Source organism: Rhyacophila brunnea, unplaced genomic scaffold, assembly GCF_057557595.1.
Source record: "Rhyacophila brunnea isolate RB1 unplaced genomic scaffold, BYU_Rbru_1.0 scaffold_24, whole genome shotgun sequence".
NCBI lineage: Eukaryota > Metazoa > Arthropoda > Insecta > Trichoptera > Rhyacophilidae > Rhyacophila > Rhyacophila brunnea.
This window is the reverse complement of record NW_028232904.1, coordinates 29,153,110-29,225,198: the sequence shown is the minus strand read 5'-3', so window position 1 is coordinate 29,225,198 and position 72,089 is coordinate 29,153,110. Positions and strand designations below refer to the sequence as shown.

Sequence of the window (72,089 nt, the reverse complement as noted above, 5' to 3'; positions counted from 1 at the left end):
ACCGAGCAGTCAAAAATAAAATAAAAAAATCTCTAGCGAAGCGTGGTGACATCATACTAAAATCGCTGCGAGTACCGACTGGATAATAATAAAAAAAAGCATCCGGAACAAACATCTTCAAAGCTCTGGTTATAATATAACTAAGTTTAGGTAGCTATTACTATATAATACCAAATGATTCTCCTCGATTTGCCGCCCTTCGAGTATCTGCCGCCCCCAAGCGACGCTCAATCTGCCTACCCCCACGGGACGTCACTGCCCTCGCCACTGGCTAGTTTACTTCGTGTCCGGAAACTAGTACGTATGCAGTTCGCCGTATCACACTGCACCGTGAAATGTTGTATCGGAAATATATGGCCGTAAAGACCGTTCAACCTCTTTGGGTCGCATAGTACTGACATAAAATTCAATTTTAAATAAAACACAGTTCTTGTCGGCTTATAGGAAGCCAGCGGCAATCAAATTTTGAAAATAGCCGATATAGGTACCGGTTTATTTTTTAGGTTAGGTTAGGTTAAGGTAGGTTAGGTGAGGTTAGGTTAGGTTTTCATTCCCGAATTCATGAATTTTGCAAAAATCGGCTATGAAAATTGAATTAACTCATACAGCGCTGACAACATGGCTGCCGTGTCGGCATTAGATGGCCATTAGATACTATTAGCATGATAATTAAATAGTAATTAACTGGTCCACAGTGAATGTGTTGATGTTCATATTGAATCAAATAAAATTGGAGACCGCATGATATACAGTCATCTCTTTCCGATAGAAAGCTCACGGCAAAATGTTAAACGTACAATTTACACGTAACCGTCAAAATTGGATACAAAGCTGTAACGATAGTTCAATATTTATTTATAAACAAATTATAATCCATGATATTTAAATTCAAAATCCATCATACCTACTTGTAGTCTATTCTAATAATTATTGTAATCCTTTAGTATGTATAGTAAGTTAAAATAAAAAGAAATACTTTTTAAATAGTTTTTATTTATACAAAATATAATTTAAAAGGTATGCTATAATAGAGTCGCGAAGGGTGGAGGTAGGCTGTGGAGATCCTACATAAAAACTGCATATTAAACTTTGTCAGTAGGTACTTACTTTATACTAATTATTTATTTTCATTGAACTAACAACACAAATTGCAGATGGTATTAGTTAGTTTTTTAAAAATTCAATTAAACCCTGTCTAAAGCAAACCATAATATATAGTACAACCATAACTTTCTATATACCACGTTTTTAAATTTTCTGTTGAATCATATAAACTTGACAATTCTATGTATTAATAATTTAGGACAAATAAGGCAATTGTCAACAAATCATTTTTTTACTATTTTGTGACAAACAGACAAAAAAACAAAAATATAGAATATTGAAATGTCATTTTGATTTCCATAGTAACGCACGTATATATTAATAATTTAGTTGCTAGGACCACCCCCTTAGCAACCAATAATAGTGGTTGGATTACGGATTTCTTCCGAAATAACTTTTCATACAAAACAGAATTAACTGAAAATGAATTCAATTCTACTTAAAGATGGCTAAAAGTATTAAAAGAATGCATTGGCATCGTGTTCTGATATATTCTAAAAGTTTCAAATTTCTAGCTAGTCGGATTTAGATAGATTTGTACTGGATAAACAACCACCGGACAAACAAGAATACAAGCTAAGAAAAACGTGGTAAAATATTCTTATATCTATAAAATATCTAAAATTATGTTTATATTCTTAGTTCAATGAAAACAAATAAGTATGACTGATAAAGTTTAGTGTGCACTATTTATGTCAGATCTCCACAGCCTGCGTCCACCCTTCACCACTGCTATAATTTTATTATAATTAATTATATACATTAGATACGTTTGGTAACTTTTATATCCTTAAAAGTTTTTGTACAAAAGAATGACATCCATCAAATCTCTTATTAATGAAACCTGAGGACATCGCTGGCCATGTCCACCGCGCGATCTGCCACATCCAAAATGATTTCAGGAATTGAACGACTTCTGCCGGAATCCAGTAAACCTGAAACAAAAGAAATCCCAAAAGAAATAGTCAAAAGCCTGTGGCTGGCAAAGCCCTCACGTCCATTCTGATGATGATTTATGAAGAAACAGAAGCCATCGTCCTCAGAGGACCCGATTACTTCTCTGAATGACTGCTCACTGACTGCATAGAAGATAACCGCTTAAAATAATTTGTCATGGTTAGGTTAGGTTAGATTGATGGACATGCTGTTGTCATGTTGCCTTCTGTGGGCTTACACCTAGGGTTTTATTTTGTTTTAAGCCTAGCCCAGATCAAAGTACATTTGTACGTAAAGAAATGAACGTTGTATAAAAACTGTTTATAAACATTTCAAATAAGAAAATTTAAAATGTTTTGATAATTTGTTCATGTTTTTTTGTATTCAGCCAAAGATGAAACCATGTGGAAAAACAGTGTGGTTATAGCATATCATCTCTTGATAATGGCCTCTGCAACGAGCCCGAAACGTCGAGGAAAGAAGGAAGAAGGACACACGGTGGAAACCCAAAAATCTACTATGATGAAAAACAACCGTGAAAGCCTCAAACATTATACAGTGTGGTTATGTTAAAAGCTAACTTTCATCGGAAGTAGTGATACACGACCTCGTAGAATATTGTTTCGATTAAACTTAAATTAAACTATCGTAATAGATTTTTCGGTTCTTTCATCGGCGTTTCGGGCTCATTGCAGAAGCAATTCTCAAGAGATAGTCGCAACAAGCCAATGAAATGCCAAAGAAAGATGGATGAAGTACATGCGGTGACAACCCAAAAATCTATTACAATCACAGACAACCGTAAATGTCTCAAAGTGCCGTAACGACATATAATTTAACGGTATTATTGGCAGGACATAGGTGTATTAAGTTTCCAAAAAATTTTAACGGTGGATTGGATATTTGTGTTGGGACAGATGTTTACAGAACATTTGTATAATTTTCTGGACTAGGCGTTAGAATAGCTGCTCGTTCTAAAGAATATTGACCGAACTCAGAGAAGCCGTGACTTTAGAGATGGCCACTCCACTAGTATGTCACCGTGGGTGCAGTATAATAATCTTCTTTTTCTTTCGACCGTGTCCGATCCTAATAGGATCATATGGGCCTCCACAGAGTAGTGGTTTGTATTGACAGATTTTGTTTTGTTACGAGAAATGGATGTCAGCCACTTGCTCAACCTATTAGGTCCATACCCTGACACCCACAAATTGATAAAAACAATATGTGTTCTTGCTAGACCCAGGATTCGAACCTGGGACCCACGGCGTTATAGTCCAACGCTTAAGCCGCGCGGCCACCGTGGGCATTATAATCTTAATCATAATATCATAATAATCTTACCTGATATAATTCCTAATGGCTGATGATGTGTGGGTTCAGTGTGTCTTTGGCATCTGATCTCGGTTCCGTCTGCGCAGCAAAACTCTTTACCAGCAGAGATGCCGGTGTTGTGCCACGTTCCATCGCAGTTCTTGGTGTAGAGGAACGCCTTCTCTCGGTTACAGTCTCTTTCGATGGAAGCGCAGATCAGAGGACCAGCATTGGGGATATTGTGAATAATCTGGAAGTAATATAGTTTATTATTAATATTAATCAACCTGGCAATTTTAATCACACATTAATCTCACTTATTATTCAAAAAATGATTAGTTCTAATATGCTATATTTAGTTAACAATTCAATTATATTAAAAATGTTCAGGAATTGCTTAACGTGTTGTCATATTATAAGAAGATTAATAGGCTGCCTCTTTATTAGTATATACCAGCGATTACCAAACTGGGAGGCACGGAGTGTTGCAAAGGGAGGTGCGAAAAGTTTAACACAAATGTAGCCACAAGTTTGCAGTTTACAAATGCATAGTTAATAAAGAGCCTGGGGCCTGGGCATAACACACATCACAAATTTACTCTAATAGTTAAAAAAAAAACTCCTGCAGCGCTACTTTCTTTCCTATTAAACATTTTAAATATGTAGTTGTGCGTTGCAATTTGATGTGATACCTTTCTGATGATTGCTATAGATACTTAAATGATAACTCCCGTGTATGATTTAGGAAACACTACTTTAGAGCACCACACTGCCCTTAACCTCAGCGATAGGTAGGTGGGCCGGCCAAAGATCCTGGACTAGTGGTCCGCTTCGATGAACGATGATGAATTTGGATTAACTATTATTGAAAAGGAAGAAATTGATAGAATTATCATGTGATAATTCATTGAAACAAAAACCCTAGTTCAATTTTGGTTGAATTGAAGTGAAGAATAATATAATACTAACTTAGTCAAGAAAAGTAATGTAAGTTGTAAGTAATGTACATACTGCTACTGTTGCGAAACGGGAATTTCTGCATTAGCTGCAATGAAATCCAAATATCGATCCCGTTTAGCAGAAAAAGAGCACTTTGTGCTAATAAACAAGCATATCCATCGCATGAAAAACAAATTAATTTAAAAATGAATAAATAATAAAAATAATTTTTTTTTCATTTTTGTATTAGTACATTTTTGGCTATTTAAAATGGTATTATTTGATGAAATAAAGGGGAGGAGGCGCAAAGATGAGATTTTTTTAAAAGGGTGGCGTAGTAACATAAAGTTTGGAAACCACTGGTATATACTCTGTATTTACCATATCCAAGCATTTATTGGTGCATATTTTGTTTCCTTGCAGTCCGCACGGGTACATTGAGATATCCATCTCTTTGACGAAGGCTGGGTTTCCTTTCGGCGGAGTCCGTTCATTCTTTATCTGGCCCTCCAAGAATATAGCGCAGGTGCATGGATTCTGTCAAAAGAAAAACAATTTGAATACTACAAAAAACAAGATGGAGGAAGGGTGGATAGAACTGTGATGACATTGACTTGATGACCATCTTCATACATGGGTTTGAAGTGCGCCCACAGGAAGCAGACGTGTGTGACCACTTAACAAAAATACAATGTGTTCCAATACTGTAGAGTGCACAGGTGACAGTGAGACGGATAAGTCGTTCATTTACACACCCACGCATCTATTCTATACACAAGACTGCTGTCAGCTACTACGGCAGCTATCTAGGGTAGGTTTGTATCAAAGTATTAGCATTTATTGTAACAATTACAATAAGTTAGCCGTCCAAACACTCAAAACTGTCTAACTCGGTCTAAAATTTAGCATAGCCAAGAGAGGTGCTGTTAAAACATAGCACTTATTGTAACAATTACAACTAATTTTTTAATAACTAAACTTTTGTTATCAGTCAAATCAAACTGAATTCTTCACCATTAGTTTCCAAATAGAAATGTAAAAAAAATATGCTGTCAATCTACTTTCTGAGTCCATCTAATTGAGCAGCCTCAGATGACTGGGCCATTGGTGTTGTCAATATGGAGGGTAATAACTCTGTTCAACCAAATCACTTCAGATACCACATATTCCAGCTACGTGAGAATGAGTTTAGATGGGCGTTGTTTTATAAATTCTTAGAATAGGGTCAATTTGGCTCATTCGGCGTACTTTATAATTTATACTCTTTCTATTTCTTGTAATGTTGTGACCATATTGAATTTGTAATTTGTTAGATTTACTTTATGTAAATAAATAAAAAAAACTTTAATTTGAAAAAAAAATGGGAGATAAGAGGCTTCTGACAGACCTGGATAGAGGTAGATCAGGGGTTCCCAACCCCGTGCCCGCGGGCACCATGGCGCCCGCGGAACGATTCGTATGTGCCCGCCACTATTCGACAGAGACAGAATTTTCACGATATATTTTCAAGGTATTTTTAAACGATAAAAAGGAAAATTATGATGAACTAGCTGACTCTCGCTGGCTGATTGATTTGGGATTTCTCACAGACAGACAGACAGTCATTTAAAGCTAAATTGGATTTGTTGATTGATTCACGTCTGCAGATCAATTCTCTCGTGCATTTCCCACATATGAATAAAATGCTAGGTAACAATGAATTAAACGGGTCATTATTTATTAAGCATCTTCAAGTGTTAAAAAACAATTTGAAGAGAGATTTTTGCAGTTTACAGATATCGAGCCAATTGTTTCCTTCTGTATCAATCCTTTTACTTGCCAAATAAATGTAATGGAAATGGCCGCATGTATTGCAGATTTTGTTCAAGGTAAGACAGAAGAACTAGAGTTAGAAATTTTGGAGCTTAAGAATGATATTTTGCTTAAATCCTTAATATCAGAGGACTTTTGGAATACAGTGGACAGAGAAAAGTTCCCATTTTTGAAAAAAGCGGCATATAAAATTGAATCATTTTTCGGTTCGACATATTTATGCGAATCATTGTTTTCAAACATAAACTTAATAAAATCAAGATATATATCTCGACTCACCGATGAGCATCTTTATGATTGTTTGCTAACAGGATTATCGTCATAATCTCCTAATTATGAGGCACTGGCCAATGATATGCAATGCCAAAGATCACATTGACATATTGATATTCTATTTTTTTATAAAATGTTTTCTTTGTATTTGTGTTTTTTGTTTACTTTGTTTACGTTTTGTAAATACATTTCTCTGTGTGTATGCAATTTGAATAATAATTTTATTATTTTGAAACATTTTTGTTTATTATTTATAAATAAATTATGAATATAAGAAAATAAATTATGGGAAAATGAGAAGTTGTGCAAGGAGTTTGTCGATTAAAAATAGGTGGTGCCCGCCACCCTACCGATATATTAGAATGTGCTCTAGAGTACAAAAAGGTTGGGAACCCCTGAGGTAGATGATAGAGGAGCATTGTAGAGCCAGGAAGAAGAAGAGACAAAGGACTTTGAATGGAGAAAGAAAATGATGTTCTTACCTTCATTGTTTGAAGATCCTTAAATCTATTCTTCACCGTATTGCTGCCTTTGAAAATAGATTTTTTGACAATATTTCCAAAGTCTTCCAAAGACGCCAGACTTATAGAAAGTCCAAATAATATAATAACGCACTGAATAAAAATGCGACGCATTTTAAAACTAGTTACGTATCACTGTCACTTTAAATATTATCAATAAATTGAAATAAACAACAAGTAGATATTTAAATGTCGCTTTTTAAAATTGTTATTAAAAAGTTGGCAATATTTCTTTGACTTTGCTATGTTTACAACTGTAGGTCTTAACTAGAAAGAAATAGCAAAATTGATTAAGAATATCTTTTATAGTAAGTAATTTGCTGATGCAAATTAATTGTCTGATATTTGGTTACGTAAATAAAACTATGAAACAAGTAATTTATTATCTAGCTAAATTGCTGAATGAGTATTTATTTTTCTGTGAAATATTTACAGCAACATAAAAACTCATGTAATTTCTCATTATACCATTCGGCAAAACGTTATACGTGATTGTTTGTAAAATACAATTAATGAATCATTAAAATGCGAATCTGGCCAAATTTACGACGACACTATCCCTGCATTTTGTATGAGGTCGCCCAGGTCTTTTGCCTTCTGCCATGACAGTTTGATGTGAGGGTCCATCCAAGATTAGAGGTTACCAACTTTGAAAATAACAGCCATATATAATTGTATTCTGACAGTTAAATACCGTTCACAGTGTATACATAGTAAGTGAATAGAGAATCATATTGTTTTCTTTTATGATGTGAACTGTCAATTCATGGTGGAAATGCATTACGTTATTAATTTAAATAAAACGCAATTTTCAACTAGTTGACAATGTCTCTCTGGTCCAGTTTAATATTTAATAAAAGTAGATCTTAGAGTCCGTTTTCTATAAGCTGGCGTACACGTCATCACGGTTCATTTATAAACTAATGGAACTAAATTCCCCCCGCTTCAGCATCTTAATTCTTAACACTCTATTACATCCGTCCCCCGTCAACTCCATTGTCAATGCGACGCTAGCGACGTGATGACATGTACGGCAGGTTATAGAAATCGGAGTCTAGTACAATTTTTTTTTTAATTAAAATTGTCTTATCTTTATTTGCAATACATATAACCATAATAAAATTGGACATAACTGCATTTCTTTGTATAATTTTTAGTGGTAATTGGTTTTCCTAAATCATTAATTTTTTAAAACATTTTTTTCATAATATGATCGTAGCAGGTTTTGATAGTTATAGATCGTTAATTATTCATATTGTTTTAACACAGAATATTTATTACAACGTTTTTATTAGGTCGTATTCTTATTTGTCCGGTGGTTGTTTATCCGGTACAAATCTTGCAATCGATTTTTAACTAACTTCATGACTAGCTAGACATTTGAAACTTTTAGAATATTATCAGAATACGATGCCAATGCATTCTTTCAATACTTTTAGCCATCTTTAAGTACAATTATTGAATTCATTTTCAGTTAATTCTGTTTTGTATGAAAAGTTATTTCGGAAGAAATCCGTAATCCAATCCACTATATTATTGGTTGCTAGGGGTCTGGGGTCCTAGCAATTAAATTATTAATATATACGTGCGTTACTATGGAAATCAATATGAATGTCAAAATGACATTTTAGTATTATTTCTATCAAGTACAAATTTTTTTGATTGTTTAAGCTAGTCAAGTCAAGTTTATATGATTCAACAGAAAATTTAAAAACGTTGTATATAAATAGTTCCTTTTATCTTGTAATTATATATATTTTTCCTTGATTTTTACCATATGATGTGGAGTGCATATGGGAGCCTGAATAGTATCTTCGAAAGTGACCTCCCTTTGATATCTTAAGCGTAAAGTGTTCACCAATGCTCACGTATGCGTGCGAAATATGTACACTTGATATAAGAGAAATCCTAAAATTATCAATAGTGCAACGTGGCTTTACTTGCATAATGCGGAAATGTCACAAAAGAAACCAATGGATAAGGAAGCAGACAAGATTACGTGATGTGATAGAGGTAAGAAATGGTAATGGGCTGGAATGTGGCCCAACGCGTGAAGAGATACTGAATGTCGACAGGGACGTCGTTAAATTCGCTGGATAGATAAACTCATAAAGTTCGGTAGGTGTACGTGGCAGCGAAGAACTAAGGATCGAAAAGGTGGATTGAGCTAGAGGAGACTTTCATCCAGCAGTGGATCGAACTAATGCTAATGATGAGGCAGTATTATTGGTTGCTAGGGGTCTGGGGTCCTAGCAATTAAATTATTAATATATACGTGCGTTACTATGGAAATCAATATGAATGTCAAAATGACAGTTTAGTATTATTTCTATCAAGTACAAATTTTTTTGATTGTTTAAGCTAGTCAAGTCAAGTTCATATGATTCAACAGAAAATTTAAAAACGTTGTATATAAAAAGTTCCTTTTATCTTGTAATTATATATATTTTTCTTTGATTTTTACCATATGATGTGGAGTGCATATGGGAGCCTGAATAGTATCTTCGAAAGTGACCTCCCTTTGTTATCTTAAGCGTAAAGTGTTCACCAATGCTCACGTATGCGTGCGAAATATGTACACTTGACATAAGAGAAATCCTAAAATTATCAATAGTGCAACGCGGCTTTACTTGCATAATGCGGAAATATCACAAAAGAAACCAGTGGATAAGGAAGCAGACAAGATTACGTGATGTGATAGAGGTAAGAAATGGTAATGGGCTGGAATGTGGCCCAACGCGTGAAGAGATACTGAATGTCGACAGGGACGTCGTTAAACTCGCTGGATAGATAAACTCATAAAGTTCGGTAGGTGTACGTGGCAGCGAAGAACTAAGGATCGAAAAGGTGGATTGAGCTAGAGGAGACTTTCATCCAGCAGTGGATCGAACTAATGCTAATGATGATACTTGGAAAAAGACACATATCTAGTGTTGTAGTGCAAAATAAAATAGTATTGGGTCGCTATTTTATAAATTTTAATTCCTGATATTTTCAAAAGCATATTTTTTAATAAAGTGACAGGATTTCATCGTATTAAAACAGGCAATATTTACATCATGGCCCCCACATCTTGAAGCGGGTCCTCAGGCCAGGATCTTTGGCGGGCAACTTTTCCCATCTATAGGGTTAAAGGCAGTGGGACTTTTTACAGAATCATTTTCTAAATGTTTCAGGTAAAATTAAGGGTACCTATTCGTTGTATTTTATTACAACGTTTTCTAAGCTTGTATTCTTATTTGTTCGGTGGTGGTTTGTCCGGTACAAATCTTGCAATCGATTTTTAACTAACTTCCCGACTAGCTAGACATTTGAAACTTTTAGAATATATCAGAACACGATGCCAATGCATTTTTTAAATACTTTTAGCCATCTTTAAGTAGAATTGATTTCATTTTCAGTTAATTCTGTTTTGTATGAAAAGTTGTTTCGGAAGAAATCCGTAAAATGTAAAACTATTATTAGTTGCTAAGTGGGTCCTAGCAACTAAATTATTAATATTAATATATACGTGCGATACTATGGAAATCAATATGACATTTCAGTATTATTTTTATAAAGTACAATTTTTTTTGATCTTTTAAGCTAGTCAAGTCAAGTTTATAATATGATTCAACAGAAAATTTAAAACCGTTGTAAGTATATAAAAAGTTCTTTTTATCTTGTAATTATTAATCGATTTTTTCGTATTCTTGAATAAATCCATTTGAATTATGGAGCTGTAAAATATTGACACACAGTAATCAAAAATTGCATCACACAACTAGACATTTGAAAATGTTAAGACTACAAATAAAATAGCGCCACAGGCGACTTTTATCCCATTGGGGCAAATTTGTGATGTGTTTATCTCACTTATCAGGTTGACCCGCCACGCCGGGTCCCCAGGGTAGAGCCCTGTCAGCCCCCCTTCTTGTGGGGGCCATGACTTACATTTTCCACAATCACTTCAGAATTGAACAGACTAATATTTGTGACTCATATTTTATTCTCCATTTACTGGTTCTCTATTACTTCCTATGTTAAAAATAACAATTAAAATTGACAAATTGACTGGAGAAATGGCGGAGTGTGTTGCGTCTTGAAGAAAATGTGCTCCGACCCACTACACAAAATGGAGATTTACTCACCAAAAATAATAACAATAAATAAATAATAACACGTTGGTTAGTTCCTTTTAGCACAAGTCAGTTTTATTTTTATAGCTTCACTTGAAATATTACAATAATAGCGGCTACTTAAAAAAACTAAATTCGAATTTAAATTTTACAAAAATATCACATCAAAACGAATCCAATGATTCAAATTACGAATTAAACACTCAAATAAATATTCATCGCTTACACAAATCATCGAAATAAATACTTATTAAAACTAAAAATCTTACTACTTTAACCTTCCCTTTACAATGCTAATAAATTCTGTCCATTCCGGTCATGTCACCTTGGGTTATCATACGAGATTAACAATTGTACAGTACGTAAAAGGGAAATGCCTATTTTGGCAACATAGATAAGTCTAATAATTTCATCATCATTAATTTGCCATTTATTTGATCTATAAAATGGTCAACAGGCATCAGAACATAATTATAATCGTGAGTATTTCTATACATTCTTACAACCAACAAGTCATAATATTTGATCGCACCGCTTGCTTTCATATCTCTCTCACAATTGAGTATATCTTTCTTTGTCGTATGCACTTTTAGATCTATCTCTTTTGTTCATAATGCAATACTGTCTGTTTGCAATGCGCATTGGTTAGCGAATCATGGCACCTTACGAAGGCTCAGAGCAACCGTATACTGAGTTTCGAAAAACAGATGTTTGCGACGGATACTGGGTGTGCCTTATGGCTTATGGGTATGACTTCAGGAGCAACGAGGAGATAAGAGAACGCACCAAGAAGCCTCTCGTCATGCTGAGAGTGGAGAGGCGACGTTGGACTTGGTTTGGCCACATGCTGCGGATGGCAGAAGAGAATTTCAACATGGCTTGCCTGTTCTTCAAGCCAACCGGATTCCGGCGTCCTGGAAGGCCGCTAAATACTATCTATAGTGTATACGGTGGAGCTACGGGATGCTAGTTTGACATGGAACAATGCAAGAAGTCTGGTGGGCGACAGGGATTGTTGGAGGCATCTCGTAGTGTCCATATGCTCCAGCTAAGCGGCGGGTATGGCCGAAAAAGAAGAAAAAAATGAAATCTAACGGATATCTATCAGTTGTATATAATAACTGGATAATGTTATCGAATTTGAAAAAAATAACATTTTAATTAGATGTAATGTAATTCTTGGAATAGCGGTAATATGAATGATAATGAGTTACGTATTAATTGAAATATTTGCAGTTTAATAGGGATGGTAACCTAAGGTAACATTACAGTAACGGGAGTGTTAGCAAAACAAAATTCATCTTTCATCTACAAGTTTGTCTATGACAATAATATTATTTTTGAGACAAAAATAAGGATTTTATGATTCAAGGCAGTGGCCACATTTAATATACATTAATGGACTATTTATATTATTATTTATATATCATATCATAAGGAAATAATTTTTATAAATTAGGATAGATTTGTATTATTTTCAGATGTCGGTTTTGGCAAGAAAATATTTGCAAAACGATTAATTAGTAATGTCATTTCGAAATATTTCATTCAAAGGTATATATTACTACTATAGAGCGCCAATTATAACTTGACGTGAGGCGGTTTGAAGAACTAATGGCTCCCAATACACCGACAATACTCACATCACTAGAGTCAAGGCATGCCTCAAGTTTTAACTGTCGGTCTATATCGGTGACGTCATAATATATGGATGACCTCTTTAAATAGACAGTTTGTAAGTATAACTCATTATTAGTATAAACCAAAGATGTTGAAGAAAACCCTCTTCTATGCAGACTAAATACATGACAGAAACGGTGAAAAATAGTTTACTGATTAAATTTTGCAGCAGGTCATTTCACATTACAGATTCATTTGTAGCATAGTTCACATTTGTACTTGGAGATTTATATGCAAAGGTTGCACTGATATAAAAACGCCTTGTGTTGGTTACATACCGTTACTTATTATTATTAAGATTTAAAAAAATCACGTAAAATCACAAATAACAGTACATAAGTAGCAAATACCTATTCCAGACCACGATACATCTGTGCACTACTAACTGTATAAATGAACATTGTATAAAAACTATTCATATACATTTTTATAGATATATTTGAAATGTTTTTATACAAATGTCTATGTTTTATTGTAATCTGCAGCGGATGGAAAACATATGCAAATGTACCAACAGACTAGCAAGTGAGGCCATATTTGACGGAAATTTTTTATAGTTTCGTCAGAAGTTGTAACACGTGGTATTGTGTAATGTTGTTTTGAATAAAGCGTGCAAATTTATACAAAGTGTACAGTCCAAATTATATTCAATTCGATAGCAATAATTATTTGCAGGTGTAGATATGTATCGATTTTCAAAATATTCGAATAAATAACTGTGGACATACATTTGTTTAGTGGCAAAAGTTTACAAACTATTTTATAACCTGTATGTAGACATACGATGCATCTTGGTCTGGACATTTGGTCGAAAAGCAACATGGCAAAACGTATTGAATATAGATTTTATAAAAATACATTTCTTGAGTTTTACAATAAAATAACTCAAGAGTTACGTAGAGAGATAGTAGTGTTTAATAGTGGCAAAGTGTGAAGCTAGGCTGTTAAGATCCAACATAAATAGTCCTCCACACTAAACTTTGTCAGTCAAACGTATTTGTTTTTATTGAACTAAGAATATAAATTATAGACAACGATGATCGGTTTTGAAAAATCAATTAAACCCTGACTAACCGAACCATAATAGTTTTGGTATACTATGGGTGATCCGACAAAAATAGTGCACACTTTTTCAGTCATACTTATTTGTTTTCATTGAATTAAGAATACATATTACAGACGGTGTTGGTTAGTTTTTTCTTTCTTTCATTCTTGCCACCCGATATAAATGTACCGAATTTGACACGTATTTTTGGTATATAGAACTCCACGATACTTTATAATGTTTTATTTTATTTTTCTCATTACTTTTGAATAATATATATTTACCGATTAATAAACTTTTCTAGCTATTTTTCGATAACAACTTTACCTAGAGACATCACCTTAAATTCATTAAGCCCTGTCTAACCAAACCATAATAGATAAAAAATAATCTTCTTAAAATATCCAAAATAATATAAATAAGATTTAAAGGCATAATTTTAGATATTTTATAGACGGATGAATATTTTTTTGACTATTATCTAGCATGGCTTGGTTTACGCAGGGTTTAATTGAATTTTAACTGACCGCCACTATCTGCAATTTGTAGTCTTAGTTCAATGAAAACAAATATGTTTGACTGAAGAAAGATTAGTGTGCACTATTTATGTCGGATCTTAACAACTTACTTCCACCCTTAGCCACTGGTATTTCAAATTAAAAATGATATTAAATATATTTAAATATATATATTGAATTTAAATTAGAGGTGCTATAAATATTAAGACAAAGCTAAAACTTTTGACAATTAATTCCTAGCAACAATATGAGGAATGTGTAATTTTGTGAGCATTTTTCATTTTTAAAATAATTTTGAAACGTTAAAAAAATCTAGATGGGGTATTACAGATAACAAACATTATGAAAATCTAAACGTTTTATAATAGTTAAATAGAATATTATGTATAATATAGTAATTTATTTTATTATAAAAAGAGTGGACGTCCGAAAAGTTAAAATTTTGTTTCTTATACACTATTAATAATAAATTACAAATGGAAACTAGATTATCTTCAGCGTCTATCAATTCTATACAAAAAGTGAAATAAAAATATTACACAGTTTTCATAAAAACATGCGTAGATTACAAATATTTTGGGATGTGTCCGGGCTAGAACACTCAAGTGCGCCCGTGCTACAATTTTTTGTATACAATAAAGTTCGATTGTTCAACAAGAAAGAGCAGAGGGAGGAGTCGAGCGAGCCACACAAAGGGGGATACATTTCCAGACCCCATATTTATATGAATGGAAAATTACTTCTTCTACGTCAGGATTTCATGACTGAGGATTGTAACCGTGATAATTTTTATCAACGCGTCAGTCCCATCTTCTTAGCATTCTATGAAACGTAAGGCCTGCCATGGCACTCATGAATCGATAGCCTAAATAACAAAACGGCGTGAATGACACAAACGGACAATAACAAACCTAATAATTATGACTGTCAAGTCATGCGTATTTGATTACCACTTGTGAATGCGATAACTCGCAATAACTTGCAGGTGAGCACGTTTAGTTATAACTGCTGACCAGCAGGCTAGACTTAAAGTGTGGAGTGTCTGGTATAGGGAATGACGAAAAACTATAAGTAGTAGGAGCGGCAAATATAGGTCCGTCCCCTTCTACTGCCTTAAAATTCAATAAAAAATTAAAATGGATATTTTTTTTTGAAGTGGAACCCCCAAACCATTTTTCTGTGTGCGAACGTTAACGCTTTCCATGAATGCTATGCTGAAATCTCAAAGTCCAGGGAGAGCTTTCATATGAAGACGACAGAAGTGGACTCGCGTCCAGAAGATATAGTCACTATATATTGGATGTGAAAATGGGATTTCGATTCAATTTGAAAATCCAGAATGTAGCTCGGTTTTTTGTTATGTTTTAATTTCGGGATTGATTCTTTTACGGATACGATATTTTTTGCAAACATAAAAGGTTAGTTTGTATAAAGCAGTCATTTTAAAAATCGTGGTATTCGCAAAAATGAAAAAAAGTAACACAACATTTTTGCTCTTAAGCTGAGCGTAACGGTTTAGGTTATCTTGACAGATTATTATTACAAGTAATAAATATTAGCAATTTGCTTAATTGATTGGGTCCTCACTCTGGATCAAACATACACTGCAAAAGCTGAATTTTATTAACACGCGATCCCACCCTTTAGAGGCCGCCTCTCTGCCTCTATCCTGCAGAGAATACTATGAATTTTGACAAATATCATTAAATTCATTACCACAAACAAAATCTGACAACTGACTGCCATTCAGGCTCAAAAGAAAAAAAAATTAACATAAATTCTTTGGCACTACTCACTGAAGCTAAATTAATTTAAAAAGTGACCTAAGGTAAGTAAAGTAGTCATATATATATATATATTATACTATATAGCTTTAAGAATATAAAAACTACTGTAATTATTACATATATTATTATTTATTTATTATATATATATATATTATTATGTGTGTAACAGGCATACAGTGGATTCGTACAAGAAGAATGATTCGAGCTGGCTTTTTCAATTCCTGCATCGTTAATAAAATGTAAATGGCTGACATCAAAAAGTGAATCGTAATGGTAGATTGCAACCCGAGGCCAACTATATATATTCAGGTCACGGCACAAAACTGTGAATTTCGATCGTAGTGCTAAAGTTATTAATTATACTTCTTAATGTAATACGGTAAACTGTTGGGTAGAGAATAATGATTATTTCATATTTCAAAAAAATGTTAATAAGCAGTAGGTACGTTAATTAATATGAAAAAAAAACATTGAAAATCGGTTACATGTAAATTGTACGTAAAACATTTAACCGTGGCACAGTTCGCTGTGAGCTTTCTCATCGGAAAGAGATGACCGTATACTACACGGTTTCCGATTTAATTAGATTCGATATGAACATTAATTCAATTTTTATAGCTGATTTTGGCAAAATTCATGAATTCAAGAATAAAAACATAACCTAACGTAACAAATAATCCAGTATATCGGTTATTTTCAAAATTTGTTTGCTGCTGGCGTCCTGTAAACCGACAAGAACTGTGTTTTATTAAGACATGAATTTTATGTCAGTACTAAACGACCCAAAGAGGTTGGACAGTCTTTAATATCAAAAATCTTTATATTATACTGTGAATGTGTGCATTCGATAATAAACAATAAATAGCACTACTATCGGAAATCGTAATTTAGTGGCAAGGCCTAACTGTAGACGGCCTCGGTTGCAACTAATAAGGAGGGAAGGCTATATATGCCAAAATGTCTAGTTTCGATCCAAAACATGTGAATTTTCCAGACGGATGATTCAAAACCGACGATACACGGCTTCACAAATGAACACTATCACTCGTCCATCATGGGCGTTAATTGCTGTTAGGTATATATTTAAAACCAATAATTTTAGTTAAACATCATACAATTTTGTTGTGCTCTGAGATAATAGGTCCATTAATTATGAATGCACTATATTCATGAATCAGTTTTTCTCTTCATATAATGTAAGCCCAATTTTAAAAATCCATTTTTGGAATACTATTTATCATAATATCCACTTTCTGTTTTATGTAGTCAACCGTTTGGACTTCTGACTTTTGGCTTTCACTGTATGCCTATTAAATATTTCTATAGAATACATTCGATATAATCCATCTGTAGCATTTTGGCAAGGCTTTTCTATACAATACAATAATATACTTTGTACCAACATTTTTGCACTATTTCAAATATGACAAAAATACATACATAATATGGAATACGAAACTGTACTCAAACAGTTTTGAGACTGTTTGAAGTATTCTTTCACTGAAGTTTCATATAATTGATCCGCATTATGCATATTATATTATGTTTATACTATACAATATATGCCAGGCGCGTAATTATCAGCAAAAGAGTTTGGTATCGAATCGTCTCTTGGCCACTTACAAAAGACGCATTCTCAAATTCTACTGTCACACAGTAGGAAGAAATCGGAGCAGCCGAGAGAGGATAGTAAATATTGGTGGCACCAAAAGAAGAAGGCTGCGAGGGTGTGCGTCTTTCAGATGGAACAATACCATCAAGAATGTGACTGAATTAACAATATCGGAGCAGGATTGCATCTAGATCAGTGGCGAAGGATGGAGGTAGGCTGTAGAAATCCGACAAATAGTTCACACTGAACTTTGTCAGTCATACTTATTTGTTTTGCCGATTGTATTGGTTAGTTTTTAAAATTCAATTAAACCCTGCACAAAGCAAACCACAATTACATAAAAAATTATGCTATTAAATCATTCATAATTTTAGATATTTTATAGATAAATAAATTTGTCTAATATTTTTGAATTTTAAAAACCATCTGAAATTTGTATTCTTAGTTCTATGAAAATAAATAAATATGACTGACAAAGTGTGCATAATTTTTATCGGATCTCCACAGCCAACTTCTACTATAATGATTTGGTCTAGGCACTGTTTAATTGAAGTAAAAAAAAACTAATCAATACAATTTGCAATGTGTATTCTTAGCTCAATGAAAGCGAATAAGTATTATAACTGACAAAGTTTAGTGTGCACTATTTATGTGGAATCTCCACAGCCCACCTCCACCCTTTCAATTTCATTGATCACCATCCTCAATAATGTGGCAAACGATATGAAAAGTTAAAAACAAAATGAAGGTTTCTTAACAAAATAATAAAAACAGTCACTTGACTTATAAATGTATAATGCGGTCCAATTGATGTCGTTTAGAATCAACGGAGTTAACAAATCAATGTTGTTTGATGATATCTTGATAAAAAAACGTTCATAAATCAGACTAGATTTAATAAATGCTGCCACGGGAGCTGTAAAAATTACTAATAAATCTGTCGTAATTGGTCAATTTATGACAAATGCAAAATTGGTAAATCCGCGATAGGCGAGTTAAGATAAAAAATACTTTCGCAGTGTCTTCTCTCAGTTTAAACGCAGAAATTAATTACTCTTCTAGAGAAAAAATATCAATTTTGCACTTAAAATAAATTGACAAAAAGAACAGAATTTTTTTGATGCTTTAAAATGAGGGTCCGTTATTTGAGCAAACGGAAGTCTACTTATAAATATTAGATAATTTAAATACACAATATGGAATATTATAATAAATATATACATCTATCAAATAATAATCATGACGCGATTCCAAATACAGAATTTTGTAATCAGTTTATAATACAGTCGAACTTGGTTATTACGAGGAAGATGGGACCGACTGAATTTGCTCATTATAAGCATTACTCGTTATATCGTTATATAACATTTTTCCCGCCACGTTCTATTTATGCATAGAACATAAAAAATCTGAAAACCATCGTAAAAATCCCCGAAACAAGCATGGCATTCATAAATTACAAAAAAAGATGTTTATTGTAATGAAGTGCAGTAGGTACCTACTGACTTCACAAAGCTTGGATTTTTTACATGCACTTTCAACCATATGCGTAGATACTTTTTCAATGTTGTCGGCGAAAACACCAATTAGGTACATAGACACTTAACTAGTGTCATAAACATAATCCGATCCCGTTGGCATCGGTCTAGTTAACTGCCCGGTTGGATTTTATTGCTTAGGGTCGAAAATGTTGTTTTTAAACGATCGACACATTAACAGTTTTGCTCGGTATATCCGAGAAATAGCTCGTTATAAAAGTAAATAAATGTATGGAGAAAATCATAAAAATGTCAACGAATGTTTCCTTATTACATCCGAGATCTCGCTATTTTCGTGATCGTAATAACCAAGTTCGACTTTATATTAGACGAAATCAATCGTCGCAGATGTGATTTTACCAGGAATGAATCATGTTCTTGAACCGAAGCCAAGCTGGTGGTTTAGATGCCTCACAAAAGTGGAGTCGTCAGACTTTCACACTTTAGAATTTAGATCATAGATGGATCACTGTACTTTAGGGTTTGAGTCTAGAACCTTCCGTGTACTACACGACGGCTGACCCAAAACATTAACAAATTACTGTAATATTCCTGCAAAATTAATTATTTGGAATTTAGTCACTTATATAAATATTGCCTGATGTGTTATGTTATATTATAATTTAGATTACCTATGTATATATACTATGCAAAACTGCTAACTCCGTGTTCTGGGTTAATGGACTGTAATCATTTTACAATCATATTAAGGTAAAAAATAAAATCTAATAAACCAGCATTTCCCAAATGGAGTTCAGCGGAACCTTGGGGATTTCGTACGTTAAAATTAAGAAACAATTATTATTAACCAAAGGTGATTATTATTGTTTAAATTAATTAAGGGTTCTGTATGAGGAGTGCTTGTTTTTGTAAGATATGATTTAAAGTTGTATGTGAAGATAAGGGTGATCAGCACTCGACCCTGTATATGTATTTAGATTCAGAAGTCCAGTAATATCACAATGTAAAGTCCTCATTAGAATGTTTGAACAGCTGCTAAGTTCGTTGGCATATTTTCCATATCTTACCGATATATTCACAAAATTAAATGAAATCATGTTTACTTATTAAAAGAACGAAAAAAACATTTTTTAAAGTGAGTAATGTAATTTTGGATTTCAGAAAAAAATTTGAAGAATGCAGTGAGAGAAAAAAAACTTTTGTGTGCTATGCTAAAATAAACTGGGAAACACCGTGTGAAGATTAAATTAAATTGTAACACTAAATTACGGTTTTGTAAAAAGTTTTGTACATAATACGGACATGGCAGGTTTGCACGGTAAGCCGATGATATTTGACATTGTCAACGCATTTAAATTATACATGTTAATAACAAATAAATAGGGTAACAATAAAAATAGGAATCCCTACATAGATAAGTAATACAATTAGCGAACAAGCAATACAAAACGAATTCTCTCAGAGAATACTGCGATGAGCAAACAGACGGAAGAATTAATAATCGAGACGTGTTCAGGTGTCAATCAGACTGATTATATTTGATTGTAAACCTACAAGTGGACAATACAGCCTATCATCATATTGATAGTGAAGAAGCGACACGCGTACCCGTACTGCGGATGGCTTAAGAAAGTTTTAACTTTCGCTACCTGTTTTTAAGCAACTTGAAATCCAGCAATGTGGAAGGCTGCTAAATTCCATACACAGGGAACATCTGATGACATAATTTGGGATGATGTAAAAAAACTGGCGAGCGACTGGGATTCGCAGTCGATGTGAGGTGTCTATATACTCCACTCGAGGAGCGGGCATGGACTGAGAAGTTGATGTACATTCCTAGAAACCGTTTCATCATTGATTATCCCGCCCCGATGATTTAATTAAACAGACTATGCTGCAAAGCAAAAATATGTCTTGGATTATTTACAGCAACCAAGTGAAACACGCAAAATGGTGTTACACTGCGGAATACACCCTACGTTGCGGGTACCTCTATGATTCGAAAGGAAGAGGTTATTGTATAAGTAATCGAGTTTGCATTATACTCATAACTAATTAACAAAAAATCGTAATTAAAAATTAACAATAATCGAATACACAACATAACTGTCCTGAAATAAAAACCATAACACTACATAATATAAAATTAACGGGGACTAATCACTAATCGGTTACGTAATTAAATATTTCGATTCTTTCTAGCACAGCTCGGCAGATTAGCGGTCGATTCACACATCTCAGTCTCAGTTCAGTGACTGCAGTGCAGTCCTGCCATATTTCAGTTTTTAAGTCGACTTTATTTATCACGGATATTACTCGACATGCGCTTGACAGTGTTCAAATGGAACATGGTAACCTAAGAAAAGCCAAAAGAACTATGAGAATGTTGGCTTATCTATAATTGTATACTGAACACCATTGTATATTATAATATGTAATGAAGTACATTCTATATTGTACTGTCACTGAACTGATTGTCACTGATCAATTGTTCACAGATGAGACATGGCATTATAATAAATTATTAAAAGCAAAAATATCGTGTCACAATGATACGCGCAAGTGTCTTGCGTGAAAATTTTGTAAAGCATACAACAAGCGGATGAATTGCGTTTCGACCCGTGTCATTTACGCGCAATACGGAGATGTATAAACCGACCGCAATAATAAATAAATACATAGAACCAGAGACTCAATCGTTTTTGGCCAACATTAATTTTGCCTCGCCCTCGAAAACAATCTTTTTTTCCTCTTCTACTTCACAGTAAAACTTCACTCTGATGATCTTTCTGACGTCGACTAACTCCACACTGATGGTGAGCTTCTCCCCGACGAAACACTTGTTGGGGAACTTCATGGTCTGAGAGACCACGACTGTCCCGGGCCCCGGAAGATGCGTTCCGATCAGACCGGCGACTAGACCGTTCAACAGCGCCCCGTGAACTATCGGTCTCTTGCTCGTCCCATTCGCCGTCTTGTGCAGGGAATTGTGATCGTTTGTGAGGTTAGAAAACGCATCCAGGTCTTTCTGCGTGAGGGTCTTCTGTATCCGTATCTTGTCGCCCGCCCGAAAAGGCGCATTCATGAACGACGTCGTGTGTATTTTGCAAATCTTCTGATAGTTCTTATTACTCACTACAAAATACGGGAATCTGTTCGATAACATGTTGACTCGAGCTCAATTATGGCACGCGAAATAAATGCAATAGCGAAATATTATATAACGGATCGAATTACGCTGAGTAATCCAGATTTGTAGTTTATTAAAGAATATTTAAATGCGTGACAGTGATATCGTTTCGAATATCATAAAGAATGTTCAAAAACGGTGTGCTGAAAATGTTTATACAATCGACATGTCTCAATATAATATCACGTAAAATTTACACTTAAAAATACGAAAATTTGACAGTAGTATTTCAGATAAATACGCAGAATTTTCAACTAGCTTCTACTATGTCACAGATTTTGTTTTAGCGAGTCTTTAAAAAATATATTTCAAAGATTACCCATTCACACATTGAAATATTGCTCGGTTTCAATAATTAATACACAAAGTAATTACTAATTCACAGATATCATTCACAAATTCATAATGAAAAATATTTTCGCTATCTCAAACACTCTGCAAAACTTCAGATAGATTTTGGTTCAATTCGCCTTTTGTCAGAGTCTTCGAGGAATATCGTCGTGAGATTGCTGATCCGCGGATTCGAAGAGCACTTTAGAGATTCCATCAGCTTGAACAGTCGGCTGTCGGCGGAAGGGGGATTCACATGGTACTCGGACAGGTAAATGAGGCTGGTGGTGGCGTTCAGAACGGTTTCTTCGTGGTCTGAGGAAGCCAGCGTGACCAGCGATTCAATGCCATTGCACTTAACGATGTATTTGGCGTTTTTCGGATCTGAAAAATAAGTATTACACTTGAGTAAGTCTCCAACGTCAACCGCACACACGTCTCCAAAATTTTTTGAGTGTATATTGTTGTGTATCAAATGAAAAACAATTTTTTGTGCCGGGAGTGTCCTTAGAAAGAACATAGATTTTCAAAACAAATTAGAATGAAATCCGACTTGACAACCAATTAAATGAGTTACACAAATTGATTTAAAATTTTATTCATTACTGAATAATGCAGCGATCATATTAAACTAAATACATGCCTGTCTATGTCACACCACGAGAAGGTGCACCAACCCTAGATATCGGTGCATACAAGCATACGGTTGACAGTTTCATATGCCTTGGTTCTCTTGTAACTCGACATAATGATATTACAGAAGAAATCAATAAGAGAATCATGTCTGCGAATAAATGCTACTTTGGCCTGTTAAGACATTTTAAGTCCCGCATACTATCTCGCCGAACTAAAAGCACTCTTTACAAGACACTTGTAAAGCCAGTGCTCACCTACGCATCGGAAACCTGGACATTAACTCTGCGAAATGAACGACCCCTGAAAATTTTTGAAAGAAAAATTCTACGCCGAACATATGGACTGATCAGGGACGGCAGCGATTGGAGGGGAAGATATAATGCTGAGCTCTACGGGCTGTACGAAGATTGCAGTGCAGTTCAATCAATCAAGATTGGGAGACTGCGATGGCTAGGGCATGTGCACCATATGAATGACAATGAACCGGCAAAGAGAGTGATGTCCAGCAATCCAATAGGGTGTAGAAGAGGCAGGCCAAAGATTCGCTGGTTGGATGGAGTTGCCAGTGACTGCCGTATTCTGGGGGTACTGAATTGGAAAACGGCCACACTGGATAGGGACAGGTGGAGGGAGCTGTTGGAGGAGGCCAAGACCCACACCGGGTTGTCGCGCCCCTGATGATGATGATGCAGCGATCATAAAGTAAACAGAGAAATGCCAATCGGAGACTGAAAGCCGAGGTGTGAGCACGTCAATTTGTTTTGTGATGGCGTCGGAGGAATATATTCTTAAATCGTGTAAATATGACTAAAAAACGTTCCGCATGTACTTGAAAAAGAAAATATGTCAATGAATCATCTCCTATATATTATTATCCTAAGAGATTTTGGAAAATACGTCAACTTTTTTATTTAAATACCACTTTGTTGATTATTAAAGGAATTCACTTCAATTTTTGGAGTCCCGAATCTACTTCCATTTGAATCGGGCACAATCTGATAAAACTCGACACAATCACAGATACTATCGTTTTTAAATCGCGTTTTACATCCGTCACCATACATTTTCGCATCTTGCCTTTCGTCTACCGCAAATCGATTATAATGTCGCTTAATTCTTTCTATATAATCAATATTGCAAAATATCTAAATTAATATTCCACAAAATTATTCAAATCTGTAAGTAGCACATTGGCGTACGAACAAGAAATAAATACATATTTCCTCACTAATTACTACGAAAATATAATTTAAAACCACGTCACTGCTATTTATCTGTCAAACTGAAATAATAGATGATTGATTTTCAATTGTTTTCTTTTGTGATATAAACAAGTTCATTTGACGTGTCAAAATTCAAATTTAGAATTTGCAGAAATAATCGAAAAATGTGACATTTCTATTAGCATATTAAATAATCAATTTCAATCAAGACATTTATTGTTAAGGTGACGCATCAGTGAAACGCCAAATAATTTTCAACTGTACGGGCGACGAAATTTTGGACTCGCTGCCATTCACTGAGAGAATGTTGACCCAGGAACACGTCACTTTGCTGCGTGATGGCGACGGGTCAATTAATTCTAAAATCGTGTAAAGATGACTAAAAACGTTACCCATTTACTTTAAAAAGAAAACATGTCAATGAATATATTATTATTGTTACTAATAGAACAATAAACAGAACATAAAATGGACGTATGTTGGATTTATATGACAATTAATATTTCGTTTGACAGGCGTCATTTTCACCCGCCACCCGCAATCCGCGCATCGCCTAGCGACGATCTTTTTAGACCGTGCCTCAACTAATGCATGGCCTTAATGTTTACGTTAATTGCATAATAAATATAATATTTTAATTTCTCTATAAACGAGCATAAAAAAACAATAGTCAATCACTTTCAGAAATACGTTTCCTATAGATATATTTTTGCCCATATTTAATCCGAAAATTCCTGGCTGTCACAAATCACACAACAATGTATTAATAGGTACGTCATTGCCTTGCCTCTTCACAATATTCGATGAGTTTATTTAAATTTAATAATAAGGCCACATTTCAACGATTATCATCATGATCAAAGATTAAAACTACATATAAAACTACGTTGATTAATCAAATTATCCTAAAAAAATATTGACGGAGCATCATTTACGCATGCATTTTTATTTATTTTGAACCATAGACAAAGTACTTTTATTTAAGCTGTCATATTCATAGACAACGTAGGTAGGTAAATTAAAAATGACGTTTACTATACGTAATAAATACACAAGGTTTTTACAATTTTATTAATAGATAGTATTTATATAATGTTGAATTAAACGTTTTATTACACAATATAAGAAAAATTCATGCTTTATAGACAACTAAAAAAGTCAATTATGATCATTTCATCCCATAATCGCACTATGAAGTACCTACGTCATATTATTATCCACTATTTGCATCCATGTGGTTACTATATAGAAGAATCAATGTGTGTCACTATGCTTATTAGGATTCCATGCTGGGTGAAGGTTATTCCAATAATCCTCTTGGTCATATGAATTGCTATATCTATCAAAATTGATGTACCTACCCATTTATATCCTCATTATCACCATGAACCAGGATCAATCCACTACTCGATATAGCCGTCTCAGAACTAATTCCATTCCTCTTATATACATTGCTGCATTTATCAAACATTTTTAAATAATAATAATATATTCATTTCGTCGTTATCATAATTACACCGGATCAATACACTGCTCGATGAAGGCCTCTCTAAGCTGAGTCCACTATTTTTTGTTCTATGAATTGAACTGAACCGAATTTGTGAAATTGCGTATTACATGAAATCGGCAAAATTTTGTCAAATTCATGAAAAATGCAAGCCCGTTGCCTTATTCATGAATTAGGCAAATTATCTGCCAAGTACGTGAATTCGGCAGGGTATAGAATTCTTAAACTGTCAACATGACAGTAGAAAAAGTAAATTTAATACGGATGGTTTTATTAGTTATAATTGGACATAATATTATAATATTATTATTAGGTTCGGTTAGGTTTTGTAATTCTGAATTCAACTGAATATCCATTTTAAGGTTACCTAACACCTGTCAACAAACTATCAAATTTAATCATACTATCACAAACAAACAATCGACTATTGCCTGATACCAAAGCTCAAATCAAATCGCGAAAATAACTTTTAATAAAATTCTCCCGTTATCATATTATAGTTCTAGATTTTTTTGGGCATAGTAATTGGAAATGAACGTCATTGTAGTTATTAATAGGCATATTTTTATATAATCAATAACATTTGACATCTGGTTAGTTTGACTATTTGCAAAAAACTCCACCGGAGCCCCACTATCTATATTGACCAATGCATGAGCATTTGACAAATTTGATTTACTTGGAAAAAACACCACCGGAGCGGAGCGCCAATATCTAATTTGCCCTATGCATGAACTAGGCAGAAAAAATACTGCCAAATTCACGCACTCGACAGATGTTTTGCCTATTTCATGAATAAGGCAATGGGTTTGCATTTTTATGAAATAGGCAAAATTTAGCCGATTTCATGTAGGTAATACGCAATTTCACACGTAGGCGTAACATATACATACATATATCTACCTAAATATTTATAATGCCATTATCATAATCAGTTTCGATCAATACATATATAGACGAAGTTCTTTCTAACCCAATTACTTCCTCTCAGATCTACGAGTTCCTTCTTTTATCAACATTTGTTTCGATATGAACGTCCCGCACCGGGAAACATTATATAAAATGTTAATTCAAAATTTGTTTTTTTAAATATTATTCTATAGCTGCAAGCATTTTTTTAGACAATTAAACAAAATAATTTAATAGTTATATGGCTAATCTTTATCTATTACCTCAAGGGGATACGCGTGAGATTAATATAAACGTTATATTATTGAATCGCAATCAAATTACCTGCTATTCTGCTAGGTCTAGCAGCCTGGGATGGTGAATCCAGAATAGACTCTGCATATGACGCCAAATTTATATCGAAAGTAACGACTTGAAAATTGTAAAAGTGAAAAATCAGCGAAATGTCAAACGGCGCCGTCTCTGCATACCTCACAATTTTATTAAAATTCAATACCATACATTAGGACGCTAAGCTGTCTGCAAGACCTAGCGAGACAGACTGGCGAGAGCCAGCTGGCTCAGCTAGTATACTATTATTATTACGAATCTATATATATAAAACAAAGTCGGGTTAGTTACACCATTTATAACTCGAGAACGGCTGGACCGATTTTTATGATCTTTGATTTGTTAGATTTGTCTCCACCCCGAATAGCAGAATAACTATTAAAATATCGGATACATCACGGAAAAATACATTATGAAGACAATTCATTTTTTATACATTTTGATATTTTGAAAAATGACCTCGCGCATTCTAAAATAAAAGAAAATCACAAAAAATTAAAATCCATATACAACGATACATGACAGAAAGAATAAACAAGAAACAAATGAAAGGCGTTGTGTGCATTATCTATCCTTTGACAGTTGATTCAGTTCAGCCTCAGATAATCCCGAAAGACTTTGTTGTATACTCCGGTGAATTTTGGAGGAAGTTGTCCTGCCTGAATCTTTTTTACTTCTTCGACAGCGTCCGAAAATAAAGCCAAGGATAAAATTACATGATCTCATTGCTGGTATTGCTCATTATTTACCTACCAATTTCAAAATCCATCCTTCGAACTTCATTCGACAATCGATCTACGTAAATAATCGAGCCGATTACCAGCTAGGTGCGCAAATAGCTATTTCGATCGTGATTTTTAAACGGTAAGTTGCCTTCGAAGATGTTCACTTTGTGAGGTTATCAAATTTGTGATTGTGTGTGCATCGATAACTGCTTCATTATGTAATTTTGAATTATGTGATTAATTTTTCAGTGTTTATCATTTGATGATTCGTCAAAATGCTGACAACTATTTGCTGCGATTTCGTCGATTGCTTAAAATCGAGACGGATCGCCTCACTTTCATTCGGTTGAACCAAGCCAAACTGCGATCGGAGGAGTATATTCATTTACGCGATGCAATCAGCACCGTAGGAGATGCAGCTAATGTTGGTCGATTGACTTTTCTATCGCCGATGTACATTGGCAGCCCACGTCATATGCATGAATATGCGCAAGATGCAATGAAATATGTTCGTCATTACGGTCGTCTAGATCTATTCATCACCTTTACATGAAATCCGAAATGAATAGAAATTGTTAAACTGCTACCCCCGGACAAACATCAAGTGATCGGCACGTGTCTTCAAACAAAAAATCCTGTCGCTGATGAACTACATTGTTAAGCATCGCGTCTTTGGGAAACTCAATGCTAGATGTATTCGATTGAATGACAAAAACGAAGCTTGCCGCATGCACACATTCTTATTTGGTTAGTCAAAAGAATTCGACCAGACCAAAAAGATGACATCATATGTGCCGAGATTCCTGATTTCGAAACCGATCCAGACCTGCATGATGTTGTAATTACTTACATGATTCATAGACAGTGTGGCGCCATCAACCCCCCCCAATCAGCGTGCATGGTCAACGGCAAGTGTTCCAAGCGTTATCCATGAAGTTTAACGGCGGAGACTATCACTGCCAATGATGGTTATCCACTGTATCGGTGTCGATCACCCAATGATAACGGTAGAACTATCACAACGAAAATGAAGTGAAACGATATCGTGGTCGACAACACTTGGATTGTTCCGTATTCGCCACTTTTTTCCAAAACATTCAAGGCGCATTGCAACGTGGAGTTTTGCAATTCAGTGAAATCCATCAAATACATCTGCAAATATGTCAGCAAAGGCAGCGATATTGTAGTTTTTGGCGTTCAAACTCCCAATACCAACGATGAAATCACGCACTATCAAGTTGGTCGATATGTGAGCTGCAATGAAACAATTTGGCGTATTCTCTCATTCCCCATTCATGAACGTCATCCCACTGCTGTACATTTGGCGGTGCATCTGGAGAATGGTCAACAAGTTTATTTTAACGCATCGAATGTTGCTCAACGTGCTGAAATATCTCCAGCGCCAACGTTTGCACGAACGTTGTTCTACTCTAAGATGCCACGTTATTACACTTGGAACGCTTCATCGAAGAAATTTCAGCGTCGGAAGCAAGGCGATGCGGTTCCTGATCATCCGGATGTGCATTCTACTGATGCTCTTGGTCGCATTTACACAGTTCATCCGAAGAATGGCGAATGATTCTACTTGCGGTTGTTGTTGGTAAATGTTCGCGGGCCGACATCATTTGAATCACTTCGAACTGTCAATGGTGTAGTGTGCCCAACATTTCGTGCTGCATGTCAAAAGCTCAATTTGCTTGAAAATGATACTCATTGGGACATAAAAATCACTAAAGCATTTGTTTCTGCATCTCCAAGTCACATTATTTGCTATCATTATTTCGACATGCTTCCCATCGAATCCACCTGAACTGTAGAAAAACTACAAGGATGACATGTCAGAAGACATTTTACATCGAATTCGTGTCATTTTAGGGAATCCTGATCTCGAGGTGAATAAGGAGATACATAACCAGGTTTTCCTTTTGATCGAAGACATGTGTTACCTCATGTGCGGCAGTTTATTAGTCAAGTTAGGAATGCCAATGCCACATCGTGGAGTGAATTACGCTTTCAATCTAGAATCAGAACATGAACGTGAAAATGATCGAGATGCATTGAGCTAATTAGTTCGAACGAATGTACTAATGTTGAACCCCCAACAGAAGGTAGTGCACGATACGTTAATGAAGGCAATTGATGATGGAAATGGTGGCTTATTTTTCCACGATGCGCCCAGTGGAACTGGAAAGACATTCCTCATGTCATTGATTTTGGCCACTGTTCGTGCGAGATCCGAAATTGCTGTAGCAGTTGCTTCTTCCGGGATAGCGGCCACGTTGCTAAAAAGATGCCGAACGGCTCATTCAGCGTTGAAATTGCCGTTAAACCTTCAAACGACTGAAAAACCGATATGCAATATTGCGAAACATTCAGCAATGGCCACAGTTTTGGTAGCAAGTAAAATCATCACCTGGGATGAATTTAGAATGGCGCACAAACGCGCATTGAGAGAGATGTTTTGGAGGTGCAATGATTCTACTATCTGGCGATTTCTGCCAAACACTACCAGTCATTCCAAGATCGACCGTTGCCGATGAAATAAATGCTTGCCTCAAATCATTGACTCTGTGGCGCTATGTGAAGAACCTTCAGCTGACGAAAAACATGCGAGTTACATTGCTAAACGATCCGTCTGCCAAAGATTTCTCTAAGCAATTTCTGACTATCGGTAACGGCCGTGTTCCTGTCGACGAATCAAACGGATTGATTTCGTTTCCGCTGAATTTTTGCAATTTCGTGTCAACAATTGGTTGAGTGAACGAGCAATTCTTGCGGCAAAGAACAAAGATGTGGATCACTTAAACTTCACAATTCAAAATCAAATCGTTGGTCTACTGCATTCCTTCAAATCTATCGACTGTGTAAGTGCTCGGCCGTAGTAATTTGGCGGGCGTGTTGCGGCGGCGTCTTGCGAAACTCAAACGTATAGCCATGTGTATTATGCTCGAAAAAAGACACTGTCTAAGAACATTTTACACACGGTTATACGTTTGAGTTTCGCAAGATGCCGGCGCGCCACCCCCGCGCGACCACTACGTTCTTGCACTAACAAACGAAGGCGAAGCAACCAACTAGCCAACTGAATTTTTAAACCCATTGGATCTTCCTGGCTTGCCACCGCACAATTTACAACTGCAGGTTGGCTCGGTAGTCATCATTCTTTAAAATCTGAACCAACCAAAACTATGTAATCCATTTTATTTTGGTTTGATTTTTGCACATTTATTGAACTTAATTCATTTTAAATATTCATTTTAATTTAATAAAAAAATGAATTTAATTCAGCTAATAAGTTAACACAAGATGATTGATTCTGAGGCGGTACGAAGTTTGCCGGGTCAGCTAGTATAATAATAAACATAACATTAAAAGGACGCATGTTGAATTTTTATGACAAATTATATTTCGTTTGGCTCGTGTCATTTGCACAATCCGGCGCATCGCCTAGTCACGATCTTTTTAGACCATGCCTCAGCCGAAGTATAGCCTTAAAGGGGGACACCGCAACATGTACCGTTTAAAATTTTTTTTTTTTCGGTTAGGTACATGTTCAAACACGCGTGTTAACATGATCTTACTCTCTACTTCAGTTTTAGTTTGTCAATTTATGGCTATGGCCGTATTTTGTCGCTTAACCACTGGGGAATGCCAAAAGAAATGGCGTATTTAAAAAAAACACTACCTTATTCTTAGGTCAATAATTATTATAAAGCAATCATTCTTCGTAGGATGTTTATCACACTTGAATGGTCAAGGACATAGCTTATAATTAGTATCTTTAGAATTATCTTCAAATGTGTTAATCTTGCCCATTTTTTGAATAAGAAAATGCCTAATTCTTGTCAAATTTGGGATCACAGAGATTATCAACATAATTCTTTATCGTAAATATTTCACTATAATAATGTCGACATAAATTATACTAATGGTATTATAAATGCGTTTAAAAATTAATAAACGTAAAAAATCTTAACACCACTGCACATGCATGTACTAAAATAAGACTATATTCTAAAACATTAGAGCGAGAGGTTTAAAAGAATACTATTTTATGTAATAAAAATACTTTATGCAGTCATCAAATGTTTAAAATAAATATAAAGAATATATAAATAGAAGAAACAAAAATATATAAATAGATTATCTACAACGTTTAAGGAATGTCCAGGATCATGCTTTGAAAATACAATAAAAGCTCCATTTTGACCTACGCTGAGCATGTCCGCCCTTAACTGGTGATATTTTTTGATAGGTAACTAATAACCAAAAAAAAAAAAAAACACCCACACCCACGGTGGCTGCGCGGCTTAAGCGTTGGACTATAACGCCGTGGGTCCTAGGTTCGAATCCTGGGTCTGGCAAGTACACATATTGTTTTTCAATTTGTGTCTGTCAGGGTATGGACCAAATAGGTTGAGCAAGTGGCTGACATTCATTTCTCGTAAAAAAACAAAATCTGATAATACAAACCTCTACTCTGTGGAGGCCCATATGATCCTATTAGGATCGGACATGATCGACAGAAAGAAAAAAGAACTAATAACAGAACTGTGAAATTCGTACCAAGAGTTGGATACTCTTGTATTATTATGATCAGCACATTGAATTGAGGCCTGGCATTATTATTCTTTTCAGTCTGCAGCATCCTAGCCAGAAAAACACTGTATGAAATAATCTTAAATTTGAAAAATATTATGATATTACCCAAGGACAGGTTGCAGATCCCGCTGCAGGCGAAATGGGCAAGGGTCTGGTCGGTAGACGACAGCTGATTCAGGAGCACGTCGATTGCACCGACTTGCCGTATAAACTCGTAGTTCACTGGATCATAGGAGAAATTTGCCAAGTTTGCGAGAATTTGGTACTTGGAGTCTGAAAATAAATGAAGAACTATATACAGGTGGCCCTCGACTTTCGAACGTTCCACATTTGCACAATTCACTATTTCGTACATTTCTTAAAATTTAGATTTTTGTTGATAATGCAAAAACCATGCAGTCGTTCTTCTCTCCTCCGCTTCTCGTCACCTTCTCAAATATGTAAAAGGGTGGTACATATTCAACTATCTCTGGATAAGTATAAAATAAAACACCTGATTGCTAATACGCTACGTCAACTTTATTATACCTACCTACTTATTAATAAATAAATATTTTAAAGTACACTTTCTGATGTTTTTTTACATTCCTCTACTTTTGAACATTCAACATTCGAACACAGTTTCAGGAACCAATTACGTGCAAAAGTCGAGGGCCGCCTGTAATGTAATATTTTATTGTTAAGTTGGTGATCTTACAATATGACTGACCCAGAATAAGATGTACTGCAATTTGGTTGTCAACCTTCGATAGAAGATGCCTCTGAAAGAATGAGTTGATGCGTATTGCACTGTTTACGTGATTGCTAATCTAAATAATAATACTTGCAATATCTTCCCATTTATTTAAATAATAATGTTTGGAATCGATTGATTGAATGTATCTAAAATTATGTTGAAATGTTTGGAGTTTTTGACAGATGTGGGTAGAGTGAAGCAGTGACGTCCCGTGAGGGTAGGCAGATTTAGTGTCGCTTGGGGCGGCAGTTACTTGAAGGGCGGCAAACCGAGGAAAATCATTTAGATTTAGTATAATATAGAAATAACTACCTAAACTGAGTACTTAATAACGAAAATATCGTTCCTTTCAAAAATTCAGCTCACTGATTGGAAACAAAATGTATTAATTAGCTTAAAAGGTTTAACAGGACTTTAATTTTTGTCAGTTTCGCGATGTCTAGTTTACTTTCGTTGCCCTTCGACGTCCTTGGTGACCAGAAACGACACGAGCACGGATATTAAAAAAATATTGTATAAAAAAATGGGGCATTATGGCGCTGCCCAGGAGCGGCATTTTGTCTAGGGACGTCACTGGAGTGAAGTTTAGTACAAATGAATCTGCAATGAAAAATTACTAGAATTTTAAATCATCTTATTAAAAAAACAAAAGAAAACCTTTTTAAAATCTTACTGTCTGTTAATACTCAGTGGGAAATTATAATGTATTTATTAATAATTTTACTATTCAGTGTTAACGTATTGATTCTTGATAACCGATGAATGATATCAAGATATGGAAAAGGTTCACCAGAAAATATTATTACGATTTGAAATTACACTACTGACACAGTGGGATTTACAAAATGACGTAAAACTATGATTAGTCATATTTTCGCGTCCCTTTAATGAGATTATGACAAGAGAGGAGTTGTATTAGATAATGGCTACATTTAATTTATTTTAACCTATTCAACGACATTATAAATAATGTTTTATCGAAACAAGAAAATATTCAGTGACGAAAATGGGGTCGTTAAATCGAGAACCAGACACAACGGCTATTCGGTCACATTTTGTTAACAACGTACGTATTTTAATGAACGAACGTAGCGTAATACAATAACGGCGATGAAAATATGTCAAATTATAATGAAATTCGATAAATAACCGACCGTGTGAGGCGAGAGAAAAATTCTAACCTTCACGACACAGGATAATAAAAATATATCTGTACACGAACCTAGAGATTTTGTCTGGACGAATTCGTCGACCAGCTGGCTGAGGAATTGTTTTCTGTCGACGTCCGTTTCGGGGGTTCTCTTGGATAGCTGCTCTCTCGTGCTGAACATTGAAATTGACACCCCCTAAAAAGTAAACAATAAAATAATACGCAGACGTCAAATCACTCCGCCATATTTCCGTAAACACCTACAAATAATTGTTGCCAGTATTCTTATATTATATAATCAGAAATAATAATAAAAGTTTGAAAAGATGAACACCGGTGAATAAAATAGTGAAGTTAAAAAATGTATTATAATATATAGTATTTTTTTTGTATATTAACAGTTTACCTATGATATAAAGAAAATAATATGAGGTACTTCCCTTGATGATATACCTACCTACTATCGAGTCAGCCTTGGAATGCTATGTAAAAAGAGCCCTACAAAATATAGATTTTTGGACAAAAGTCGAATTAAGATTTTTTATTTAAGAATATTATACGACTAGGTATATAGTTTATTTTAAACTTTATTAAATTTATAAATCTAAATAATTTAATATTAAATTCATGTAAAATGAATGTAGGCAACATTAGCAAATTGCATTCCGTCATTTTGACTAGTTGTCATTTTATCAAGTAGACGATGGGTAAGGTTAAGTCGGAAATCTTCCACAAATGAGATAATATCCCAAAATATTCCTACAATTAGGTACAATAAACTCCTTATCAACTTCGAAGGATATTATAAACTTATTAAAATGGACCCTCCGAACCCGCCAACTGATCCTGTAAGTGTGTCAAATGACCGACATTAGTAATTTATGTTTGATTTTCTAATAAAATATATTGTTTACTTTAATGTCAAATTTTGTCAAGAAATCAACTCTGTGCAGTTAACGTGCCCATATTTAAAAAAATCAACTAAAACAAGTTTGGAATGTGGCTTTTGCATGTTAATAACAAAAAATAAAGTATGTATTATATTGTTATTGTCGGTTTTTTCCATTTGTTATTTGTGCATTCTTTTAATTCCGCAGGCAGGGGCGGATACTCCGAAAAAGAGTCCGTTCGACGACCTGTCCAGAGACGAATTAATAAAAAAATGCAAAGGATTGCTGGTAATTGCGCAAAAATCGAAAAAGGCCAAAGCAGGTGAGCAAATTATTAGTTCTGATCACGGAGTATCATGCTGTTTTATTTTATTACAGTAAGTCCTCGACTTACGTGTTGATTCGTTCCGAAGATTTTCGTGTAAGTCGAAAAATCGCGTAAGTCGAATAAATCAATTTTTAAAATAATATTTATTTATTTATTTATTTAAGAATACAAAACATTGTGGACATAACAAAACTGAATTCAGAACTAAATTCAAGACGTACACAACATGAGATTTACATTATAAGTCAAACATTACCCTCACAGGAGAGAAGAGAATATAGAAAAAGAAATATATATAATAACAAAAAAAAAATAATCAAAACATACTTAAGTACAATTTAATTCAGAAAAATATAATTTTTGAGAACGAAAAACATACAATTTTATACAGAAAAATACAGTTTCAAAAACAAAATGCAAAGTACATCATTGAAAATGTCTATGTCTTTAGGGAGCGCATTTACTAGTCTTGCACCCCTCGCTAATGGTGCCTGATAGGCTTGACACGAGGAAACGGTTCCAATCCAGAATAAATCATGGCTGCGACCACGTAGGTAATTGACAGGCGCATGGAAATTCAAATTCATTAGGACACCAGGATTGGAAACCATCCCTCGCGATAACAGGCAAAAGTGTTTCAAGAGCAGAAGAGACCGACGAGATTCAAGAGAGTGAAAAGTAAGCATGCCTTGTAGAAAGGCAGTCGGAAAATAATCATCTGACGAATTATCGAAAGGAAAATAGTTAAATGTTTTAAAATAAAGACATATAACGCGTTAGTTTCAAAGGATAAGTGAAAATAAAATGGACCTACATACAGTCACACTCGGTTATTATGATCACGGATATAGCGAGATCTCGGATGTAACGAGGAAACATTCGTTGACATTTTAGTTAATGATTTTCTCCATACGTTTATTCACTTTTATAACGAGCTACTTATCGGTTATACCAAGCTAAAATGTGGTCAAAAATTTTCTTAAAACTGTTAATGTGTCGTTCATTTAAAAACATTTCGACCCTAATCAATAAAATCCGACCGGACAGGATGCCGCCGGAATCGGATTATTTTTATGACAGTAGTTAAGTGTCTAAGTACCTACCTAATTGGTGTTTTCGCCGACAATATTGTAAAAGTATACATGCATATGGTTGAAATTGCATGTAAAAAAATCCAAGGTTTGTGAAGCCATTAGGTACCTACTGATACACCCCTGTTCCAGGCGGGCTTCTCCCGGTGTAAAATAATCATTTAGTAGTCATAAGTCGAAACGTAACCCTGACCTCTAGAAATGGCTTTATAAAACATCTAATCTGATTCCTTGCTCAACTACGTAAGTATTTTTTTTATTCATAGGTAAAGGCCTTCGTCCGGTGTGTGAAAATCACATACTGGGCGGAGGTGTAATTAAGATAAATTTAATTTGATTTAAAAAGTATAAATGATGATAGATGAAAGAGATAATTTTAAGACTAAATATAAGTATTTAAATCTAATAAATTTTGCCGCACATTGCGCAACGTTAAAATCTCCGCGCGCCTGCGAGGTGGGCCTCGTGATTTGTCAAATCAAAAGGATCATGCGATCATTTGGCCAATCACGAGTCCTTTTTACTGGTCATCGTGGGTACGAGAAATTTGAAATGAATAAAAAAAGTCATTAAGCGTCCCTTTTCCAACATGTACGGACCTGCGAAACTTATTGTAAAAACAAAATATATAAACCTGTAAAGAAAATTTAAAATATAAGATAATACCAAGTTACGCACGAGACAGACGTGTTTTCATTTAATTTCTCCTCAATTTAAAATATCTTTTTTTGTGAATCCGGGGTTTGATGGACACCTGAGCTAGCCGCTGGAACCCTGGATATCTCACTACCAACGTTCATTACAATAAACAACTTCTTTTGTAGTTTATGAATGCCATGCTTGTTTCGCGGAAAAATTCTAATTGTGTATTTTTGTTTGAATTGCGACTTTCTGTGTTATGTGACCGCTCATTTAAAAATACCTATTATCTCATATAACAAGTAACGCTTATAACGAGCAAATTCAGTCGGTCCCATCTTCCTCGTAATGACCAAGTTCGACTGTATATAATCAATGTATGTCTACATAACTGTTTGTTTTCCTAAAATAAAATAAATGTCACTATTAATTTCATATCACACATTTTCAAGTATTTGATTGTATTTATATTCATGCAGACTTGAAAACTCTATGCTTGCCTTAAGATTTTTGAAATGAAATTGTATTGTGCGATTTAGGTGCGTGCTAGGGTTGCACTGAGATAAAACACCTTACATTAGCATTTAACTACTACTTGCAGCAGTAGTAGTAAAATAATAAATCATCTGTTTATTATCATCATTAGAATATTAAGATGAACAATCCCAAAAAATTTTAAATTTACCAATTCCCAAAATATTAATTTTTCTATGGCTACCAATTGCATCACACTAAAAACATTATGGAACCATCCCTCTTGGTATGGTCCAAACTCTTCTTTGTTTTCATGGAGAGCATCTTCTCTGCATAAGGAATGACGGAGTCAATTGGTTCAGAAAGCCGTGAAATATCCTGGGTGTCGCGTCTTTGATGATATTGTTAATTTTTATATTTGGTTGCCATTGCAGACACGTTGGCAGAAATCGAAACGCTGAAAGAAAAATGTGACCGATTAGAAACGCAGAAACATTCCGACAAGGATGGCTTGAAGACCATGCAGGAGTTCGTCGATACGCTAACGGAACAGAAACTAACGTTTGCTACCGAAATCGACACATTGAAAAAACAGGTCGGCTTACATAAGACTGCGCTAGAGCAAAAACAAAACGAACTCGAGAGGATTGTATCAGACAGCGAGACACAAATACAACAATTGAAAGGTTAGTAATGATTTTTTTTACATGTGTTTTTACATATTTTGATGGTAGAGTGAATCCGACCGATGTGTATTGATAATCTGTCACAATCAATTTGAACATCGATAAACAATGATCGCTCACTGTTGGCCTCGTACCATCAACCTTTCAGCTGACAATAGCGCGTGCTACCAATTACACCATTGAGGACATCGCAAATATGAACACTACTGTCATTGGAAAAAATAATTTTTATTTAAAAAAAAAATGCATTTGTCTAGCAAGTTGTTCACTTGCCGAGCTACATGCCCGGCCTGTTGCCATTTTATTAGTTTGGTGATGTATGTTACATCTTGTACTCTGATCTGTCCTGCCTCCTTGTCCATTGTTTTCTTTGGTTTGGTAGTTCCAACATATGCATCTGAAACATGCACCATTGATGTTAAAGAAATCTAAAATTTACAATTGTTGCATTGTTGTTGCATGTTGGGCATAAGACGACCACAAAAGAATACAAGTAATCACACTTAATAGTTTGTATTTTGCTTCTATAGGTTCCTTAAGTTCTGCCGAGGCCAAACTATCCACCCTGGACACGGAGAACACTTCCCTCACTCGTCTTAACGGCCGGATGGAAAAGGAAAATGAAGATTTGATCAAGCAGCTCGATGAATTGGAGAAGCAGATCAGTGTCCTGAACCAACTGGGATTAGAGCAGAGGAATCAGCTGTTGGAGTTAGAGAAGAATTCAGGTATGTCTACAAGAAATCCTGTCATAATTATTGCTTCTTCACAAGTTACCTGTTAGTAATTGATTTTATGGATTTACGATATCTTGGATATGCATTGTGGAGTGCTAAAGCATAGCAAATCTTGACTCAATTGTGACGACTTAACCCTGTAAAGCTGGACGTTTGGTGGTAAATGTAATTAAACCAAATGTGTACCTATAGTATGAGAGAACCCTTATCTATTATGATAAGATTTGAAAAACTATAGTGAACAACAGACTTACCCATCACATTGTCGTTTATTTTTTTAGGCCTGGCGTAAGCCAGGTACCATCTTTGCATGGTTTAGTAGCCATGAACGTTGCATGTGCTCGAGTGGTTGCCTCTTTCAAAATAATGCATCCAATGATGAGGCTTCTACCTATTATGGATTTTTCTTAGTGTTGTCATTTGCCATGCCTCTTTTAGAACTTATAATGTATCCTTCTATACATCTTCTCTCAACGATTTATCGTGATAGCTTTTCCACAATTCTTTATTTTACAATTTTATCAGGACACTTTTCATCCATAGTTTCCTTCATAATAATGTTTTTTCAATTGTATTTTACATCAACACATGAATAGCGAGAATAGACATTCGGCCACGTGTATTCGATAACCATTTGTGGATGCGACAGGTCACAATAACTCGCAGGTCCCAGGTGTTAAAACTATGAACTGACAATCCCCTCCAGTACAGCTAATCGCACTTCTATTTTCAAATGAGGAACGTCCCCAAATTTATCATTTTATTTTATGCTCCCGTGATTTACGGATCTATGAATGTACGTAATTTGAAGCTTTTTATAATAAAATTTTATCTAAAACGATGAGGAGTGATGTTAAAATTATTATTAGTAAACTTTCAGTTTATTGTGAAAAAGAAAAGGAGTCGCATCTCAAAAGAGAGCCTTCTTGAAGAAAAAGAGAAACTTCCTGTTATCGCCGATTTCTTGTCGTCCAACTATAGTCTAGGCAAGGTGAAGTTATAAGTGGCAGACGGGGTAAATGTGGAAAACAGTGTTACCTGTTAGATTTTGTTAGCCCCACCCCCTCTCGCCGCTTAAAAATGAAAAATAAATTATTATGGATTTATTCTTTCGAAATTTACATTTTTCTGTGTTACTGCCTTGTCTTGTTGAACTATTTTAATATTGTAATTTAAGTGGTTATTCTCAATTATTTTTAGGCACAAATTCTACACAGCAAAGTGCTTCGCAATCCCTAATGGACGTGGAGAAACTGTCTCGAGAAATCGAGAAGTATAAAACTACATTAGAAACGATCGTTGAAGAGAAAGAAAGTATTTCTGTTGATTTCGAAACGTTCAAGAGAAATCTTCAAACGAGTAGCGAGGGATCGACCGACAAACAGAACGAAATCGAAGAAATGAAAGGCCAGCTCGAGTCGACGTCCAATGCCCTCAAAGAAGCGGAGAAGAATTTAAATGACAGAGAATTAAAACTGTCTGAAACCAGTAAACAATACGAGATGGAAAAATTGAAAAAGGAAAAAGTCAACGCTAAATTAAAGATATATAAAGAAAAGCTTATCAAGTGCTCTTCAAGTATAACGCAATTGAAGAATTCCAAGTTCATCCTGTTGAAAACGGTCAGTGAGTATTCGGAGAGCGTGCCGAAATGGCAGAGAGACATAATGAACGCTTCCAAGTTGCTCAGTGAACAGCTGCTCTGTCTCGAAGCGGAGAATAAGACGTTGAAGGAGAGGGCGTCACAGATCCAGGATTGCGGCGAAGGCGAGAGGGAGAGGAAAGCGGCCGAGGATAAGAGCCTGGAGATCAACATGCTGAAAAATGAGAAGGATTTGATCAACTCGCAGCTGATGAGCGCCAACGAACGCTATGATAAAACGGACAAAGAAAAAGAATACTACAGGTGAATATATATTGGTCATTTCTTATTCTCCGGAACTCGGCAAAATCAAAGTGATCTTTAATCTATCGACTGCTATCTGGAACGATTCCGTAGAGCTGTACTCGTACGACCAATCACAGAATTTTCAATCTCTAAGTTCTGAACTGTTACAAACTGTTGAAAGTTACTGAACCCTGAGAACCCGTAATTATTTTTAAGCTGAAAACATTTAAAAATGTCACGAGATCCGGAATTTTCATTGTTTTATAATATCGTATTATTTTTTTTCTATGGAAACATTCAAAATACATCAATCTTATTACTGGTATAGATTGGTGGCGAAGGGAGGAGGCAGGCTGTGGACATCCGACATGCACAAACTAGGTCAATTGAACGAAGAATACAAATTGTAGATGGTATTGGTTAGTTTTTAAAATTCAATTAAATCCTGTCTAAAGCAAACCATAATGGATTTTAGATGCAAAATATTCTTCTGTCTATAAAATAACATAATATGCCATTAACGCATATTTAATTTTATAGATAAAACAATGTTTTTTATCTATTATGATTTGAATTTGGCAGGGCTTCATGGATTTTGAAAATAACTAACTAGCACCATCGTATATAATATGTATTCTTAATTCAACGAAAACAAATAAGTACACTGATAGAGTGTGTGCACTATTTATGTCAAATCTTCACATTCGCCACTGGTATATAGATGTGCTTTTATCTAGGTGGGTTATTATATCTGTTTCAGACACGAGTTAAAGCACGCAAAAGCCGAGAAAGACGTTTTGGTTAACAATATCATGTCATTGGAAAGCGAGAAACTTATTCTGATCAATGAGAAAAAATCTGCCAGAGACACTATTCAGAAGATGGAGGGAGAGAAGAATAATTTAGAAGAGGCGATTTGCGGTTTCAATGAAGCGATAGCCAAATATGTAACGGAGATCAAGAATCTTAAGGAAACTGTCAGCGTTTTGGAGGAGGAAAAAGAGAATTTAGTTAAAGAATTGCAAGCTATTTCCGCAGATAGATCTATGGGGGAACAGGTGCTCATCAAGTCGCTCGGTGAAGAGATCGGTTGCCTTAAGTCTTCATTGGTTTCCGTCGAAGAAGAGAATAAATTACTCGCCGAAGCAAATGACAATTTGAAGAAAGACGTTGAGAATTTGACAGAGTCTCTCGATCAGCCCAATCCTCAGATGTATTCGCTGATGGAACACAACAATGTACTGCAAACAGATATATCAAAAATGCAAACTAAGATGTCAGCGTACAAAACCGAGAACAGTACCCTACGATCCGATATAGAAGAATGCCGGCAGAGACTGGCGGAGGTTAAAGGCATCCAGCAGGAGTGCGAGGAAGTGAAAGCCAAGTTAGCCATGTACAAAACGGAGAATGCCGAATTGTTAACGGAGATGAAGGAAATTAATCACGTGTTGAAAGAGCGGGGCGAGACTATTTCGAAGCAGGATAAGAAGGTGTCGGAGGCGATGTGGAAAGTTCAATCGCTCGAAGAGGAACTGAAGAAGATCAAGGAAGAAAAAGAATCAATGGTGCAGGAGATTAAGACTATGACGGACAGGCTCAATGAGAAAGAGAGTCGGCTCAAGTTGGTGGCTTCGCAAAGCTCCGGCGAGAGCGAATGGAAGATTGAGAGGGAAAATTTGGAGGCTCTGCTTAAGGAGAGAGACGGAATCATTGTTTCTCTCAACGAAGATGTCGACAAATACAAACAGAATCAAGGAAACTATTCGTATGGTATGTGTTTAATTTTTCAATGTTGATTTTATCTCTTCGTATTGTCTCTGACCGATCAAGTGACTTCCGTTGTATCTGGAGGCGTATGCTGCATTCTTAAAAAACTCATTCGTGAGTAGTAGGATACACAATTATTAAGACACTAGGGCAGTTAAGTACAGATATATTTAAATTTGTAGGGATGTTCTTACTATCTCACATTCAACCACAAGTGTGGATAAGAAATTTCGGTCAACATTAATTAGCTCACTCTATTTGCCGAATTTTTCCCGATGTTGCTCAACAATGTTTGTTTATAACCATACTATAGTGCGCAACCTTTTGACGTCACTGGGCCGCCCTGAGTGAAAAGAAGTTCTCTTGGGTTGCACATACATATACATACCTTTTATTAGCTCTTCCAGCCAAATTTTTTAGTTCCGTCTAGAATCCAAGTCTAGCTACGCTTGTTGATCTTTTCTTGATTGTAGTTTTATGTTTTTGATAGTGCACAACGGCGGCGAGGGGTGGAGGTAGGCTGTTCTAATATATGTAATAATGGTAATTGAAGATTCAACATAAATAGTGCACACTAAACTTTGTCAGTCATACGTATTTGTTTTCATTAAACCAAGATGATTACAGATTGCAGAAAGCGTTGTTAGTTTTTAGCAGAATATCTCGGTCCTTTCCCGTTTAAGAATGTTAACATTTCATCGCTATAGGGTTGGTTTGTCGAATATCCGTATTTGTCGAAATCGACCTTATAATGCAGAATGTTTTTTTGTGTCTAAATGGACCAGAACCATCCTTTTCTTTAAATTACTTTGTAATGGTAATGAATACATTATTCGTATGCTGTAAAAGTAACAATTTAAATATCTCCATGTATTTAAATATAGGATTATGAAATATGTTTTTCGTCTCCTGAACATTTGGTCTATTCGACAAACCAATCCTACAGCGACGATTTATCACCTGTGACACCTTGCGGTTTAACACCCATACCTCCGTGCCATAGAAAATGCTTGCAAGGACATAACAGTGAATCATATACACTCTCAAGACCAGGTTGATGTCTCAATTGCTAAGGACATGTCTCATTTTGAGAAAGGCACTCGTCGCTATCGACAAATAACCACAGTTCATTCTTAAATCTGTAAACTCTATATAACCTGTGTTTTAATATGCTTCCAGATGCTCCGAGTGAAAATATGTCAATGTCCACCGTATCCCGTATGGAAGAATCCTCCAGGTTGAAGGATGTGGATGAATCATTTGAAGAAAGGTAAAGACAGTTTATATTCTGTACATCACTTTTTAATTAAAATTACTATCAAAATTATTATTAAAATTAAAACGCGGGTAACGATGTACTGGTGAGAACGGTGTGATTAAGAGATTAATTATATTAATGAATTGAGAGACTTGATTCGAGTGGAATGACATTGACTACCTATGCGAGTGAAGGTCTCGTGACGGACTCAATGAGTTGAGTGAGGATTCCTGCATTGTCCTACCAATTTATACAAATGCAGTACATATTATATTATAAGAGATATTGTAGCAATTACCAATTATGACAGACCCTACTGATCTAAATGAATATTATCGCTTTATTGTTTTGTTTTGACAACAAAACATACATATTAAAGTGTGTCACTCATTTAATGCTGAGTGGTATGATTGCTACAGACCTAATTTGACAAAGGCATACCCAGAATCCACTGTAAGCATATTATGGTTACTGAATTTCTTTTGAAAATTACCAAGACTGACTGCCGTACCCAGTAAAAAATTATCAAGTGCTTGAGTAAATACATAAAACATTATTTTTAAGTTAGTGTCCTGTATTCAGATTAGATAAACGCAACACTGATTGTAGTTTTATTACAAAAATATATTAAAATATGATAGTAAACATTTTTAATTGCCCCCTTTTTACTGCATTATTATACTATGTATGCTTATATCTCTTTTTCAATGTTTTGTTCTCATTTACTGTAAAAATATTATTATATGTAATCTGTTCTGCCATAAAATTTACATTGTAATTATCTAGGCTTATGGTATATGCCATATCCGCTATGTATGTTGTGATAAATACTTTTTATGAAAATATATATTTTTTACTGTTTTAAGCGTGGGTAACTGATAAATCCTGCGTAAGAAACAAAGTAAGATACGATATACAGGCTAGTCCAGGGGTCGGCAAACTTTTGGCCAAAGGAGCCAAATATGAGTGGCACAACGGTATTTTTAAAAATCGAGAGCCATACGTATATTTTTATAAATATGATTTATTTAAATGAAATAATTACATTTTATAAGTGTTTATTTATTAAGCGAAGAAGATTTCCCGAACAAAACTAACGTAAATGTATGCTTTTATTGTTGAAATTATAAATATATTTTTTACAGAATATGAATTACATACAATTTCCACGCATTCCTTAAAACTAATGTTTCGAAACTAAACCTTCCTTGCATTTCTTTGGAGAGTTGCTGTATTTTTGGTATGTAATTTGTAGTTTTTAATTTCAGGCGCGACTCCAAATTCTCATCGGTTATTTGGCTTCTCTAAATGCTCTTTATATTGTTCATGTTTGAAAATGATTGCTCACACACAATATGAGTTAGGAAAGCTATACCATCGATTAAAAATTTTAGTATATACCTTATGTCGATATTTTAGAGCGCTCCACTTGTGTTGTGAAATTAAATTGCATTTTTCTCTCTCCAAATCCTCAATTTTGGTGGCAAGACTTACAAATTTGGAGCTCCATAACTGTTTGCTTGTTAAATCCACCAATAAAATTGTATTTTAAAAGTGCTCGTGTCCAAAACAACAACAATCACACTTTTTTGCATCAACCATCACGGAGTAAAAATTAGTCTCGCGATAATGTCATTATAAATAATACAATAAGTGTACAAATCCATGATAAAAAATAAAAATTGGGAATTTGGCAAAGAGCCACACGCCAATACCCAAAGAGCCGCATGTGGCTCACGAGCTGTGGTTTGCTGACCCCTGGGCTAGTCCATCGTCAGTAAGTTAGATATTCATGACAGATTCAGTTCGCTCTTGCTGGTTTACCTTTATTGACGATTGTAAGAAGCAATATTTGAATGGGAAAGAATGGACCTTCAGATAATAATATATTAAACTGTCATAAAATGAAGAGTTACAGCTGTTCATGGCGGGGGATATGCTCTGTACATGGACAATTACAAACTACATTGAATAATTTACTGAATATAATTGATTATAATGTGTTTTGATAAAAAATTGAAGATGCAATGCATGTATTATTAATTTCAAAAAGTTATGACAGCAGACATCTGATGTACTAAAGATGGCTTTATTCTGAATTTTAACACGACGACGTTTACAACAATACTCTTTTGTGTAGTCATTATTAATTTCTAAGATGAGAAAAGATAAGGTATCATAATGATATATACGCTTTCCTTACAAAGACTACAGATTATCTAGACTAAGCTCGCAAAGATACCACAAATTCTTCATTTTTGACCTTCACACAGCAGAAGCCCTTAATGTATGCCATATAAATGAGAATTAACTATATTCTGTGTCAGTGTGCAATTACCATTGGTGGTGGTGAGTTTGTAAGGCGAAAGGTGGAGGTAGGCTGTTTAGTTCCGACATAAATAGTGCACATTAAACTTTGTCAGACATATTTATTTGTTTTCATTGAACCAAGAATACATATTGCAGACGGTGCTGGTTAGTTTTTAAGATTCGATCAAACCCTGCCTAAACCAAACCATAATAGTTTAGGTATGCTATGGGTGATCTGTCAAAAATAGTACACACTTTTTCAATCATTGTTTCGTTTCGTTTAATTTTAAAAACTTACCAACCACTATCTCCAATTTGTATTCTTAGTTCAATGGAAACAAATCACGTATGACCGACAGAGTGTAGTGTTTATGTCGGATCTTAACAGCCTACCTCCACCCTTTAACCCTCCACCCTTTGCCACTGGTGCATAGTGCCTGAAGATGCTGAAAGGAGAAACCTGGTCACAAAAACCGACTCAAATGGAGTAGTACAAAACTTAGATCAATTAGAATATACATTCAAATTACTGAAATGACTAAAATTAATTGGGAAACACTGCTCTACATGACAGCTGTCAAATCAATATATAAATTTAACAGATTTAAAACAGTAATGAATTCAAAACAATATGCATAACCTCATATATTTGTTTCAGATATGCCAAACTGCGAATGCTAGCATTGAAACTGAAAAAGAAAGTAGGTCAATTGACGATCCAATTAAAGGCTGCAGAAGACGAGAATTCGAAAATACTTCAAGAGAAAACCGACATGGCCGTCAAATTGGACACGGCTGGCAGTGCAGTCAAGAATGTACTCTCAATTCAAACGGAATACGACAAAATGGCCGACAAACTCGATCAGAAAGAGGCTGAATTTAAAAGCAGTGACAAAGCGTGCAAAGAACTTCAAAACGAGGTGAACAAATTGACCGCAGATCTCGAGGAAGTCAATGGTAAGGTGGCTAAAGGTCAGAAAGACTTGGAATTTTCGAAGAAGGAAAAGGAGGCCGTCGAGATGGTGGTGAAGGAGCTTCAGAAGCAGTTGAATTCGTCGCAGAAAGGAGCATCCTCTTCTAAGAATAGTGATGTCGAGATCACCAAGTTAAAAGGTATAAAAAGGGAAATCTACCTTCATTTTTAAGTTTGGAAGTCAATTTTTATTCGTTATTGTCAACTAAATCTATCTTTAATAATAATGAAATTGAAGTGTCTGTAGTTTTGAAATATTTGCCTTCTGACTATATCCATGATACCTAAGCATATAATAGTTTTTTTTTTTTTTTTTTTAAATTGGTTGTCTGTCAGTTTCATTATAACTCAAAAATTACTGGACCAACATTGATGAAACTTATAGACTACATTGTCCATACCGATTAAGCATGGTTCATCTCGATATCTGAAATGGTTCCAAAGATAAGTTAAAACTTCTCGAAAATAACACACAATGTAAAGTGGTCGGAAAGCAGTGGTGTAGCGAAGAGGTGAGGTGCAGGCACATTATAATATTGTTTAATTTTCAGCCGAATTAGCCGCCAAAGAATCCCAACTGGCGCTGGAAGTGAGCAGTCACCAGACCAGCAAGGATGCCCTGGAGAAGGCGCGGAGGGACGTCAAGAAGAAGAGTGTCCTCAGCAAAGAGATGGAGGACTACGAGAGGTCCATGGAGGACCTCACCAACAAAATGGAGGACAATAAAAAGAAGATTGTGCAGGTTCGTTAATGTTAAACAAAGAAGAATTATGACCATAATACTTCATAATATTATATAGGGTTTTTCATTCGTTCATTAAATCCAAAGTCTCCCAGATGTATGGCTTGGAATGGCTATAGAATCGTTTGTTTGTCGGATCGATTCCTTCCAATTGAGGTTAAAAGAAATCCCAGATCACCGAACGGCAGTAGCGAAGGGTGGAGGTAGGTTGTTAAGATCCGCCATAAATAGTGAAAATTAAATGTCAGTCAAACGTACATATTTGTTTTTATTGAACTAAGACTTCAATTTACAGATGTTGATTAATTTTAAAAATCAATTAAACCCAACCTCAACCAAACCGTTTTTTGTATCACACAAAGTATAGCAAAACTATTATCGTTCAGTTTAGGCACTGTTTAATTGATTTCTAAAAACTTATCAACACCATCTGTAAATTGTAGGCTTAATTCAATATACGTATGACTAATAAAGTTTAATGTGCACTATTTATGGCGGATCTTAACAGCCTACCTCCACCCTTCGCTGCTGCTATATACTTAGAAAAATATTTTTGGTCAACTTTAGGTGTCCTAATGTCGTACTGCCACTGGAACCTATCACTCGCAATATTAATAATTCTTCTTTCATGTTATAGATGGAGTCTACCATTGATACCCAAGACGCTACTATTAACTCGCTAAAAACCCAAATAAAAATGTTAGAAGAGCAATTACAAACGGAAGAAAGAATTTCAAAGGAGTCCCGTGACCTATTAAACCACGCCACGGATTCGTTGAAGGAAAACGAGGTTGTGCTAATGTCGAAGACTGAAGTCATTGCGAGCCTCGAAAGGGCGCTAGAAGAGGCTAAACTAGTCAGCGAAGACTTGAACCTTCAGCTGGCGTCGGCGTTGACCGATAAGGAGAAGTCTACCATCTCCATCGGGCAGGAGAGGTCAGAGATGATCGCCAAGGTTAAGAAGGCGGAAAATCGCTACGGTGACATCGAAGAGAGGCTACGTATTAAGACTGTCGAGCTGGATAGTATCAAAGCAGAGTTTAATGGATATAAGGTAAATAGTATGTTGAATATTGTCTAATGATTAATAACTTCTTGAATAATTCATAAGAGTTGAAGACCTAAAGCTAAAGAAGTTGAAGATAACCATCTCCATGATGTCTAAATATATGGAAGTGAACAGCGAGTAAAAGTAAATTACTATGTTCGATGGTTGTTGGCCATTTTTCCAACCCAGTAGATCCGTGCACTGGATCAAATACACATTGAAAAACGTCATGAATTTTTTCAACCAGCGGTGGGGACCAACGGCGTTGTGTTTATAGAAAGACAGCAGCTCTACACACTGGGCCAACGTGGGTGCATAATAGTATAATGTAGCTATAATTGCTGTGAAAGGACAAACTGTTTAAATTAAAATTTATTAATAAACCATTTCTTTTATTCAACGAATATTTCACAAGGTTTGAGAATGTAACATTCTATATATTGAATTAAAAATTTGTAGTAATTGTCAGTTATTTAGGCACTAAACAATTTGATTGAACACAGCTATCACCCTCCCAATTAGTATTACCAATGGCAGGTTAGTTCTGCACCTTAGTAGGACAAACAACTGATGCTTCCGATTTCTAAGATAGTTAGTTATCAGGGATATAATATAGATTTGCAGTTTCCATTTTACGCTGCGAATAAGTCTAAATTTTAGATTACAATATGTACGCAAACCCTAATTGAAAGTCAGCTGGATAGAAACACAGATAGTACCCATACAGCCTCAGGTATAGGAGCCTCATATGTAGATAGGCAGCCAAACACACCGAACCATTATTATTTAGAATATTTAGATGAACCACCATAAAAAAAATTGTATGTCATAATATGTATAATAATAACGAAACGTCAAGCCCGGCCAATTTACTTTCACAATTTGAATTGAATTCAATGGTATCTGTTGCAGCCAATGAGTTTTGAAATTTTCCCCTGCACATTGACGTTACCTTAGCGATATGAATGAATGGCTGTAGATCACTCTATACTAATCAGTCAACATCTCATTGGCTACATACCACCTATTACTAATATGCCGTCTGATAAACAGCTCCAATTGCCCTATTCCAATTACAAAAGTTATGTATGCGTCACGTCAAACCTATGCGAATTTACATAAAAGCCTATCAGTTGACACAATTAACGGATGATAACATTTTACAAAGTTTTCACTACAAACCTCGTCTAATAATTCTTCATATATTATGGAGTAAATACTATGATTTTTTTTGGACGTTTCATTTAGTCAGTGAGTTGAGTGCATGGAGGGGCCACAGGTTGTGAAATCACTGTTCTTTGTTAATTGTTGTGATTGATAGCATCGTTTAATGCAAACTATGAACAGGTAGGAGTCGGTTTTGACCGAGTGCAGTAATGAGATATTGATTCATTTGTATATCTATCTTCTTTCAGGTGAGGGCACAGTCTGTCCTGCGCCAGAACCAGACTAAGGATCTCAGCTTGGAAGAAAACCTGAAGGAAGAGATGGCAGCTCTTCAAGCAGAGGTTGAATCGCTCAAAGGGGAATTGGAAACTACTGTGTAAGTAATAATAGTCATAACTTTGGTCTGCAGGTAAAAGGATATGAAGAAAACCATCTCTAGCAGACGTAGTGTAAATATTACTGAACCCTATGACTAAGGATTGTCACTTAGATGATTTGGCCGTCTGACAGCCTTCTCCATGGCTTGGTTCTATCCTTCTCGGCATTCAGTGGCACGCAGGGCGTTGTCAATGTGAAACCTGTGATTTAATTGATTTAGTCTGTTCATTTGGACAGAGCTTTTCCTCGCCCTCTCCATTCTTCGATCTGGAATTGCCATCTTTGCGGCGGGCTATATAACCAAAAAATTGAAGAGCCCTGCAAAGGAAAACCGAAGAGAGTTTGTCTCGAATCTAAGAAAATAGGGAAAAGCTAAGCTAGTTTGAGATTCACTTTATATACGAGGGTGGGTCAATAAGTCCTTAGAAAAGCCGACAGGTGGCGCGACTAGTACTGTAAGCGGTTTGTTTTCATGCAGCGGCACTACCGATTCAGTATGCTGCGAAGTTTCAATCAGATTGGTCGGGTTGTTGTGTGTTTCTCGTACATTTAAAAAAAAAATTTGCTTGTGGAAAATGGAAAAATGGAAAATGTAGAAAATTGAGTTTAGAGCTGTTATTAAACATTTTAATATAAAAGGGTTAACAGCAAAGGAAATAAAAAATGAGTTGGATTTAGTTCACGGCACATCTGCTCCTTCACTTGCAACTATTTATAACTGGTTAAATGAATTTAAACGTGGTCGTACATCAACAAAGGATGAACCACGCTCAGGACGTCCTGTAGAGGTGACTACACCAGAAATGATCAATAAAATCCACGATATGGTGTTAAGTGACCGAAGATTAAAGTTGAGTGAGATAATTGAGGTTACAGGGATCTCAAAAGGTAGCGTCATTTCTATTTTACATGACAAATTGGGCATGAAAAAAATTTCTGCAAGATGGGTGCCGCGTTTGCTCACAGTCGACAATAAACGCAATAGGGTGGTGGCCTCTAAAGCCCTGTTGTCGCTCATGCAACGCAATCCGGATGAATTTTTTCGTCGCTTTGTGACTGTAGATGAAACATGGATACACCACTATACTCCCGAGACGAAAGAACAGTCAAAGCAGTGGATTGCGAAAGGCGAACCATGTCCAAAGAAGGCGAAAACCGTAAAATCAGCTGGTAAGGTTATGGCTACTGTATTTTGGGATGCACGTGGAATTATTTTCGTTGACTATTTGGAAAAAGGAAAAACAATAACAGGGGATTATTATGCATCTTTATTGGACCAGCTAAAAAACAAAATTGAAGAAAAACGGCCTCATTTAAACAGGAAAAAAATCCTCTTTCATTAGGACAATGCCCGTGTTCACACATGTTTACGATCAATGGCTAAAATTGAAGAATTGAAGTTCGAATTGGTCGACCACCCACCGTATTCGCCAGATTTAGCCCCCAGTGACTTTTTCCTTTTCCCAAACTTAAAAAAATGGCTAAGTGGACAACGTTTTTTTTCAAATGAAGAAGTCATCGATCGGACAAATGCTTATTTTGAGGACCTTCCGAAAACTTATTTTTCTGACGGTTTAAAAAAAATTGAGAAACGTCTAACCAAGTGTATTGAGCTCCAAGGAGATTATGTTGAGAAATAAAAAAAAAATACAAAAATAAAAACTGTTTTAATGCTTTTTTCTAAGGAATTATTGACCCACCCTCGTATTATAACCAGTGTCTCTGTACGTCTTTGTTAGGTGCCGTGGCTTGCTACTGCAAAACAGTACTGTCAGGATGCAAACGCCAAACAGGTGTCGTACCGCCTTGAATTTCAGACATTACGCATCGAGTTGAATGATGCTTCAGCCCAGTGTTTCCCAAAGTGTGGTACGCGTACCCCCTGGGGTAAGGGAAGAGTTTGGTGGACATCAATACAACATCCATGCTAGAAGGTTTATCGCATGCGGAAGAAGAGCAATTATTGTTGGAATTAGCTTCAGACGGATTCTTGAAAAGTAAATATAAGGAGTGTACTTTAACATGTGCATCCAGTTTTATCAGAGAAAGTCCTGAAATACATCTTGCCTTTTCCAACTTCATATCTATGTGAAGTTGATTTTTCAGCATTTGTAGACATTAAGTAAAAAAAAGGAACATGCTTTTGGATGTGGAACCGCATCTCAAATTAATATTAACAACCAGGGAACCAAATTATGATCACATTGACAATTTCACAACATCAACAATTTCATCCTTCTCATTGATTATAATGAATGTTATTTATAATATAACTTTTATTTATGTTATTTATATTTTATTATGAATGAATTTTATTTTTCGTTCATTATTATTTTCTTTATGTAGGTACTAAAAAGGAAAAAAGAAATATATTTTGATTGTTATTAAAGTATATTATCGTCACCTTACTATTGACACCTCGTAAGTTTGTTTGAGGAGAATGTTGAGGGTAAGGAAAAAACGTGATACAAACAATGTTTTAAACACCGAATACGAAACCATACGAAAGGGAATGGTTAAAGTTTGGCCATTCCCTTTCGTATGCCGAGCTCCCTTTACAAAGAACCATTTCCCGTACAGCTGTTTAAAGCTGTCAACACTCAATGTTTTTTCCATCGTTAATCAAGGGAAATCTGGATTGGGACAGGGATTATTGTACAAGACAGTGGCTACTCCAGGCCACACAGATTCATTATGGGAGTGACAGCTATGCCTAGACAGCTATCGGGCAATGTTGAATTATGGAGAGAAACGAAGCAAGAATATAACTTTGCCTGACTGGTTGTTACCCTGAACCATTTAGTGACAGTATTATCAATTATGATACAGCATTCGTTATTCTCATGCAGAAATTTAATTGTGGCGACGATAAGAGATCCCGTTTGCTCTCAGTGTTATCCTACAAAAGGAAGAACTTCAGATAATCGACAAAACAGCAGGACAATGGACTGAAGAAGGCATTGAAAGAGTTGGATTTGGTCCGCATGCAATCATCAGTGCTCCACAACCTTCGAACTGACTTAGTCTAGGTAGGATTTAATATATGTACAAGAAAAGAAGGTTTATTTTTATTATTGTTTAATTTAATAGTTTTGTACTGGTTGTAGGTTATGTTATGTAGCGGTTAGTTGGTATCAATAATAGTGTGTTTCTTTCGATACTCAGGTCAGAGTTAGAGACTGCGCAGACTGACAGATCGAGGTTAGGTGGACGGTGTAACGAGTTGCAGAACACGGTGACGTCTCTGCAGAATGAGCGGGACTTGATGGCGGAGAAATACGAGGCTGCTTTGAAGAAGGAAGCTCAAGAACAGAAGAATATTAAACTGCAGGTGTGCAAACCAATTTTTTTCCGATTCATGTTTCTGAGATATTTCAAAATTACATGTTTTTAATAAAAATAATGCTACATTCTTGAACCTTGTGTATGTTAAGAAAAAAAAATATTTTATCCAAATTCTTCATTCTTCAGATGTCCACCCTGACGCAGTGCTACAAGAAACAAATAGCTGATTTAGAAGAGAGGACATCGGAGGAGTCGTCAAAGCTACGCAAAGAACTGGACTTTTCAAGGGCCAGCCTTGCCAGATCGCACTCCAAAGATGCACTGCTCACTTCAGACAGGAAGACGCCGCTAAAGTTTGTCGCTATAACCACTGTACAGGACGCGCCACAGCTGGAGAGACTACCCGATGTGACCGATTCTGTTGGAGAGATCAATGTGTCCTTGCTGGAGAGGGAAGAAGGAGAGGTAAGTTATGACTGGTTTTATGTTTGAGTTTAAGCCAGCTCTCACATCAAAACTAGTCTCGCCTACAACATGTCGAATACGTCGATGTGACGTCATCGTAATTGTTCGAATGCAATGATGCAATGAATCGCAATATTTGTTTGAAAAAAAAATCTGCTGTTGCAATCGACAAGTTGCATGCTTCTCGGGCTCCGAGTCGAAGAGTTGAAGTCACATACGCCAAACACCTACGAATTGGTCATTTGGACTGTCGCTAGGTAGATGTGCGCGGTCTTCACAAGCAACACTGGATCGCTGTTCTCGGAAGGTTTGATTTATGGCTGTGCAGCACACGAGGCGTGTTTAAATATTGTGAGAGTCGACTAAGGGCTTTATGCTTAGTCATAATTATTCAAATAAGTAGGCTTATGCACTATGTAGCAGATTTTCACGTAAGGCATAACGAGTGACTCCTCTAGTGGCAAAATTGATACACAAGTGTATATAGACATAGTATTAAATGTCGATTACTCAATTCGGACAAGTCAAAATTGTATCGAGGTCCTGATTATCTGCATAAACACCAACCAGCGAAAGACTGTTGGAATTAATTATTTGCATGTTTTTAATATACGTACGTACTGAATGCAGAGAGTAGGTTGCCATTTCAATAATAAATAAAAACAATGCTAGGGATACTGTATCCGCAGAGCGTGCATTTATTCAAATAAACCACTGATATAGCAATGATTTGTTTACTTAAAGTTTATATTAAATATTAATTTATAGCTATTCAATGTATATTGTCCAGTTTTCATACATTTATCATTGCATTACCTACTTGATAACAAGTTATGATATTAAATTTATGATGTGAATTTTTCCTGAATCATCATCATCATCATCAGCCTGAATCTATCCACTGCTGGATGAAGGCCTCTTCAAGTTGCTTCCACTTCTCTCGGTCCTGTGCATTGCGTTGCCACGTATTTCCGCAGAACTTATCATTTCATCGATCCAGCGGCCTCTAGGTCTACCTTGTGGACGTTTTGTACTTCTTGGATACCACTGGATGACTAGATTTGTCCAACGATTGTCTCTTCTTCGAGCTATGTGTCCAGCCCATGTGTGAAACATGGACCCTAAGTAAAAGAGAGATCCAAAAACTCAGAGTAGCACAACGTGGTATGGAGAGGTGCATGCTGGGCATAACGCGAAAGGACAAAAAGAGGAATGAGTGGATAAGGAAGCAGACAAGGGTTTGCGATGTAATAGAGTTTATTAAAAGCCTTTTCCTGAATACATACAACTGAAGTAAATCGATAGCTTAAAGGCGAGAGCACTCACCCATAAAGCAAAAGATGTAAGTTCCAATCCCACTCGGTCTAACATGTAGGTATGTTTTTGAGGTTTTTAAAAATTATGTTTTTTCCAAAATATATATAATGTCCTCTTATGATGCTATGAGTTAATGGTTTGATTCCCGCGTCTGGAAATTTGCATGTTATTTTTCAATATATGTTTGGACCAAGAGCATGAATCTAATGGATTGAGTAAATTGCTGACATCCATTTTTTGTAAAAATTATCTGCAATAACCAGCATTCCTAAATCCTAATGGTTAAGGAGAAGCAGGCAACCGATCTCGAGTAAGAATCTCGGGATAAATTCAAACACGTATCCAGAATACGTCATACGTCGAATACTGACAACTGCTCTCGGTTTATGCATTGACGCTCATTTAATATTGGTGTATTACACACACTATTGCACATGCATAATGCGCGTTTCATTTTTATAGGACACTCACATATTCAAAACCCTGCATCAAAATGTAGTGTATTGTATATTGCCTATCAGAATTCTATTTATTATCTGTTCTGTGGCAATAACGATACATGATATATCACGATAAAAAAAACTTGCAGAAAGACGCATTATTTCTATTTAGGTTCTTCATTTTCAACCTATTAGGTCACCATTAATCCTTAAATTTAATGTCCTTAAAGTGCTTTAATCCTACTCTGAACAATATGTGTCTATTTCCAGGGTTCTGAAAGCACTCCATCACCTTCACCGACGAGTCTCACCCGAGCAGGCGGCGCAGGCAGTTCGAGAAGCGCTCGCGGAAGACGAGAGCCCGTTCCTCTGGCGCAACTCCTCGAGGGCGGAGTCCAGGATGACCCGCCTGCCTCTTACCAGGATGGAGATGTTGAAGATCGACTTGCCGCAGCACTTAGGCAGATCGACACTCAGGACAGACGGTAAAAAGAATAATGATACATAGTTTGGTGGCATAGCTTGGAAAATCCAAAGAAATGGTGCACTTTTGTATAATATTCTAAGTGCTCAGCCGTAGTGGCTTGGCGGGCGCTGCGGCGTCTTGCGAAACTCAAACGTATAACTGTGTGTGAAATGTTCGTAGACAGTGTCTTTTTTGGGGCATAATACACACCAGTGGCGAAGGGTGGAGGTAGGCTGTTAAGATTCGTCATAAACAGTGCACATTAAACTTTTTCAGACATTCATATTTGTTTTCATTGAAATAAGACTACAATTTACAGATAGTATTGGTTAGTTTTTAAAATTTAATTAAACCCTGAGAAACCAAGTCATAATAGATAATAGTCAAAAAATACATGTCTATCTATAAAATATTTAAAATTATGCAATTAAATCATACATAACTCTGAATATTTTAAAAATAGAATAATATTTTTTATTTATTATAGTTTGGTTTAGGCAGGGCTTAATGAATTAAAAGAATTAACCAACAATATGTGTAATATGTATTTTTAATCCAACGAAAACAAATAACTATGAATGAAAAAATGTGCACAATTTTGTTGTATTGGCCAAATTAGACCAAAACTATTATGGTTTCGTTTAGGTAGGGTTTAATAGATTTTTAAAAACTAACTAACACCATCTGTAAATTCTAGTCTTAGTTCAATAAAAACAAATACATATGACTAAAAAAGTTTAGTGTGCACTATTTATAGCGAATCTTAATAGCCTACCTCCACCCTTCGCCACTGATACACACAGTTATACGTTTGAGTTTCGCCAGACGCCGCCGCGCCAAACCACTACGGCCGAGCACTAAAGGTCATTTTTCATATATTGAACCGCTTCAAAATTAACCCAGTTCATCTATTCTATACACAATGGCGAGTGGTCAACCACTGGACAAATGCCGTCATACAGTGGTACCGAAGGGGCACTAAACGCCCACAGGGATGCCCTAAAACTCGTTGGATAGACGAACTCATAAAGTGGAGGGAGTTAGGGGAGGCCTTTGTCCAGCAGTGGATCGACCCCGGCTGATGATGATGATAATGATGACTATAGTAGATGAAGTGATAATGATGATTATCATTTATACAATATTATATTATGTTATAGTTAGGGTTTCATACTTTTTAAAACTGCGTTATCAAAGGATATAAGTGAGTGATATTTATTAAAAAAGCATTGAAGCGTTAAATGTATAGGAGACTAAAATTGCTGTAGATGGTGTGAATAAAATAATGTAATTTTTTTCATTTATAGGTTGGCACACATGACTGAACTGGTCGCCGAAGCTGAAAGAGAGGTTGCTAGGAGATCGCAACTGGGTGAAGCCCTCAAAGAGGAAGTGAGACGATGCCAGAGGGCGCTGGACAGAGGGATGCATCATCACAACCAGGAGTATCTCAAGAATGTGATTGTCAAGGTAATTTTTACTTTTTTTAAGTTGTATTATGAATCCTGTTGGAATCATTTAATAAAGGATCTTAATGATTTTTTTTTAATATATTCCTTTTGGTAACATTGATTTAAAAACAAAGCCTGCTTGTATCTCCGCACATACTACGGTTGAATTAAATATATTTTTTGTAAACGTCACCGGTAAATATGGATTTGACCGACTACATTCATTTAAAAACTGCGAGCATGTGTTGCTGAAATGTATTGTTTTTGTGTTCAATATAAAGTTAGTGGTAATTATTTTTAGTTATTTTAGTACAATATATGGTTAACTAGAGTCTGTATTCTGCGTACACCCACGGTGGCCGCGCGGCTTAAGCGTTGGACTATAACGCCGTGAGTCTCAGGTACGAATCCTGGGGCTGGCAAGTACACATATTGTTTTTCAATTTGTGTGTGTCAGGGTATGGACCTAATAGGTTGAGCAAGTGGCTGACATCCATTTCTCTTAAAAACAAAAATCTGTTAGTACAAACCTCTACTCTGTGGAGGCCCATTTATGATCCTATTAGGATCGGACATGGTCGAAAGAAAGTATTCTATAAACTGACGTACATGTCACACGGAAAGCATTGTGCCATCGCGTTCAACTGTTGCAAGTTTTCAATGGGAGGGAACGAGATGGATGCTGAAGCGGGGGGGAGGGGAACCGGCACGCCAGTTTATAGAAGACAGACTCTATGTTGTGTTTAAATTTGGTAGCTGTACTGAGAAGCAATACAATGGTAAAACGTTTCATAGTAATGTTGATAATAATAAAATCAAAGTTCTACTGTGCGTTACACGCAAGAAACACGGCTTTATTTTGCTGAAAAAAAGATGCTCTCTATATATCATTACTGTGAGCTTAAAAATAACAATGAATATTAATTGCCTTATGTATAGGTAAATAAATGCCAAATATTTTACTACAGTCTTTATATCTTATTTTTTTAATTAATAGTTTTTGACATTGGGAGCGGGAGACGAGAGAAGTCGACTAGTACCAGTTCTGCACACAATTCTCACCCTAAGTCCTGAAGAAACACAGCAGCTCAATGCAGTAGCCAAAGGTAGGATTTTTTGTAAATCATCATTATTATAAATTAATATGAAAATGAACGTAGAAAGACTACTTTATTGTATGAAACTGTTATCGACTTGAAATATCCCTTTCCAGTATCTTCCTCTCAATGATGTCGAGTATCCTCATCTAATATGCCCAGCCAGTGGCGAAGGATGGAGGTAGACTGTGGTATTACATAAAAAATATTCTATCTATTATGGTTTGGTTAGGCAGGGTTTAATTGAATTTTAAAAACTAACCAATACCATCTTCAATTTGTATTCTTAGTTCAATGAAAACAAATAAGTATAACTGACAAAGTTTAGTGTGCACTATTTATGTCAAATCTCCACAGCCTATTTCCACCCTTCGCCACTGGCCCCAGAACACTGGTTCATTGATCAATATGGCTGGATTGATATAGAGGAGTATTTATGTAGATGTGTTTGTATAAACTGAACTAATATTTATTGCCAGTGTGATATAGCATGGAAAGATCTTCATCCAGCAGCGGATCAACCCCAACTGACATTGATAATCTATAATTATATATCTGTGGGTGAAAGGAAGTATAGTAGAAGATGATAAGTCTTAAAAATCAAAAAATGAGTTAAAGATGGCAAATGGATTAGTCAAATCAACACCTCTGAATCACTAAATTCCATACAGAAACATTGAAATTCCCATAAAAAATGGTCTAAAAATTAATCTTGTTTTGGCTTTTCTAAAAATTAGCGATTTAAGACTAAAGACCGGTTCAGATTAGTCGAGTGGGCGAATGATTTAGTTACCACTAAATGATTTAGTAACTGAAAAGTGTCTGAATACAGTACATTAGTAAGTGACATGTCAAAATGAACAGAGCACAACGTAACAAAGCAAAAATAAATATTTTTTTTTTATTCAACGAATAATTCACAAGATTTAAGATTGTACGAGTATGTTTAAAAAATAAATAAGTTAATAACTTCATTTATAATGGCTACATTAGAAGGATTGAAGGAAGAAATTCTACAATTATTGAATTTAAAGAAAACGTATTCAGACTTGTCTTGTGGCTTGTTTGGTATTTAGTGAGAGGTGTTGGGGGCTGCTACTCGACCGAAAAAATTGAACAAAATGGATTGACTCGAAAATAATTTTACTAAATTATGTAGTCGACTAAATTTGTCTGTTCATACATGTTTAGTTACTAAATTACTCGACTAATCCGAACCGGCCTTTAACGCCTTCTTCCTTTCGCACACAGATATATGACCATTTTGTACAGAATCATTCTTGAATGTTATTTTTCTTTTTAGGTATGGATCCGAATGCAAACCGCGGCTGGGGAAGCTACTTGCCATGGCCGGGAAATCGCTAAATCGAATTACTCTTCTTCAAATATAGCTTTATTACAAATGTATTGTTACATTTCGGTGATTTATATTATTGCGTGATGCACACGAGTGATGTTTTTATGTAATATTAACAAAGATCACCAACTGCCATTGAATGGGCCGGGGGAGCCCTTAATTATATTGTAAAGATTATGCCAATGTTATTGTTCTATACCGCGCTTGATTTCAAAATCTGCTAAAACAATCTAAATCGTCGGCTTAATGTACGAGGTCTTTCCAAAAAGTATTCGACCCCTTGCTAGAAAAATATAGTTAGCCACGTGGGGGTCTAAAACCCTAAACTCCTAAATAGTTTCCTTACGTCTTCTAGCAGTTGGTAGCAAATCAAATTACACTCTTTTCAGTGATATTTTTAGCTTGGTGAAACAGCCAAAAATCACAATTAGATACGTCGGGGGGAGGGTAGGTAATTTAATCGGATGAACCACGTAACTGATAAATGAGCTGGTGTTTGTCATTATACAAATTGATGGAGAACCTCCTGGTAGTACTCTTTGATATCGTCACCCCAATACTCCAACTAGATAACTTGATTTTCACTGTTTTTGAGATAGTTATTAAATATGATTCTACATTTCCTTCTCTACAAAATGATAAAACTAGGTAAGTCAGAAGTTAATGGGAACTGTATTAATTTTGTGTTTGAAAATATTAGATAATTTTAAATCCATAAATGCATTAAATAAATAAAATAATATATCTACAATATTTTTAAATACAATTGAACATTATTTCATTGTTCCCGATTAGACAAGCACAATTTTCCATTTTTATTTTAAATAATAATTATAGCCTGGATTTATGTTAATCAAGTAAATTATATTTTTCGAACAATGACCAAATCAGAGTTATCCAGTTGTACTATTGAGGTGACGATATTTTGGCATTGTGGTATGTGTTCATAATGCATCACCTCACAGTAGTGGAAGAAAACGGTCAACATCACCGTAGCATTGCAGTGGACCTGCGTGATTTTATTTGGCTTGGGAAAACCACACCTCGATTTCCGAGTTGTACCCATAAGTTTCTGAATCTACTTTAAATATTTTTCAGTAAAATGGTTCTTTCCAATATTCGATAGGGTGTAATTTTAGTAGCAATTGAAATCCAAAACGATTGTTTTAGATGATTTTGAAATAAAGTCTGTTCTTCGAAGAAACGATTTCTTTGGATATTTGGTCATTATTTGGATATTAAAGTCATATTCGGGCCTGTATTATTTATAGGTCTAAATTTTTATAAACTATTATCACAATATCTAGCTTGATTTTGCAATATTGCTTGGCAATTCAACTTAAGGCAATTGATGCATGTTGCCAGTGTGAAAATGTGTATTCATAAACAAATACGTCCAATCATAACATTGCAATAAATATAATATACAAATAGTAACGTTTTTTATGTTTAATGATCAGGACCGGTTTCCCTGAACAAAGACTTGACAAAGAAATATTGCCCGGTGACGATCAAGAATGGTACTTTTATTTCTTTTTACAATAATATATTCTTGGACAATGCATTCCCTTTACTGGAAAACTGGGATAATTTGGTACAGTGTTCATTATTTTGCTTACTCTTAGGCGCAAGCCTACAAGAAATGGAGGGGCGACGACAAGCATGTTAATTTTTCGAATGAGATGACCACTTTACCAAAATGCATTGTGGTAGAGGTATGGCGATGTAGAAGGGGTGCGCGAGTCGCTCAGTTTATGCCGCTAGAGGCTTGGTTAATTTACATATTTTGGCATACATAATTCAAAAACACTTCTGAGAAATGTTACATATAAAGGTGCTTTTAAACGATCAGTTTTGCCATGCAATCAGTCTCCGTTTCCGTCGAGCTCTCTGTTAAACTGATCTGTAAATGCAAAACTGACTGAAACCAAAACGGAGACGAGACAGGATGAATTTTCTATCAGTTATCGCATCCGTTTTTAGAGTTGCCAGTTAAATTGACGTGTTAATTAGTATGTTGCCATATTTTTAATAATACTTTTCTAATTTGGATTGAAATATTAAAATGTCTTTAAATATAGTACTGCATCACACCAACCAATATGTTTAGAAAGTAATTATAAAAATAATATTCATTTTTAGAGGATAAAAAATACGTAAATATACACTGCCGATTCCAAACTGACCTGGAAACTGAAATCTCGACTGACAACAAAACTGACGTTTAAAAGGACCTTAAGTAATCATTAGAAAAAATCTTTTTGAAAAAAATTAACACCCTGCAGGATTCGTGCCCACTAAGCTATACGTGTCTTACCTAATTGCGACGAAGAAGTATTTTCAAATTATCTACTTATTTTGGTACTGTTCGGTTATCAGTAATACAGCAGAAAACACATTTTGAAAATAGCCGATAAACTGGATTATTTGTTAGGTTAACCTAACCAAACCAAACCTAACCTAACCTAACCCAACCCAACCTAACCTAACCTAACCTAACCTAAACTAACCCAAACTAACAAATAATCCAGTATATCGGGTATTTTCAAAATGTGTTTTCCGCTGTATTCCTGATAACCGAACAGTACTCTTATTTTCAATAAAATAATGTCACATTCTTTCATTAATCATTAATCTTTTGAATTATTGTTGAATAAAAAAATGAAATTGAAATAAAAAATGTTTATTAAGTATATTATTATATAAAATTTTTGTCAATCGATTCTTCATGGTACGTAATTGATTTTATTTCATGAGTAAATGAAAGGCAGATATTTCACTATTATTTGGCTACTAATTGGGCATGCAGGAGTGTCTGCTTTATGTGTGTGCTGAGCAATTCCGATCAACTCTGACAAATTTCACACCTCGCCATGCCATGCCTTCACCTGTGGGCTTCAAGATTAGAGATCAACACGGCTCTTGATCATTAAATACATAATACAATAAATTGAATTCAAATTCATGAATATAATGATTTTAAGTTAAAGAAATTGTTCATTGTAATGACATAAATAATAATATAAATGACACAAGAAATGAAGGAGTCGGCAACCTTTTTAGACTTATCTCTCTTTTTAATCTCCATGCTAAATTTGATGTTTGTGGCTGTTTATCCTTAGCAAAAATAGCCAAAATATGCAGACATTCATCAATAAGTCGAGAAAATAAGTAATCGTTCTCTCTAAAACTCATGGCAGAAAATGCTTGTTAACAAATGTTGTAATTAACAATTTTCTTTTCTGTATTTGATGAAAATCTATAAATCTTATTGAAAATTCAGGTTGAAAATCATCAATCGTGCAAACAAAAGTCTATTTTTGTATAAGTATTGTAAATTATTCAAAATATGCAAAAGATTCACGTTTCGGGAGCTCCCGAGCCGCCGGTTGCCGACCGCTGATTTAAAATATCCAAACTATAAAGATCTATTATGATATGTGTAATACAAAATTATAATGTTATTTTAAATATTATTTTATACTAAATGCCTTCATTGTCATTGTATAATTTTTTATGAAATATGTATGTAATCGTAGTTAATTAATAATTTGTCAACGTAAGTATATATTACAATTGCCTCCTCTTTAGGAATATATTATATTGTTTTTTACGCGTGTGTAAATTTATATATTTTTTTATATGGAACCGTATTTTCTATTGCTTTGTATGTCTCGTAATTCACTGATTATAAAGTTGTATACTTTAACATGCAAATTAAATTTTAATTATGTAACATATCGAGTTGACCTTTGAAAGGCAAAACCGCACAAGTGTTTTCTTTTGTTTGCTCTTATGGGACGACCGTCAGGCTTTGAGAAAATGTATGGTGACCTCACCGCTAATTGAATCCGGGGCCCCCATATGAGATGCCAATGCCATACGCTCTGGATTATGACGGTCGTAGAATGATAACAGTCAATAAGACGTAACATATTTGTATTTATTCCGGAATTTCATTCATGTGGCAACCGAATGTCTATCGCCCATGGCGAACCACACGTCACAGCAACTTATTTTCCTCTGTATACCGCGTGTATACTTTTCACTTTTATGGTGGAGTGTGTGTTGCGCGGTATACAGCAGTGGCAAAGGGTGGAGGTAGGCTGTTAAGATCCGCCATAAATAATACACACTAAACGTTGTCAGTCAAACGCATTTGTTTTCATTGAACTAAGACTAGAATGTGCTAGTTTTTAATATTCAATGAAAAAAAACCCTGCGTAAAACAAGCCATAATAAATAATAGTCAAAAAATATTTGTTTATCTATAAAATATCTAAAATTATGTATAATTTAATGGATTTTTTTTTTATCTATTATGGTTTGGTTAGGCAGGGCCTAATGAATTTAAAAAAACCAACCAACACCATCTGCAATTTGTACTCTTAGTTCGATGAGAACAAATAATTATGACTGACAAAGTTTAGTGTGCTATTATATATGATCTTAACAGTCTACCTCCACTCTTCACCACTGCTATATATTATTATAGACATGCCCATATACATAGTGAAAATATATTATCCATGTACAGAAATCCACTGGTATACAGATGGGGTTGAATTGGCGTTGCTGCAACGTGTGGGACAGGCTTACCATTATTAGCATATTGCAAAATTGTCTTCTATTCACGTCTTAATCAATGACATGATTTATTTTGCTTTACTGAAGCGTTATCAATAGTAACTTGTGTGGTTTTGCATTGAAATTGTCTATGGTTCGCCGCTATATAGTGAACGATACAGTGTAATTGTTATTTTGTACACCTTTTACATTTCAGTAGAGGCATGAAACAAAATCTGATAACTTAACGCCACGTCTTACATAGGCGCAGTCGATGCTAACGCGATCGCTACGCGGTTTGAAGCGATATAAAGCAAAGCGATGCGAAGCGGCTACGTTGTCCTATGTGACCAGTCACCAGTCGGCATCGCACATTCATCATGAACGTCCGTTCAAGGGCTTTTTATTTGAAAACTCATATTTTAAATACAAAATTTTACTGAAATCTGTCTCAAAGAAGTGGAACTAATATTATATATTTAAAAAGACACGTTTATGGAGAATTTCATCATTTATATGAAGATATACAATGAGTATTCGCTCGCCGGGTATTATCTACACGTAGGCCACTCCACGTGCACTCCATGCTTTTGATATTTCCATGCTGCGCCGTGTCGCATCGCATTCGTATCGACTTCGCCCACGTAAGACACATGCGCTATTATTTGGTGCAAAAATGTGATCTATCATTGTGACCGTGCATGAGTGCATTGAAGATTGTCTAGGATAATTAAATTTGGTGGCGCCCTCAGTTGGATTGGTTGATTTAAAACCGACTAGGGTACAACTGTATAATGGATAATGCTATATATGTAGTCTACAACCTGGCATTCCGACATAATTTTATCATGTATAACTGTTTAGTATAATATATACTTACAATTAACTAGTGTCCAATGGTACAACTATTTAAGGCACTGTCTAGTATACAACTGTTATATTGTATTCATGGCCCCAACCAGGCCTCCAGGCCTGGAACTTTAGCCGGCCCTCTTTCCTATCGCTATGGTTAAGATCTGTGTATTGCTATATATTATACAGAGGTGTTTTCCATCACATTTTGAATATTTTTAGCAATTTCCAATGTTTTTAAAATAAATTCGCTCATGTAAATGTTGTGTGTATTTTGCATCATATATTACAAACCTTTCTCGTGTCGCTAACCCTTTTTGTATTGAATTATTGAGTTATCGGCATCATAAGAAGTACGGATCGCAGTGGGCTCATTTTGTAGGGAGCCAAGTAACATGCGACCCTGCACCATATTGGATAAATAGACAATTTCAGAGTCAGGAAACATTAAAAATAATTATAAAATAAAATTTGACATGTGAATTATCATTTAATTATACCATCCATAATGTCAAGTCAAATTGAATCGCACAACCACATGTTTTAAATGTTTTTTTTACTATTAGAGAAAATTTGAGGTGTGCGTTTATCTCACTTAGCCGGTTGACCTGCCACAGTGGGCCCTACCTAAGTTCAGGCTCCCACACTAGTGCCCTGTCAGTCCCCCGTGTGGGACCATAATTGTACTAGTATTGTAAACCTCATAAATCGAAAACATTTTTTTGTTTTGGAGACACTAAAAACTGTCTAATTTTCGTTTTAAATAGAAAATTGAATTTCAAAAAATGATAAAAACAAACTCCTATATACAAGATTAAGAGGATAAGATTTATACATTTTTTCGTTGTAGTTACCTTATGGACACGATTTAGTCGGTTTGTGTGGATTAATTTTGAACGATTAGCATGTTATTGTCACCAGAATCGTATACCCCGTTTACATATGCATGGATTTATTGTTCTCAGTAAGTATTATCGTGGCCATAACAAGAAAATGTATGGGTAAACATGTGTTATCTTGCAGTTACAAGCTTGCATGTATGAATAAAAAAAATTTGGAAGCTTCTGAATTTTCATGCGACAAAAAAACTGCTGGCAAAAAAACGAACTATACTCATTTTGAGGTTAATCGATTTTCGCTACCTGTCAAATAGTACCATAAATTGAGAACATCGCGTCTTGCTCACTCTTAAAGAATGAATTGGAGAGACAGTCAGAACTTTTACGTGTAAACAGTTATTGTCGCGGTAATTTAAAATACGCACTATTGCTGCCAGTAAATCCATGCACGTGTACAGGCGCTATAACACAGAGATTAATACAAGCGTATTTCATTAAAAATACATATTTTTGACTTGAATGGGGTTTATCAGTTTAGCTGAACTTACCTACTCGTCTATAACTATCTTGTATAAACTATTTACTATACAACTAACTAGTGTACCGCTGTAGTTGTATATTATTATCTAGTGTGCGGAGGAGTTACTGAAATTTTTCCACGGCACCTGAATCCGAAGGTGATTTGTTTTCTTCAGTGAAAATATTGAAATATTCTGCGGCGCACAGTTCAGTAACCCCTGTTATAATCTATGACTGTTAAACACCCTACAGACGTTCCGATCTGCTTATCCCTTTTAAGTCTATCGTCAGCCTGACAAAATCCGGTGTTGCCTCTAAACGTTCTGATATTTATAGTTTATTCCTATTTCTTCAACAGAACGTCATATATTTCTACATTTTATCGAAAAACTAAAAATTGACATTAGCTCTTAATGTAAGTTTTTCTGTAAAAAAATGGCCAATGCCACGAAAAGATGTATATATATGAACTGACGTTTAAACCTGACAGACGATGCTTGTAAAATGCAAATTACACGAGTAGATTTACGCTGACCATCGACTTGTGGGCAGAATAGAGTATATCATATTTTCTGGTCCGATCCATGTCATCACTGTCACACTCTGTCAATGCTGTCAGTAGCGGTGGCGAAGGTTGGAGATAGGCTGTTAAGATCCGACATAAATAGTCCACAATAAACTTTGTCAGTCATGCGTATTTGTTTTCATTGAACTAAGTCTACAATTTACGGATGGTGTCAGTTAGTTTTTAAAAATAAATACCCTGCCTAAACCAAACCATAATAGTCTTGGTATATTTTGGGCGATACGAAAAAATTGTGCACAGTTTTTCATTCATGCTTATTTGTAGAAATACATATCGCGCCCGGGGAATAATAGTGGCACAAGTCCAAATTTGTCATTTTTTTGTTAAGTATGCAAGTATGTATGTATGAATGTTCCAAGATATCATTTCTATCCGCACAAATAGCGGCATAATTCTTAAAAATATAATGGTGGCCTTAAAAGCATTTTTGTCATTGTCATATTGTAACATTTTACTTGAATTCAAGCAGAAATAGTGGCACAATGATCATTCTGCCATTGTTATTGCGGATAACATTCAAAAGTAGATGATTCAAGTGTGGCAACTTCATGCAATTACAAAGTTAATTAAAAAAAAAAAACTGATTTAACAAACCAAAATAAAATATTTAAACTGCAAAAACAAATTTTTCGAGTTGTGCCACTATTATTCCCCGGGTGCGAATTATTATTACACATGTTTGTTATTTTTTTTAAATTCATTAAGCTCTGGCATGATTTAATGGCATAATTTTAAATATTTTATAGATAAAATGAGTTTTTTTTACTATTACTAACCTTTTACTAACCTACAATATCTGTAAATTGAAGTCTTAATTCAATGAAAACATATACGTATAACTGACAAAGTTTAGTGTGCACTATTTATGAGGGATCTTAACAGCCTACCTCCACCCTTCGCCACTGAGGTAAGTATTATATAGAAATGTACATGCCAAGCTCAGGCTACTCAAGCTCCGGTTTGTACAATCTTCCATTTCAAACGTTTTCAAAAATTGTAGCTATTTAAGTTTGACGATCGGCATGAGTTGTATCTCTTCGTGTAATTAGAGCAATGTCTCGTTGACCCAACGTCGCCATATATCGGTTGATATCTGTCACACGTCCCGATACAAACAAAATCGGCCAAAACGGCCAACGCAGTCGGAACGTCTGGAGTGCGTATTATTTAAAGTAAGTGTACCCAACATTATTCTAGTTACATTCTAATGAATTGAGTACGAGCGCGATGCAGAACCATCTGGAATATCTAGGTAATAAGCACTATCCATAGTTGCTAATTAGGTGTGTCTTGACTGGATTTTAAATGGTTTCATTATTATGTGCGGATACTGTAGGACATTTTTATACCTACTGCCCACTTTTGTATCTCTGTTAGTAGTAAAATTTTCTAACGGCCCACCGGTTCCACAGTAATAGTGATTTATAAAGTTGGGAAGTAACTTTACTTTATAAAATTTATAAAGCAGAGTTACAGCAAGTTAAAGCATATAATAATAATTAGTTACCAAATACTTTATGTCAGACTTTCGCTAAGTTTGGCAGAATAAATCTTTATAAAACAACTTTCTGTAGTTAAATCTATCTTTTTATTTATACTTAGCATACATAGTATTATATCGTCTCTGTTCTGGCAGAACACACTAACTGGTTACACTATACAACAATACTAGTTTTGAGTAATTTGACTTTGAAGTTATTAAAATGTTTGAAATAATGGTCTATCACGTGAGTTTATTAAGTAATCGTAAAAAGGATGACTTTAAAATAAAGACTGTTTATTTATTAAGAAGGTTTCCAGACGGTAAAGTTTGAAATAAGGAACATTTTGGTACTATCTCAATATGTAATTTTTTCGAATTAGTGTCTTCTGCCAGAACAGTGACGATATATTTAAGCATAATATATATAAGCATATTACATTTAATTAAATTATTAGTGAGATCCCTGAGGCTGATGCTGCAAAACTAAATACTGGATAACTGGCTCAATTTTTGTGAGGAACAAACGAAGGTCTCCTCTTTCGGAAATATTCAAACGGTTTCTTTCTTTGGTTATAATATGATTAACAGCACTAAAGCCTGATTCCACAAGATATTATTTTTAAAACCCCCACCATGAAAGTTGGAACACCCACTAGTGGGCGGTAGGAACCAGGTTGACTACCTCTGCAGTGTAGGCGATGCAATCTAAGTTACCGATATTGGCCTCTTAAAGGTAGACGTATATCTTAGGGACATGCACCAACGGTTCTGCATCGCGCTCTAAGTAAAAACGAAGACTGGCTGAACTGTATTGGCATATTCGTATACCATTGGACTGTGTAATTCCATGTTGAAATGGCATTTGAAGAGCTGTGATATGAATTTTATAATAAAACTGATGATGATGAATAATAAAAATATTATTAATGTAATTGTTGCATATTATACTTAATACAGGAATGTACTATTTTGTCGTATTATTTTTTTTTAAATTATGGCTAAGAGATGGTGTATGTTTACGTTAAGGTGTGTGGTCTAGTGGCTATTATTAGTTTAAATTAGTTAATTATTACCTATTTTTATTTATGCATAAATATTATAGTGCTTTTGCAATCAATATTGTATTTGCTACTTCAAAGAATTAATTAAAAAATGAGATTACGTAAAGGAACATGTTGTGTTAATTTTATTTAAAAAAAATATTGTTCACCTATCTTCAGTAGCGAAGGTTGGAGGTAGGCTGTTAAAATCCGCCATAAATAGTGCACATTAAACTTTGTTAGTCATACATATTCGATTTTATTAAACTAAGATTACAATTTACAGATGGTATTCGTTAGTTTTTAAAAATCAATTAAACCCTGCCAAACCAAACCATAATCGTTTTGGTATATTTTGGCCGATATAATAAAATTGTGCACACTTTTTCATTGATACTTATTTGTTTTCATTGGATTAAGAATACATATTACACATAATTAATTTTTTTTATATTCATTAAGTCCTGCCTTACCAAACTATAATTATAATAGATACAAAATATTATTCTATCTATAAAATATCCAAAGTTATGTATAATTTAATTGTATAATTTTAGATATTTTATAGATAGACGAGTATTTTTTGACTAATATTTATTATGGCTTGGTTTCGCAGGGTTTAATTGAATTTTAAAAACTAACCCATTTGTAAATAATTGTAGTCTTATTTCAATGAAAACAAATACGTGTGACTGACAAAGTTAAGTGTGCACTATTTATGGCAGATCTTAATAGCCTACCTCTACCCTTCGCCACTGCCTACCTTATACCCAACTAGCAATAGTCGCGGCACGAAACTGTGAATTTAGATCGTAGTGCTAATTATTGCTTATTCTTTGAATGTAATTTTTTTGTAGAAAATGAAAATGAAATTAACACATTAATAATATGAACGGAACATGCAATCGAAGATCTTCATTTACTACGAACAACATAAACCAACGAAGCCCTATGTTTGATGTGAAGCATCAGAAGTTGTTTACACCTGGAAATGTCTCAGGATCAGATGCCCAAGTCTGAGGTCACCACGCACTTAAGTGTACTTTCACTGAGTTAACTGACATATAATTTAATTAAGAATTTAAGAACACCCATGTGAGGGAGGAGAAGGGAGAATTAACAAAAATAAATGATTCCAATTTTATTAATTTACATATTATATACCTAGTATGTAAAAGCAATACGGACATATTAAACTATGTAAAGAGATCTTTTTTATTAGAGAAATTTCTAGATATTTCTTTTACTGAGGGTCCCCATGTTTGGTTATTCAGTTACCTCATTAACAGTCTACGAACTGCATAGGGGCGACACTATCTAACGGTAACAACGTCTATACTCAGGCCACGGTATTAAATGGCAAGTTCCGATGGTAGTGCTAGTTATTACTTAATTTCGAATCCAATGCGGTAACCTGTTCGCAGTCCGACCAACATGTACAACAATACTCA

General features: G+C 35.2%; 2 protein-coding genes across 2 annotated transcripts; one reads left to right on the top strand and one right to left on the bottom strand.

Moving 5' to 3' along the window:
- Positions 1-21,733: 21,733 nt before the first annotated feature.
- LOC147069298 (uncharacterized) lies at positions 21,734-34,743 on the bottom strand. Its single transcript, XM_085951145.1, has 4 exons — positions 34,569-34,743; positions 32,716-32,883; positions 22,819-23,062; positions 21,734-22,337 (listed from the first exon to the last, which is right to left on the bottom strand). The coding sequence occupies exons 1-4, from the start codon at positions 34,675-34,677 to the stop codon at positions 21,851-21,853; spliced, it is 1,008 nt and encodes a 335-aa protein (XP_085807271.1). The 5' UTR covers positions 34,678-34,743; the 3' UTR covers positions 21,734-21,850.
- A 432-nt stretch (positions 34,744-35,175) lies between these two features.
- On the top strand, positions 35,176-61,495 carry LOC147069297 (uncharacterized). Its single transcript, XM_085950922.1, has 17 exons — positions 35,176-35,344; positions 35,594-35,708; positions 38,353-38,604; positions 39,135-39,332; positions 40,542-41,247; positions 41,990-43,002; positions 44,179-44,269; positions 47,226-47,680; positions 48,092-48,282; positions 48,920-49,336; positions 50,746-50,873; positions 54,041-54,206; positions 54,347-54,625; positions 56,653-56,867; positions 58,156-58,318; positions 59,297-59,405; positions 60,700-61,495. Exons 1-17 carry the CDS (start codon positions 35,315-35,317, stop codon positions 60,759-60,761), a joined length of 4,590 nt encoding a protein of 1,529 aa, XP_085807048.1. The 5' UTR covers positions 35,176-35,314; the 3' UTR covers positions 60,762-61,495.
- The last annotated feature ends 10,594 nt before the right edge of the window (positions 61,496-72,089 follow it).

What these genes read in the sequence shown, in the direction of transcription:
- LOC147069298 (XM_085951145.1), bottom strand. Translation starts at nt 34,677, where the DNA reads ATGTTCAGCACGAGAGAGCAGCTATCCAAGAGAACCCCCGAAACGGAC. An exon ending in CGTCCAGACAAAATCTCTAG is followed by an intron (nt 32,884 to 34,568) that starts GTTCGTGTACAG and finishes ATTTATTTTCAG; the next exon opens with ACTCCAAGTACCAAATTCTC. An exon ending in CTCGAAGACTCTGACAAAAG is followed by an intron (nt 22,338 to 22,818) that starts GCGAATTGAACC and finishes GTGCCATAATTG; the next exon opens with AGCTCGAGTCAACATGTTAT.
- LOC147069297 (XM_085950922.1), top strand. Translation starts at nt 35,315, where the DNA reads ATGGACCCTCCGAACCCGCCAACTGATCCT. An exon ending in GGAGTTAGAGAAGAATTCAG is followed by an intron (nt 39,333 to 40,541) that starts GTATGTCTACAA and finishes AATTATTTTTAG; the next exon opens with GCACAAATTCTACACAGCAA. An exon ending in GGGGAATTGGAAACTACTGT is followed by an intron (nt 50,874 to 54,040) that starts GTAAGTAATAAT and finishes TTCGATACTCAG; the next exon opens with GTCAGAGTTAGAGACTGCGC.